General features: G+C 41.2%; 1 protein-coding gene and 1 pseudogene across 5 annotated transcripts; both read right to left on the reverse strand.

Moving 5' to 3' along the window:
• Window positions 1–28209: 28209 nt before the first annotated feature.
• Window positions 28210–60472, reverse strand: SNRNP48 (small nuclear ribonucleoprotein U11/U12 subunit 48). 5 transcript variants are annotated; one of them, XM_045057154.1, is made up of 11 exons: window positions 60258–60472; window positions 56590–56703; window positions 56279–56339; window positions 55157–55231; window positions 49893–50081; window positions 49327–49448; window positions 45789–45877; window positions 44775–44939; window positions 42478–42531; window positions 41126–41166; window positions 40313–40417 (listed from the first exon to the last, which is right to left on the reverse strand). In XM_045057154.1, exons 1-9 carry the CDS (start codon window positions 60411–60413, stop codon window positions 42483–42485), a joined length of 1020 nt encoding a protein of 339 aa, XP_044913089.1. In that variant the 5' UTR covers window positions 60414–60472; the 3' UTR covers window positions 40313–40417; window positions 41126–41166; window positions 42478–42482. The 5 variants fall into 5 exon arrangements, with proteins under 5 accessions (XP_019685829.3, XP_044913089.1, XP_019685830.3 ...); XM_019830270.3 differs by lacking the exons at window positions 40313–40417; window positions 41126–41166 and adding an exon at window positions 28210–28591; XM_019830271.3 differs by having other exon boundaries at window positions 40313–41166.
• On the reverse strand, window positions 40526–40649 carry LOC111560675 (annotated as a pseudogene).
• Window positions 60473–60948: the final 476 nt, after the last annotated feature.

The raw sequence follows: 60948 nt of genomic DNA on the forward strand, positions 1-60948 counted from the left end.
GTCTCAAGTCCTGATCCTGACCTTGAATCACCCTGACTTGGACCATCATTTCCATTTCAACATGGATCTCAGGACTGTTCGCTTCTGGAGACATTCACCAGGCAGAACAGAGCTGCTCAAATACATTTGCTGCTTCCAAATAACGGAGTTTTGTTTTCCATTTTTAAAAAGCAAATTTCCTCTTACTGCCAGCTCCAATCAGTACTTAACCGCACAATGACTTCAACTATCCCAAATGTTCCAAGAGGATGGAAAACATTCCCCCTGCACACATGTACGTGGCTCTGAGGCAAATGGAAAACGCCGAGTAAGGGACGCTTTCGGGAGCTGATGGCCGGCCTTGCAGATCCCTTTCATGAAAGCCTTGTGGTGGTGGGGAGTGCTATTTCAAATGAATTCCCTGGAGCCTGAAAAATAATAAATGCCACTCTTACCTCTTCCCCCTTTTTGTGTTTCATTCTCTCCGCCAGTCTTTGACCCTGGCACCCAGATGGTGCCACCATCTGGTGGCTTGTTCCCACCAAGATGGCTGTGCATTTTCGCAGCCACAGGAATTGAAGAGGCTGGGAAAAAAGGAGCTCTCCCACCAGCATGGACCACCAGCACAGCACAGCCACTCGAGATGGTCCTTGTGAGAGCGAACATCACTATAAACGACAGTTCCATCTGAATAGGTAGTGTTCCAACAATGGTTGGAACATTTTTGGTTCCTTTTTAGTATTAAATGCCCTTAAAAGATAACAGAAATTCTCTTCTAAGGCACCCAGTCTTTTTAAAGAGCACAAACCCCCCACAGACTTGTAATCTGATAATTCAATGTCTTTAGACATGAAATCAGTGTGATCATCTTTACTGAAATGGAACTCTCATTATTTTCTGCTTCCTTTTTATAATCTCTAGGATAAAATCTGAGCAATTCCTATGTATCCAAGACCCCATTTTACATGGGAAAAAGGTCTTATCAAATGAAAAGTCTCTCAAGGTTTGTACTCCTCCAGATAAACTCTGCTGACTTTTATTTGTCATTTGGGTCACCTTTCATTTGCTGTCTGGTGCAGCAGTTGTGGAAGCTCTGATAAGGAAGGTTAAGTCAGCAGGCAGAGAAGGACCACACCTCCCAAGGCTCTGCCGCTCCTTCCCCTGCTCCTAAACAGCTGGGACCCAAGACTGATCTCAGTATTGTCAGAAACAGCCAAGCACTACCATTTGTAGTTAATTTAATGACTGTTTTATCAGCCAATTAGGTAGAGCACTCCAGGTGGGAGAGCAGACCTGGACGGAGATTTAGTGAAAATATGTTTTTAAAATAGGTGATCCCCGTTTCATTCGATGGTGGACCAGCGGACGAGGAGTTCCAGTCCCAACATTGGTTGGTTACCTCACAGTCAATAGGTACCCCACAAGTTCCCCATGAGTCAAGCATCCCTGTGGCTCTCCAACCTGGCAGGATGACTGAAGATTGGAAGAAGCGATCAGAATTAATTTAGCTGAAGCCCACTGGTTTTGTGTGTGTGTGTGTGTGTGTGTGTGTGTGCTTTAATTTTTTTGAAATTTTACTTATTTTGAAAGAGAGTGAGTGAGAGCGGGGAAGGGGTAAGGAGAGAGAGAGGAAGAGAGGGAATCCCAAGCAGGACTCCATGCTGCCAGTGCAGAGCCTGACGCAGGGCTCTAATTCACGAACCCACCAGATCAGGACTTGAGCTGAAATCAAGAGTTGGATGCTTAACCAACTGAGCCACCCAGGAGCCCCTGAAGCCCATTGTTTTTAACAGATGCTTTTACCAGATCATATGGCTGGTTCCACTCTTCTAATAACCCAGGAAGTCCTGAAAGGAAGATACCATGGGTCCAGTGATGGAGCAGCTCCAAGCCCTGTGAGTTTCAGCTGCTCCTTGGAGATTTCTTCTTTCAACTAACCCTGCCTCCACCACCTGGGCTCCTGCCGCTGCTGGACCACCCAGGCTCATGCTTATGCTTATGCTTAGCAAAAGTGAGGCAGGCTGGTAAGAAATCCTTAAAAGATGATAATATCATAATATATATCAATATATAATAATATACCATATAATTATATAGTATATATGTATATAAAATAAGGTCAAACAAAAGGCAATGTACAATTAGTAGGGAAATAGTTTGGCTTTACATAGAAAAATGAAATAGAGTGGGGTGTCTCAGGGGCTGGGGGGAGGGGAGACGGGGAGATAGTGGCCAAGGGGTACAAACGTCCAGTTATAAGATTAAAGTTCTTGGTGATCTAATGGAGAGCATTATAATACTGTATAATACTGTACATAGTACTGTGTTACAATACACTTCCACTGTACTATAATACCTGAAAGTTGCTAAGAGTAAATCTCAAATATTTTCAGCACAAGAAAGAAACGGTAATTATGTGACAGGATGGAGCTAATGCTATGGTGGCAATCACTTTGCAATATAGAAATGTATCGACCTTCACAATGTTATATGTCAACTACATCCCAGTTAATCTGGAAATCATTTTTTAAAGTTTAGTTTTTAAAAAAATAAAAATAGTCCAGCTTTGAAGGTAGAAAGTTCTGGTTCTACTAGAGTTTGCTTTATTTCAGGTCCTTTCCAAATACCACACAGAATTCCCCAGTATGAAGACCCACAGAGGGAACCCTCTTTCCGATACTATAGCTTTTCCTCCTGTTTCCTAGTTTTTGACATAGTGAGTAACCTCCTTCCCACCCACTTGTGCACAGGGACTGGTATTTCCAGGGCAGAGCCAATAGTTTTAAAACACGTTTTTTTAAGGTTGTAAATCTCTGATTTGGAAGGCAGTATAGATATAATAGTTTAAAATGAGATATGTAGAAAAAAAAACAATTAAATAAGGGCATGTGAGCGCAAACTGTCTGTATGTAACAACTACACTTTCTGGGGAAAAAATTTCCAAAGAGAAGTTTTATTTCAGGTTCTAGCACAGGAACACAAGTACTCCTCACTCTAAACAAGTTCCTTGTAAGATACAAAAGAGAGAGAATCCAAGCATACAATGTGTCCGTATTCACCATAAAGTATCCTCTCTGGGATATGCACATGTTTGCAGGAAACAAGCACAGCTTTCTGCAAAGGTAATTTCTACTTTCACCAGAGAAGTAGGTGAAAGTGGTTCTGCTTCTGCAGTGGTTCCTAGTGCATGCAAACACCACCTTCAGGATGTCCCGGGTCACGTATTTCCTCCATATGAATTATAAGTGTGGTCTCCCCTTTGCAGAAGGCAAGTGACACCATGATGAAGGGCATGCAGGTGAACTGGTAATTGGGTCCCAAATAGTTACAAATCCATGAGAAGCACTTGTAGAAGTGTATCCTAGATATTGTGAAAGAAAATCGCACTGACTGGATAAATCTACTTGGTATTACATTCTTTGAGTCTGTGATATTTGCATATACACCTCTTCTGTAGCTCAGGACTTAAATATTCACAAGCCATCTGACATTTGACAGAGTTTAACACATAACCTTGCTTAAATATTGGACCCACTGCAAGGTCATATGCAATGGGTCCAATATTTAAGACTGAACTCATTTTTCTCTGCACATCACCCATGTTCCTTAACTTCTGCTCCCACATATTGACAGTGTAGATGCCTTTTCAGGCTGAGATGAGGGGTCTACATCACAAGGACTTCTGGGATCCTTCCATTTAACTAGCTGATTCCAATTTCCAATAACTGTCACGTTCCCTCCTGGACAGAATTCAAAACATCTCAGTTTCACTCCATATTCTTGAAATAAGAATGGGGATCCAAAGCAACCCAAGTGTCCCTGGATGATGGATCGATAAACAAAATGTGATGTCCACATACAATGGAATAGTCTCCATCCTTAAAAAGGAAGGAAAATCTTGTCACATACTGCAACATGATGAAACTTGAGGACATTATGCTTAGTGAACTAAGCCAGCCACAAAGGGACAAGTACTATATGATTCCACTTAGATGTGGTGCCCAGAGTGGTCAACTTCATGGAGACAGAAAGCAGAAGTGTGCTTGCCAGGGGCCAGGGTCTGGGGAGGGAGAATGGGGAGTTACTGTTTAATGGGACAGCATTTCAAGTGGTGTCAGAACATGGTATGCATAAGCTTAATACCACAGAACTGTACACGTAAAAATGGTAAAAATGTTTAATTTAATGTTATGCATATCTTACCACAATAGAAACATTTATCAAAAATGCAAAGAATACGGGGGCACCTGGGTGGCTCAGTCGTTTAAGCGTCCGACTTCAGCTCAGGTCATGATCTCGTGGTCTGTGGGTTCGAGCCCCGCGTCGGGCTCTTGCTGACAGCTCAGAGCCTGGAGACTGTTTCGGAGCCTGTGTCTCCCTCTCTCTCTGGTCCTCCCCCGTTCATGCTCCATCTCTCTCTATCTCAAAAATAAATAAACAAACGTTAAAAAAAATTTTTTTTAATACAAAGAATATGGATCCAAATAGTTGCTTTGGGAGGAAACCCCAGGAAGAACCATGAAGGAAGAAAAAATTCAATATGGGGTATATCAATGCGTTTCCACTGCGGGCGACTGGGTTCAATTTCTCTGAGCAGAGCACATCTCACATGGGACCCCTGAGAGTGAGGGGGCTGGGGTCTTTACCCACCACCTGCAGTCCCACGCTTTCTGGGAATATTTAACTCTCTGACCCTTCTAGCCCGCATGTACCAGGCAAAGCACTCACCAGAGGCCAGCAGACGCAAAGACAGGTGCACGGGCCACGGATGGGTACAAGAACTGTCCGCAGGCAACCCCAGGGATAGGCCAGGGAGATGTAGGTCAGCCACCAACGGTGTCTGCTACAGGCACACCGCGTTCCAATAGCTCAAAATTCATGTTCCAGGACAAGCAGCTCTGTCGTTTCCTCACACAAGGGCAGCATAATGCTTTGGGGTCGATTCTTTAAAAATGCCTCTATTTGCCACTTCATTCGCAGTTCACAAACGACATCGTTATGTTTGGGAAAGGTTTCATTTTCATCCCCTAATTTCAAACTGCACCCTCTGAAAACATTTCCTTTTATAGATAAACATTTCCAAGCCGAGAATATTCAGTCTGAGGGTATTCCAAGTAATGTTGGAAGGATTGAAGAATACTCCTCTAGCCAAACAAATTTGTTTCACTCTTATTAAGTTTGGGGATGTTTCAATTTGAAGGCTTCAGACAGAAAATGCCAGGAACTCCTTTGGAGAAAGAAGTGTGCATTTTTTTTTTTATTGTGGCTAAATATACATAACTTAAAATTAAGCACTTTAACCATTTTTACGGGCAGTTCAATGGCATGAAGTACATTCACACTGTTACACAATCATCACTGCCACCAGGACTTTCTCATCTGCCCAAACTGACACTCTGCATCCATTCAACGCTGACTCTCCATCCCCCACCCCATCCCCGCCCCCAGCCCGGGCAAGTGCCCTTCTACTTTCTGTCTCTGTGAATTTGACTCCTTGGGGACCTCATGTAAGTGGAGTGCTACAGTGTTCGTCCTTTTGTGTCTGGCTTATTTCGCTGAACAAAATGTTCTCAAGTTTCATGCATGTTGTAACGTGTGTCAGAACCTCCTTCCTTTTTAAAGCTGAATAATATCGCGTTGTACGTAAGGCCACATTTTCTGTATCCATTTATCTGTCAGCGGGAGCTTGGGTTGCTTTCACGTTCTGGCTGTCATGTTTTTTTAAAAAAGAAACGAAATTTCGTTTGGATCAACTGATAAGATAAATACCTCACATAGACTTACTGTTCTGTGCTTTCTTGCTCTCATCAATAAAATAAGAATGAGAATAGGGGTGCCTGGGTGGCTCAGTCAGTTAAGGGTCTCTTCATTTTTGCTCAGGTAGATCTCACCATTGTGGGATTGAGCCCCGCGTGGGGCTCTGCACCGAGTGGGGAATCTGCTTGGGATTCTCTCTACCCCTCCCCCACTCTCTTTCTCAAAATAAATAAACACTAAAAAAAAAAGAATGGGGGGCCCCTGGGTGGCTCAGTCGGTAAGCATCTGACTTCAGCTCAGGTCACACACTCACTTTCACGAGTTCAAGTCCTGCATCAGGCTCTGTGCTGACAGCTCAAAGTCTGGAGCCTGCTCTGAATTCTGGGTCTCCCTCTCTCTTTCTGCCCCTCCCCTGCTTGCATTCTGTCTCTCTCTCTCAAAAATAAGTAAAGATTAAAAAAAATTTTAAAAAAAGAATGAGAATAAGAGTGCCTTCCTCATAGAGATTAGGACTGAAGAGGGCTGGCTGAGTTAACACATGCAAAGCAGTGGAACAGAACCAGGCACATAGTAATCACTTAGTAAATGGTAACTATTATTACCATTATGATGACTGTGATTGAGAATCTACTTTAAATGTATTTGTTCTTTTCCCGGTCTACTAGTCTCATGGGACCTTGAGAGTCCAATGCACACCTTCTCTTTGTCATCACAAATCCGTTCATGAGGCTGGGGCGTATCATGGTTACATATCAATATAATGACTAGCCATTTATAATGGTGTCTTGAAGAACATCAAATGACAAAGAAATGTGTTCATAATATGAATAGGAAGCTTAGTGGTGGATTAAAAGTTATACAAACAGCATAAGGTCATTCAAAAATACATTAAGTCTATACAAAGATGTTTTATAAAAGTATGTCCATTTTTGGGGCGCCTGGGTGGCTCAGTCAGTTAAGCGTCTGACTTCAGGTCAGGTCATGATCTCACAGTTGGTGGGTTCGAGCCCCATGTCAGGCTCTGTACTGACAGCTCAGAGCCTGGAGCCTGCTTTGGTTTCTGTGTCTCCCTCTCTCTCTTCCCCTCTCCCACTAGTTCTCTCTCTCTCTCAAAACTAAACATTAAAAAGTTTTTTTTTTTTTTATAAAAATAAAAATAAATAAATAAATAAAAGTATGCCCATTTTTTCTTTCAAACACCAGAAGAACAGTGGTCCTTGCTTTCTCACCTGGGCTAATGCAATCCTCTCCTGATTTTCTCTGACCCCTCTCTGCCCTCCATTCATTCTCCATTCGGAGACCAGAATATTTCAAATATCTAAATCCAATCCCAACTCAGGGCCATAGCCTGTAAGGTCACGGTCTGCCTTTCAAGGTCTGGCCCCTCAGGACTGCTCAGCCTTCACCACTGGCTCCTTTTCCCCTCACTCAGCAATCTCCTGCCGCATCAGCCTGGTCCCTGCCTTGGGGGGGTCTCTGCCTGGAATGCGTCATCCGCACCTCATCTGCCCATAGCTAGCAGCCCCTTGTCAGTCAGGTCATGGCTCAAATGTCCCCTCCTGGGAGAGGCCTTCCTCACTTCCTGACCACAGCCGTCACCCAGTCTGTCACTATCATGGCACACCGATTGTCTGCACAGGATTGTGCATCCCTGAAAGTTTTCTTCTTTGTCCAGTCTGTGGACTGTGAGTTCATGACAGCAGGGACCTTCTCTGGTTCACTGGTGTGTCCCCGGAATGGTGTGTGGAACAAGGCACAGACACAGTGGGTGCTCGCTGTGTGTGCTGGAGGAGGGAGAGGGGGAGCGACAAAGACCACACCACACACAGCAGTAGAATCTCTGAGACGCAGAGTTAGGCTACACGTGATTTCGGGGGGCCTTGCTTGTATTTTCTCACCTTTCCTACAATATGTGGAAAAGGTGTTTGTGTAACATAAAACTCTTTTTGTATCAGGCAATCAGAAGGAGGTAGTTTGCACGAATAAGGGCTTCTGTGGCGTAATGAAACCAGCGCAAGAATAAAATTTGGAGGAAATCATGCAAAGAGGGCTCACCCACATGTTTGGTTCCCTTGCTTGGTATCTGTGTCTCCTCTCACATCCTCAGCCTCCTTGAGGCACAAACGGGGACTTCTCCCTCATTCCAGGGCTCGGAACATCAGCAGGTGCCATGTCAACAGTTACTCGTTCTTGCAGAAATCTGAACCGAGCATCATCAAGGAGCAAGACACAGAGCCAGGCACTGACTCTGTCCGGGGGGACGACATCCCTGCCGTCATTCGACAAAGAGGCATCGAGCGTGAGGATGAAGACTCATTCGGGGCATTTTGATTTCTGGCGAGTATAATACAAAGCAACACCGCCAGGAAATGGCTCTGGCCAAAAAGGTTGGGAGTCATTTGAGAAGACCCTTATGGGATGAGTTAAATTTCAATACTGGAGATGTTCCCTGATAGACAATTTCATCTAGCCAGATTCAGAGGGAGGTCGGAGAATCATTTTCCTCTGGTCATACTCAGCACATTCTGAATACAGAGAATGGTGGGTATGAAGGTGTTTTAGGGAAAGGACTAGAGGCAGAAGGAGAGAAGTGACACATTCAGTCGTCAGAGGAAGAACAGAAGTGTCTGCTCCCTCATCATGATGGCCCTGGCGCCTTATCAGGAATCCAATCTGAACTCCCATCTGTAAGACTTTAATAAATCTGCCACAGCAGTGTATATGAGTGTGCATATGTGTGTATACATTCACACACACACACACACACATTGACATGGTGCCCTTGTACTAAGTAGGAAGATGAACTCGGAAAGTAAGGGTGAAACATTTAATATTTAATACACACATTAATCTTGAGTAATTAATACACACATTAAGCGTATTGAGTCATAATACACACATTAATCTTGAGTAATGTGTGTATTAAATATTAAACGACACCAAGCAATTACAGAGGTGGAACCTATTCTGATTTTCAGGATAGTAACTCAGTAACTGTTAAGACGTAAAGGCAGAGGACAAACCACAGCCCTGAGCCAGGAGGCAACTTGCAGTGTAAGTGAGGCTGCCTCAAGAACTGCATAATAACTCCAGGAAAGCAGGAAGAAGATGGCTTGTACGCAGAAAAAGTTAAAGTTATCAAAGTTACCACCACCTCTTGCATTTTTAAATTTGCGTGAAGAGTCAGAGTCTCTTTGGCTCGTGTTGTAGGATTGGCAATTCCAGAATTCACGGTGAGAAGATGTGGGGGTGCGTGAGTGTGGAGGTAACGGGAGTGGGAGTGTGGAGATAATAGAGGTGAGTGTGGGCGAAGTGGATGTGGAGATAACAGGGGTGAGTGTGGAGATAATAAGGGCGGTGTAAGACACAGACCAGACTTCCTCTCTTGTGCCTCACTTCTATGGCCAGCACCATGACTCCATCCCCCAAGAGACAAAGAATCTTTGGGATTATTGCCTCAGGAGAGAAAATCAATGCCTTTTTCATTAATCTCCCTCGCTCTTCTTTATCAAAGCAGTCCTTCTGGAGGAACCTAAGTGCCTTGCTACCAGGACAAGATTGACCTGGCTAACAACTATGTGCAAATAGATAAATACGTGTACAGAAAATCAACCCTGATAAGCTGTGTTAGGCATGACAGTGTCTGCTTTTAGTTCTGGATTTTCGTGCAGCCATCTGAGATCAGCACATGACAGTATTTTCCTAGCACGGGTCAGATACTCACTCAGGAACAAGATAAAGCTGGGATGAGGACCCAAGCACTCAGAGGCCCGCTGGGAGCGAGCGTTCACAGGACAGAGGGTGGAAAGCCCCTGCCCCACCCACGGGCAGTATCATCTCTGAGAATAGAGAGGCCTTGGAAGAGCATCCATGTCTGAATGGAATTCAAACCACTGGCTGAAGGTGTTGTGAGGGGAAAGACACGCCTGTACCCTTTGCCCACGGCAAGAAAGGAAAGGGGTCCTGGCCACAGACTGACCTGTAGCTTTAGATTTAAGAATGTGGATTTCACACACCTCAGAGGAGCGAATGTTACTGCAACATGGAATTGAGAGAGTTTTTAAATGACTACAAATCAAGACACAAGGGAAGTTCTAAAAGTGAAATTGTCATAGCCCCTGCTGCTGGGGTGTGGCTCTTGTGAAGGCTCCATGGGAAATTCTTCTGTCCCCTTCTGCCCCTTTCACTCCTCCTGGGGACACACCGGGGCTGATGGGTGAGCTTAGGAGGAGCTGGGGATTCCCTGCCTGCACAAGGCAGGTGTCTGCTCCACAGGAACAGGGCCTGACGGAGGGGTGTGCATTTGCCCAGCTGTGCAGACAGCTGGGGGTGGGATGCCATCGGGGTCCCCCATACTTCAGCTGTGTTTTCTTAGAGTATCAGCATTAATAAAGCCAACATTACTGTTCCATCTGGCCCCTCTGTCCATCCTGTTCTGAATTTGGGTGGGGAGCAGCGGGGTCCTAAACCAAACCAATTATGAAACAATGGATGGCCAGTGTTTCTATGGAAACAGAAAGCAAGTTAGTGGATGCCAGGGGTCGGGGGCAGGGAGAAAGGAATGCGGAGTACTACGTGGACTGAACAGTGTTCCCCCAAAATTCGTAGATGGAAGCTAACTCCCGGTGTGACTATATTTGAAGATTAGGACTGGGATGTGGGTAACTAAGATTAAATGGGGCCATGGGAGTGGGGCCCTGATACAATAGGATTAGGGCCCTCCTATGAAGAGATACCAGGGAGCTTGCTCTCTTTCTCTCTGAGCGTGCACAAACAGGTCACATGAGCACACAGGCAGTGCCTACAAGCCCAGAGAAGAAACCTCAGAATGAAATCTACTTTGCCAGCACCTTGATCTTGGGACTTCTCAGGCTCCAGAACTGTGAGAAATAAATTTCTATTTTTTTTAATTTTTTTAATGTTTTTTATTTATTTTGAGACAGAGAGAGACAGAGCATGAGCAGGGGAGGGGCAGAGAGAGGGAGACACAGAATCCCAAGCAGGCTCTAGGCTCTAAGCTGTCAGCACAGAGTCCAACTGGGGGCTCGAACCCACAGACCGTGAGATCATGACCTGAGCCAAAGTCAGACATTCAACCAACTGAGCCACCCAGGCGCCCCCATAAATTTCTATTTTTAAGCCACTCCATCTGTGGTATTTTTTTAGGACAGCCCAAGCTGTGAGTGACCACCAATGGGTACAGGGGTTTCTTTTCAGGGTAATAAAAATGTTCAAAAACTGATTGTGGTGACGGACGCACAGCTCTGTGAATATACCAAAAGCCATCAAACTCTAAATGGGAGAATTATATATGGTATGTAAATTGTAGCAATAAAGCTGTTTTTTTAAGCAGTGATAACATTAAAAAATTTTTTAATGTTTATATTTGAGAGAGAGAGAGCATGAGCAGGGGAGGGACAGAAAGAGGTGGAGACAGAATCCGAAGCAGGCTCCAGGCTGTGAGCTATCAGCACAGAGCCCGACACGAGGCTCAAACCCATAAGCTGTGAGATCATGACTTGAGCCGAAGTCGGATGTTTAACGAACTGAGCCGCCCCAGAGCAGTGATAACATTTTATATACAGATTTCTTCTAGAACTTACAAATAGTGAAACAGAGTTAAAGTCCACACATGGCAGATTCCACCTGTAAAATGTCAAGTGATGGGACTAGGCACACCAGAGAGTAGGCTTGGGGATGCAAGTGACAATGACTTAAAAACAATGACACTGCATCTCGATTGCCGAGAAGTCCAGATGCGGGGCCCTTCCAGGATTGGTTCATTCTGAGTCTCAACACTGTCACCAAGAACCAAAGCTCTCACCACACTGCAGCCTTCAGTATGTGGGTTCATCTTATGTCCCAAGCATCATGCTTCACACAGCCATGTGCTGACGTACAAAAGTGAATGCTTTTTCTAACATGTCACTTTTTAAGAGCAAGAAAAGCCTTCCCCAGGAGGCCCCCAGGAAACGGCCTCTTATGTGACACTGGCCAGAACAGAGTCACATGACCACTCCTAAATTAATGGGGGAAGGTGTTAGGTCACATGACTAGCTTAGACCAAGGAGCCAGGGAGTCCCTTCCCTGAGCACATGGGCTCTGTAAGCAGGAAAGCAAGGGTGAGGAATGGACTTAGGGATGCAACCAGTGATGTCTGCTAGTGAGCTGAATGATCCCTAAGGGTCTTTGCAGCTCAAATATCTGGTCACTATGTGAAACACCAACATGTAACCCCGGCTAAATAGTGCCCCTTGTTTCTAACATGCACACGTCATAACATTTGCCTCTTTGTTCTTTTACATCAGCTCAGATCTTCCACCAAGAATCTCACGATTCATTCAAGAGCCCAACCCAGGACAGGTATTCAGAGCCATGCTAAAAAAGTACGTACCCAAAGCCACTACATTAGTTAGGATAACCTAGGGTGTGCTATGGTAACAAATTAATCCTGAACTATTAGTAGCTTCACATAACAAGGATTTATTTCTTCCTCATTTGCACATCCCACATGCTGTAGTCACTCAGCAATCCGGGCTGCCAGACGATCTGCGTCTCATGATGCCACCAGAGTAACATTGCTTCAGAGTCTGACGTGACATGGAGCATTCACACCTGCTCATTAAGTGCCTTCTGGTTCAAAGAGACACTTGTTCCTTCTGCTCATAACCCATTGGCCAAAACTACTCATATGGTCCTAACATCACCATTAAACATCTGGGAAATCTTCTCACGTGCCCAGGAAGTAGAGAAAAATCGAGTTTGATGAACACATCTAGTCTCTATCAGACATTTCCTTCTCAAATCATCAGAACCTGGACTCTTTCTCCAAACACTTCTATCTTCTAGATCTACACTGACATCTACCATCTGAATTATCAATTAATAATTTTGCATTTATACCTGAGGACTTATGCATTATTTTTTTAAGCCAAAAAAAAATTTTTTAAAGCACTCCCTCAGTTTTATTTGTTTATTCCTTTCTAAGTCATGAACATACTATGTAAGAAGATGACCAAAATAAATGAACATAAACTAAAGGCTGGGTATCCATGAACAGAGTCTAGGACTGTAATCAAATAATTTTATATTAAATATATAAATTATCATATGCAGTTACAAATACAGTCATTATTTGGCTCTACTGAAATAAAGCACAAAGGTGGAAAGTCCATATAAAATATTATAATTCATGTTAATTCTAGGCAAACTGACACCAGCTCTCCAACACCAAGTGGGTGTCTTGCAACACAATTTTGATACTAACTACGTGCAGTTAATATCACACTAACACAGGCTTAAAGGCTCCATCCTCCACAAGACTGCCCTCACTTCAGATGCCAGCCACAAGGTGGGTTCCCAGACCACATGCATTTCTGATTACAGTTTAGCATATAGGGTGAAACTCAAAAACAGCCAAATGAAGGGACGCATAGAGCAAGGTCTGGGGACAGGAAGACAGAGAAGACAGGACAGGGCACAGAACTTCCATGCCTTCTCCTCATGGAATGTAGCCACGCCACTTTCCCAGGACACCAACATGTTCACCAACTGGGAAGCTCTACTGAATCTCAATGTCCAGAGTTTTTATAGGGGGCTTCATTATTATACGTGATTGATTAAATCATTGGCCACATGACTGAGCTCAATCTTCAGTTGCCTTCCCGTCCAGTGGAGGACAGGCTGGCCCTAAGTTCCAACTCTTAAGTGGTGGGTTTTTCTGGTGACCAGATCCTGTCCTGAAGCTACCTTGGGACCCACCAGGAACTGTCTCCTTAGCATAACAAAGACACTCCTGTCACTCTGGAAGTTCCCAGGGGTTTGAAGCTCTATGCCATGAAGTGGGGACAAAAACCAGATGTATTCTTTATTATACCTTGCAAACAAATCATGTTTTCAGTATTTCTTTTCATGCTCTGTTAATCCTACAGTATTTCTGATCAGTGATGATAATGGCCGTTTTCCTAATAGGATAATAGACCTAAACTAATATCATCAGGAAGGATCTTAGAGATTCCCCTTTTAACAGATAAGGAAAGTAAGACTCATAGAAGTCATACTGCTTGCCTAAAGCCAAGCTAGTTGGTAAAAGAATTGGAATTAAATCCTAATCTTCTGTTTGGCCTTCATACTTTATAGAAAACTACAGTATCTCTCTCTCTTTCTCTCTCTCTTTTTTTAATGTTTATTTTTGAGAGAGAGGGTGTGAGCAGGGGAGGGGCAGAGAGAGAGAGGGAGACACACAATCCAAAGCAGGCTCCAGGCTCTGAGCTGTCAGCACAGAGCCAGACACGGGGCTTGAACCCACAAACTGTGAGATCATGACCTGAGCCAAAAGTCGGACGCTTAACTGACTGAGCCACTCAGGTGCCCCCAAAACTACAGTGTCTCTTAATGTCATGTGGCTAATACATATTTTTGGAGAGGCCCAACGCCTCCAATCCAGAGTTCCCTATGAACCTACCCCACAGCCAAAGGTAAATTGCTCTTGGTCACAGCTGGTACCAGCCCTAACTGGCTTCTACTTCCTGATGCTCCAGCAGCCAAGTCTGTCCCCTACTTCTATCCTGGTCCTTTCACAGAAGCAGAGAGATGACAGACAGAAGAAACCAGTTCCCCCTACATACCTGAGAATGACCAGAGCAGGCTTAGAGCCAGCCTAAGCAAGGGTAGTATGATTACTATGCTATCAGAACCCACTCCAATACCATCATCTGCATTCTGAAACCTAAGACCTTTAAGGTAAGCAAATCCTTTCATTTTATGATGAGGGATATGTTCCAAAATTTCAAAACCCAGCAGAGAGAATACATTTATGCAAACTCTCTCTAGAGTGTGATTGACTGCTATCTGATTATGAGTTTTGCTTTGCATTTCATTTTAAAGCCAGAGAGCATTAACAACCACAAAGACACTGATTATATTAAGTGCATCCTGAAATTATACCCTAAGCTGAGCACAGCAACACTGAATGTGCTTGTATTTCATTTCTAATCCCTTGCCACTGCTTATGATGGAGATGTTGATGGGGATGAAGTACGCTATGGGAGTAGAAGCAGGAAATGTATATCAACTACAAATTGACTAGTAAAATCTTGAACTGTCTAATATATGAAAAAGCATTGCCCAATTGCCCCGTAATCAAGAATCATTGCCCAATTGCTTAATAATCAAGAATAATCAAGAATCCTCATGAATTGTTGCCTTCTTCCCTGGAAGACCAATGAATAGAGAAAGATATGAGCTTCTAACATGAAAGTAAAACTCAAAATTATTAAAGAAAACTTTTTAAATGTTTATTTATTTTTGAGAGACAGAGCACAAGTGGGAGAGGGGCAGAGAGAGAGGGAGACACAAAATCCAAAGCAGCTCCGGGCTCTGAGCTGTCAGCACAAGAGCCTGATGTAGGGCTCAAACTCACAGACTGTGAGATCATGACCTGAGCCAAATTCAGAGGCTTAACCAACTGAGTCACCCAGGCACACCAAAACTCAAAATTATTTAAAAATTCACTCATCTAGGGGCGCCTGGGTGGCGCAGTCGGTTAAGCGTCCGACTTCAGCCAGGTCACGATCTCGCAGTCCGTGAGCTCGAGCCCCGTGTCGGGCTCTGGGCTGATGGCTCAGAGCCTGGAGCCTGTTTCCGATTCTGTGTCTCCCTCTCTCTCTGCCCCTCCCCCGTTCATGCTCTGTCTCTCTCTGTCCCAAAAATAAATAAACGTTGAAAAAAAAAAATTAAAAAAAAATTCACTCATCTAAACATATGTTTGTTAAAAGCATAAACATACCATGTTTATTCATCTGGGTCCTTTATGAAGAGAAATCTTCTCTACTTGTTATACATCCCTTCCCCTCTAAGGAATAATTGAAACAAGCCGTTTTTTTCTAGATAATTCTTTCTCCCTCTTCCCCCAACCTCTAATCAAACAATTGCCTCAAAGATCATAATTTTTTTTAAGATTTTATTTATTTTTTCAAATTATTTTTAAACGTTTACTCATTTTTGAGAGACAGAGACAGAGCACAAGCAGGGAAGAGCAGAGAGAATGGGAGACACAGAATCTGAAACAGGCTCCACACTCTGAGCTGTCAGCACAGAGCCCAACGCAGGGCTCAAACTCACAAACTGTGAGATCATGACCTGAGCCAAAGTCGGACGCTTAACCAACTGAGCCACCCAGGCGCCCCTAAAGATTTTATTTTTTTAAGTAATCTCCACAGGCTATGTGGGGCTCAAACTCACAACCCTGAGATCAAGGGTTGCACGTTCCACTACCTGAGCCAGACAGGTGCCCCTCAAAGATCACAATTTTTAAGACCCCTGAAGAAGGATGAACTGTATTAAAACATGATCCCTTTAAGCCAATGGATCGATGAATCAGGCAGTGGTTCTCCAAGGCTGGCCAGTGAACAACTATCAGACCTTTTCATCAGAATTGCCTGGGAAGCTGTGTGACAATGAGCTTCTGAGAGCTTATTATATGAATGCGTAAATGTGCTATGCTCCTGCTGTAGGCACTTAGTTTGATCTCTAATATATCAAAGTTGTTATTAAAAAACAGTTGTCCTTCAAGTTATGCATAGTTCATTTCATCAAAAGTAACTTGTTTTTTAAAACTTCTGCATTTTTTTCTCAAAACAGTAAAGTCGTGTATCACTTGGTCATTATTAAATGGAAAGACCATAAAAAGAAACATTTATTAATTATCTGTAACATGGCTAAACTCTGCACCAAGAGGAAAATTCATAACTTTTGATGATGTTAGTCTTTAATTCCCAAACGAATGCCTTGATTCATTGCCAAATAAATATTAAAGAATGTTAGTAAATCAAAAGAGTGATTATTTTAAAATGCTAATACTGGGAGTGGAAATAAAAGAGCAAAGACAAGTGTAATTTATCTCCCTTTTTATGTGCTATAACATTCTCTAATTTGGACAAATAGCTCTTTATATTCAATAAAACCACTAGGCTATGAGTCATAAGAACAGAGCAGCTACATAATTTGCAGGGCCATGGGAAAAATAAAAATGCAGAGCCCTTGTGCAAAAAGCAGGCAAACCAAAAAGATTTTTCCTGTCTTTCATGATCTCTTTCTTGACCCGTCATAATGGGTTTTATTTGTTTTCAGTCATGAGGATGGTCACTGGTCAGCGGTTGACTCCCATAGGAACACTGGGGTGAAGGCGCCCAAGCTCTCATGGGGCCAGGGTTGGGAATGAGGGGCTGTCTCAGTGAGGCGGGAGGTGAGAGTGAACCAGGGCTCTAAGCCCCAGTGCCCCATAGGACTACTCTAACAAGACACAAATTCAATGATAAAAGCTATTAAGAATTTCAGAACGACAATGGCAGAGCATTGAACCCCATGCACAGATACTCTTCCTGAGCACGGGGCTCAATGTAACATCTACGAGGTTAGCCCCACAAAAGCGTTGGGGTTATAGGGATATGCTACATGGACATCCAGAAAGGACACCCAGAAAATTGTCAGAATAAAAGCTGGAAGACGCTGTTACTTATTTTAAAACACACACACACACACACACACACACACACACACACACAATTAGTCATTCTTTTAGAAACAAAACCCAACCTTTTTGATCAAGGGTGGGCAAACCTTCTCCAAAAAGGGGCAGATGATAAGTATTTTAGGCTTTGGAGGGCACACTATCTTGGTTGCAAGTACTCATCTCTGCTTTTACAGCTCCCATATGGCCATAGACAATATATAAACAGGTACAATGGTGTTCCAAGAAATAGTCATGATATGGACACTGAAATTTGAATTTTATAGGATTTTCATGTCATGAAATATTATTTTTCTTTTGACTTTTTCCCCAACCATTTAAAAATGTAAAAACCATTATTAGCTCACAAACAGCAGGTGTCTAATTGGATTTGGACTGTGGGGAGTGGCTTGCCAACCCCTGCTTTGCAACAAAGTAGATTCAGTATGGATGATTAAAGAAGCCTATACTAACTCCCTCAAATCTATAAGGGTGCCATTTCGATAGTGTGATCAAGAGAAGTAATATTTATGAGTATTCAGAAGAGAGTGAGACTTTAAGTTAGGAAACTTGGATTGTAGGCCTGGTCCTGTTCCACACCAGCTGGATGCTAGGGACTGAATAATGTCTTCCAAAATCTAAATGTTGATGCCCTGACCCTCAATGTGACTACATTTGGAGTTAGGGCCTGTGAGGGGGTAATTACGGTTCAATGAGGTCATAAGAGTGGGGCCCTGATCTGATAGGATTCGTACACTTGTAGGAAGAGACACCAGAGTTCACTCCCTCTGACTTGTGAGGCCACAGTGAGAAGGCGCCTGTCAACAAGCCAGGAAGAGGGCTCCCACCAGGAACCGCATAGGCAAACCTTGATCTTGGACTCCCTGGCCTCCGGAACTGTGCAAACATAAATTTCTGTCGTTGAAGTCTGTGTGTCGGCATTAGGAGAGACTAATATGTGGGGCAACCTCAGTTTTCTCACCTATAAAATGAGGGGGGGAGAAATGATCAGATAAACTCCAAAGGCTTTTCTAGCCCTAAACATTCTAAGATATGAAAAAGTCTTTTAAAAAGTCTTTTAAGGGACGCCTTGGTGGCTCGGTCGGTTGGGCGTCTGACCTCGGCTCAGGTCATGATCTCGCAGTCTGTGAGTTCGAGCCCTGTGTCAGGCTTGGTGCTGACACCTCAGAGCCTGGAGCCTGGTTCAGATTCTGTGTCTCCCTCTCTGTCTGTCTCTCCCCTGCTCACACTCTCTCTCTCTCTCAAAAATAAATAAAGATTAAAAAAAATTTAAGTCTTTTAAAACTTTTTTTTTTTAAGTACTCATTTCATCCATCCTTTCCAAGAAAAATACCTGAGGGTTAAGCCCAGGGCAAGGTTCTATGTTTCCACCTGCAAAAAGCAAACCCAAGACCTCTTCTTGTTCATCAGAAAGTTTTCCCTCCTTAAATTGTATTCATTTGGTACACATTGTATGTGAAGGGGGTAGGGAGGTGTGTGAACCACAGCTTTAGTAGGCAGTGGTTTTGAAAGATGGAGTTTATCTAAGAATTTGCATTCAGAGTCAGTGAACTTTAATTAAACAACACCAACAAAAGCACACAAGCAGTGTGGCTGACACCATAAAATTCTGCTTCTCTTTTTCCTTTCTGTCAGCAAACCTCTAACATAGAGTCAAGAAAAATCATCATAATCTACAGACGCCCTCCTACCAATCTTTAATTAGCCACTTTTGTTCTCTGTGCTTTCTCAATCCAGTTAGCTGATAAGTTTAACTGACATCAGAAGTATCTGAGAAATTTGCTTAAAATATAGATTCCAAGGTTCTATCCCAAACTTTATGTAAATTGTGATCTTCAGAGATGGAGCCCCCAAATCTGTATTTTTTATTAGCCCCCATTATGATCTTGATATAGCCAGCCCAGTTCAGGTTCTCCGGCCAACGTTTGGAAAGTGGCACCAAATCACCCAGGTCCAGTGTTCAGTGACCAGGACCCTAAGGCCACACTGGCTTTCTTGTACACTGAAATCCTGGGTCACAAAAACATAATGACCAAAGGTTGTTCACCCAGTATTTACTAATAACCCACAGTAGGATCAGAACTATGATAGCCAGGCACTTCCAGCTCCTTGTAGGGAATTCTGGTTCTACCCAGAGATCTCAGACATGATGAGACATAGGCAGAATTGTGGCTCTTCACCTTGATTTTCTCATCAATGAAGTAGAGATTATAAATAGATGTGTACCCCATTCCTGCATGCATCCCCCGAGGGGTGAGGCTGCCACCCCACCACCTTGCAGGTAATGGCCCTGCTCTGAAGAGGTTGTTGCCAGGGGTCGAGGAGAAAGGCTGTGTGGTGGGCAGGTCACAGAGGCAGCGGCAGATGAGCACAGCCAGTCAGTGGATTGAGGTCCCAGAGGAAAATGAGTTAACTCTCACAGGCCCTGTGGGGAAATGAAAGCCAGATGCAGAATTGTCTCAATAGCCCTGAGCAACAGATGGATGTCCCTGAATCACACAGCCCCCAGCTGTGCAGTGGACATGCTCAGTACCTCCCCGGGAACCCGCAGAGGCAGCCAGGCAGGGGAGACAGACGTATTCACGCATGCACCAACATTTGACTTTGTTCAGACCAACAAGAGAGAAGTGACTTTTGGGTGCGATAAATGGCGGCAGGGGCATCACATGACCAGCCCCATCGCCCACTACCTGACATCATGCTGCTGGCCCAACGAAGGAGCAGACGATAGGCCACAGGGCAGGGGCTCCACAACGACCTTAGCACTAACCAGCCTGCTTTCTTTGAGGTTTCTCAAGATCTCCATCCACAATCATATGAGACAGGAACTACACCTGAAGTCTGTCACTGGCTGTACCTTACCTGCAATAGTGTCCCCGCTTCAGACACCAGGGAAGACCTCACGGTCTATGGGGAAAGGTCAGGCCAGGTCAAGGTCAGGTCTCACCTGAGACCACAGGGGAGGTGCATCAGGGCCAGCCCAGCCCAGCTGAGGACACAGTAGGCACGCCTGTTGGGGCACAGAGTAAGCCGAGCTCAGCTGTAAGTCTGCAGGTGCAGGAGGATGGGAACGTGGCCAACAGCTGACACTGTGAAGCCCCTGAGCCCTCTTGGGCCCACCAGGAAAATGTATCACATTTGAAAGGGCTCAGGGCCTAGAGTCACCCCTGGGGGACATGCCACACTGGAGAGTCCTAGGGCTTCTCCAGAGCATGACACGAAGCTGCATTTCCCAACATTGCAATCCCCTCCACAACACCCTGGTCATCCGTGCACTTCTGGAACACTTCCTGCCCCGACGTAGACGGTCTCAGCAGTTGTGAGACATTTTAACCAGGAGAAAGTCCTTGGTTTGTCTGAGCTGCAGTCTGTCTCCCCATGACTGCCCTACACTGCATACCAGCACAACGTGTGGGGGGGGGGGGAGGGCACCTGTAACGTGTGCATGAGCACGCCCCCTGACCAGCAGTCTCACTTGTAGGAATTGGTTCTACAGACACGAGCACAATGTGCAAAACAGAACAGTGAACGATTTTCATGGGGAACTTTCACGCTCTCCTGCTGAACAAGCAGAACCTTCCGTCTTGCTCTCCTGCTGTCCAAGATTGCCCCTCGGGCGTGCCGCAGAAGGGAGCCCTCCCCGAACTCCCCAGGACAACGGACTCACAGCCTCGAAGGGTCTTCCTTTATATGCTCTCCATCTGAGATGCTCTGGCCTCACTGTCTTCTCGACCTCATTTCTTTCTCCTCCTCTCAGGATAAGCCGAGGGCTCCATGGAGAGGAGACGAAGGTAAAGTTGAATTCCACATGCTCCCTGAGCTGTCTGAGGCCACCTCTTCTGGCTAGGCTGGAAGGGGACAGTCAGGAGAAGGGAGGAAATCCACGTGTCCCCACACAGACTCTGTTCATGGGACGCCCAGCACGACCACCCCTCCCGCAGTCACCAAGTGCACAGCTGTGGCGGAGGGTCCGCTGTGAGGAGCAGCAGGAGCGGCCACAGGCCCCACAGCTAGGCCGTGAGCACAGAGGCCCCCGCATCTGCAGGCCCAGGACCGAGCAGCCGCCCAGGCCCGGGAAGGGGGGAGGCAGAACGGCCTCGGGAGCAGCGGCACAGGCCCCTGGGGGTCCTAAAGGGCTGCAGGGGCGGCACGACCCTCCACAGGGGCTGCACGATGGGACTGCAAGGGGGGCAGAGACGCCAGCAGGTGGTTGGCCAGATGGGAGCCTCATGTCACCTTCACAGAGGGTGGCGACAGGAGCAGCTGAGGGGGAAGCCAGGTCTCAGCGTGGAGTCAAGGCCAAGGAGGGAAGATGGGGGAGAAGGGGATCCCAGGAGGGGGAGCTCCCCTCAACCACATGACCATCCTCCGGCTGCCCCACCAGCCACCACAAAGGGAGAGGCTGGAGCAGCCCAGGGGCAGCCCCCAGGGCTCTTCTGCTCACAGCGCCCCCCCTCCCAGTCTGGCCCTTCCCTAGCTGGAGGGTGGGGGGTTGGGGGGGCCCTGACATCACCCATCCGGGCCCTGCTGGTGACAGGCCAGCGGCACAGGCTCCTTCTCCAGGAAGGTCAAAGCCAGCCCTGGGCAAAGGGGTCATGGGACAACCGTGGGCTTGAGGGCTGGGCGAGTGTCTAAGGCTGCGGGGGAGCACACAGGCCACAGAGGTGACTGCAGAGGGTGGCCGGGGCTGACATCCGGGGACAGACATCCAACGACCTTGGACCCTGCAGCAGGAGCCAGAGCAGCACGCAGTAGCAGCCAGGCTTTGGACAACGCCCCCAGAGGCACATGGTTTCGCTTACTGCCTGTGGGTCCACGAAGGAACCGAGGCCAAAGGGCCTCCGAATGTAACATCCCCTAGTGTCCCACAGCCCAGCAGTGACCACGCAGTGGATTCTGTGATGTCGCCATGCTGCAGCCTGAGGCCCCGGTCTCCAGGTCCCCGGAGAGCAGGTGCCAGAGCACCGCCCTGCTAGGCTGTCCCTGGTTTGCCTCCCTGGGCTGCCGGCAGGAAGTACCGTCCACACCTCCTCTCCTCCTCCTCTTCTCCTCCTTCCCCAGGGCACCTGACCACAGACATTCAGGCCACAAGCAAGGCCTCCTGTCCCCTCAGGATGGTCAGAGAGGGGGTGCAGATGCATCTGAATTGCCAGCAAACAGAACTGGGAAGAATCACGCAGACCCAGTGGTTCCAGAGGTCTGTGCCCCGGAGAAGTGCTCACCTGTGTTCCAGGAGATGAGCAGGGAATACTCGCAGGAAAGTGTTTGCAGCAGCAAGCACCAGGAGTGCCAAACGTCCCCAAACAGGAGGAAGTGTGGACGCACACACAGCGGGACACAGACCAGAGTGACCGCGAGCACACTCTGCACAGGAGCAAGGCTGCACCCCACATACCATTGAGCGAAGAAGTAAGTGGTGGAGGAAGACACGCAGAACAGCGTGTCGACTCAAAATTCCAAGTGACAAGGTCACAAGACGACGTCCACTGTGCAGTGCTATGAGGAAGAGAGGCCATGCCCATCAAGTGCTTGGCACAAATAGGTGCCCTACAGTGATGCTAATATTATTACTGTCATATTAGTGCAATTGTTCCTGTTTTCAAAGGGTTTATGATCTAGGAAAGAACCTGAAAATATACACTAAATGATTAATGAGATGATAGAGGTGCTGTTTTCATGTTTCAGTGAAGAGAGTGGGAAGCCTTCTGGGTGGGACTCAGGGAATGAGCCCGATTCTGTTAAAAGGAAAGACAAGAAATGTAATTGCAGTCAGGAGGAAATGAGTATCATACATTTGTGGAGAAGCTTATAGCAGAAAACTAAGAAATTTCATTTCAAAGATACTTTTCGAATAACAACACAAAATGAAGTACTCTGCGGGGGGCGCCTGGGTGGCTCATTCGGTTAAGGGTCTGACTTCAGCTCAGGTCATGATCTCGTGGTCCATGAGTTTGAGCCCTGCGTCTGGCTCTGTGCTGACAGCTCGGAGCCTGGAGCCTGCTTGGGATTCTGGGTCTCCCTCTCTCTCTGACCCTCCCCCATTCATGCTCTATCTCTGTCTCAAAAATAAATAAACATTAAAAAAAATTTTTTTTAATGAAGTACTTTGGAAGATGAGTTTGCTGTCATTTTTCTCTCGCAAATATATTATACCAGAAACAGAATAAGCAAATACCAGGTGACCACGTAGTCCGTGCAAGGCGGGATGGGGTGACGCAGTAAGGAGGGAATGTACCTGGGCTTGCAACCGGCATTCCCACTGACAAGTCATTCCAGCCATGTGGGTTCTGTTTCTTCAGCTGTGAAACTGGGACCAGCCAGTACCTGTCTTGTGGGGTAGTTACAAAGGTGAAATACAACCGTGCCTCAGCTGCTGTTCGGCATCCCACAGAAGAAACTCTGCTCCTAGGGAACCTAACCCAACACATCTATGCAAAGTGCCTCATTAGTAGAAAGCACTCAAGAAAGAGAAGCTACCATATTTCAAGTCTAAGAGGCATCAATCATAAGATGCATGCTAAAGACAACATTTGTGTTTGCCACAAAATGTGTATGTTGAAACCTCATCCCCAGTTTGTGGTAACTGCATTGGGGTCTTTGGGAGGTGATCAGGTCACAAGGGTGGAGCCCTCGTGAATGGGGTTAGTGCCCTTATAAAAGAGACCCCAGAGAGTCCTTGCCCCTCCTACCATGTGAGGACACAGCGAGCCAGGTCTCACCAGACACTGAATGTGCTGGCACTGTGATCTTGTTCCTCCCAGCCTCCGGAACTGTGAGAACTAAATGTTATTTCAGTCAGCCAGTCTATGGCATTCTGTTACAACAACCTGAATGGCCTAAGACAGTGCATGCCATTAATTAAGGGGTTAGGTGCTTACAAAACTACTGAAAAAGGCTGGAGGAACAGGCCCCAGGCTGGCTTTTCAGGAATAAATCCCAGAACAACACCTGAGAACTGGCCCGCCAAGAGAATTGCCACCTCGGCCACAACCAGGAGCTGGGGAATCAGGAAGCTGCTGAGTGACAAAGATCCAGGATCACACGGCTTAGCAGAGATTCAATGATAAGGAAGCCACTGCTACTGTGGCTTTCTCCAGAGAGAAATGCCCTTGGCTCAAAAAACACCAGGAAATCTCCCCAAGAACCAAACCTGCAGAACACAGGCCCTGCTTCCTGCCTGGGATGCCAGCTTATGCTGCATTCACTCCTACCTGCAGATGGCCCACAGGCCCATCTGACTGGAAGCCCGCAATCTCATCGTTAACCCTTGCTGCAAACCAGAGGCATGGCTTTTAGCCTCTACAGTGCAGGAAGACAAATGAGAAGGAGGGTAGAATGAGCCCCAATCCCCCACACCCAACCCAGGGAGCTTAGGTAAAGAACCCATCACTGGCCTGTAACCAGCTAGAGCAAACAATGAAAACTGATACCTGTTTTCCCTCTTGGCATAGGGAAGAATCAAATAAAAGGGAACAGCTAACCTGTTTCTTTTCTTCTAGGTGACTTTTGTCCCCAAACAGGAATGTCTCCCACTGTTATCTACCCAGCAATAACACAGATGGCTTTTTGAAGTAGCTGGTTTGCAAAGCAGCTGAGGAAGTGAAATTCCTACATAAAGTAAAAGAATGCTCCTTTCAACTAAAAGAGTTGTCTTTTATGGCTCTCACATCAGATTCATTGAAATTTTTTCCTCCCTGCAAATACACTGCTCCTTCTTAATGATTAAGCAAGCCAACAGAGCCCTAGAAATTTCAGAAATTCTCTGAAATGCTTTACTTCTTGCTTCCCATGGACAATTTCAAGACTGGTGACATTGGTTTCTCCAAGCGGGTGAGGAGACAAAAGTTTCATCTAACCATCATCTGCCCTGCTCACCTCAAAGGTGAAGGGGACAACATCTCACCCTCCCGTTAAGAAGCCTCCACTGGTGGGGGTGCCTGGCTGGCTCAGTGGGTGGAGCATGACCTCAGGGTTGTAAATTCAAGTCCCACATTGGGTATAGAGATTACTTAAAAAAATCTTTCTTGGGTACCTGGGTGGTTCAGTCAGTTGAGCATCCAACTCTTGATTTCAGCTCAGGTCATGATCCCAGGGTGGTGGGATCAAGCCCTGTGTTGGGGTCTGCGCTGAGTGTGGGGCCTGCTTAGTGATTCAGTCTCTCTGCTCCTCTCCCCTGCTCGCTCTTTCTCAAAAAAAATAGATAAATATATAGAAAAAAAATAGAATATTTGGGGGAAAAAAAAGAAGCCTCCACTGGGATACACATGGGGAGCACAGGGACAAGGTGACACATCTGTGCCCTGGTCATCAAGTCACCCCTTCAAATGATTCTGGGCAAACTACCATCTTCCCTGGCCTTAATGATTTCACTTCTAAAGTTTGGACTAAGCTACTTTCTCTAGCACCTTCCATGAATATGAGGGCAGGAGATAAAACATCGCCATAGACTGGGGCACCTGGGTGGCTCAGTAGGTTAAGCGTCCGACTTCGGCTCAGGTCATGATCTCGCAGTTTGTGAGCTTGAGCCCCACGTCCGGCTCTGAGCTGTCAGCTCAGAGCCTGGAGCCTGCTTCGGATTCTGCGTCTCCCTCTCTCTCTGCCCCTCCCCCACTTGTGCTCTGTCTCTATCAGAAATAAATAAATGTAAAAAAAAAATTAAAAAACATAGGCATAGACTGCATGGAGTGTAGAGCAATAAGCTAGTCTGGCTGCCCACCCACCCCCGCCCCCATTCATCACCATAGTGAGTCCCTGTTACCTCCTGTGCACTTCTGTGTAAAACCTAGCCTTACTGTTTTTTTCATTCCAATAGAGAAATTCTTACTATGGCCAGACATGCACATTTCCCTCCTCCTTTTCTACCAATGAATGTACTACGAGATGCCAAGAGTGCAGCCCTCAAGCTTCATGGTCAAGAGCTGAGTCTTAATGTCAGAACCGGATATGAATCTTCTGCAACTTACATTAGCTGCTCAATCTCTCCAAGCCTCAGTGTCCTCATCTGCATACTAGATATTGACGATGACAGTAATTCCCATAGGGTGAAGAGTGAATGAGATGATATATGTGCTGCCGGCTGTGGTGTGCCACCCAGATCTCCCCTATGAATGGAGGCAGTTTTCCCCAGCCACCAGATGATAGCCACTATCTGACATACTCCCCCAAATTGCCTTTGGTCCAAGAGAGACCGCGTCCAAAGTTACAGACCATCCAGGGTGTTGGGTAGAAGGTGGAGCTTGCACCCAGTGAATGGTGGATGTGGGAGTATAAAGGTCTGCTTGCTGCTTGCCCCAGCTAGAGACAGCTCTGAAGGATCACCCCAGTCTCAGAATCCCTACTCCCTCTAGGATCAGGTAAGGCCTTTGTCCTGACTGCATTGGAGTTAAATTTCCCCTTCTGGCCAGTCAGGCTTCCTTCCCCATCCCACAGGTGCAGATCCTGACAGCATGCTCAGCATCAAATCTCAGTCTCAGACACTGTTCCCAAGGAACCTAAGACATGTATGCAAAGCGTCTCATGAATAGGAAGAATTCAGTAAAGGGAAGCTCCATATGTCATCAAGTCTAAGAGTCATCAATCACAAGAGGCCCATTATTTTATGTACCATTAAGAAAGAAAAGTATCCCAAATGGCAAGTCTAATAATAGGTAACACCCACGTAGATAGAACTCAAACACCAACCAAAGAGTGTTCCTCCCACAGAATAGGACAGCAAGGCTCAGCCACAGTACTGGATGAAGGAAGGGGGAAAAAAATCACCCTGACAGTCTGCACTGAGCTCTCTTCAAGCAAAGAATTGAATCTGAAGGACCTCAGGGTGAGAGCACCTCTAGGGCACTGGCAGAAACAGACACATATCCTCTCTAGAAAAAATGTCTTTTCGTGACAACAGTGATCTCAAACCTGTTCAGGTTTCAGAGATGTTAAACAAATTTTTTTTTAACGTTTGTTTATTTTTGAGAGAGATACAGAGACAGAGTGCAAGCAGGGGAGGGGCAGAGAGAGAGGGGGACACAGAATCCGAAGCAGGCTCCAGGCTCTGAGCTGTCAGCACAGAGCTCAACGTGGGGCACGAACTCAGAAGCCACGAGATCATGACCTGAGCTGAAGTCAGACACTTAACTGACTGAGCCACCAGACGCTCCAGGTTTCAGAGATGTTAAAATAAGCAAGAGAGGTATTTATATTAGAATCAATGAAGTACAGCACTATTCTGTTCAGAAAGACGTGAGCATGCCCAGCTGTCACTATGCCATGGTGGTCACTCCGAACATTGCCCATGTAGCTTACCACAATCAAAACTGGCCACAGGAAATGAACATGTTTCCTCTGAACCCTGGAGCCAGTAGACCCAAAGCAGAAATCACAGAAATAAAAGCATAACCCACTATGGGCAGAAATAACATATTCCAATGAGACTGATAATGATAGGAAAGAACTCAGAATAGGAAATGGGAAGCCATGGCCCCAGTCTATTTCTCCTAATTAGCTATTGGAACCAAGATAATTCACTTAACTTTCCTAAGGCTCAATTTCCTCACACCTTCTCAACAAAGCGAGGGGAACAAAAAAATTAAAAAAGAAAAAAAAGAAACTATCCTTCCTACTCAAGTATTATAGTAGATGAACGAGTACTTTGAAGAGTTAGTAATTATTATTAAACGTATATGTATTGAACACTTCCTACATGTTTTAGATCCTGGAGATACAACTTTTTACAAATAAAATCCCTGCTTACATAGAGCTTGCATTCTAGCAGACTCTAGCATCATTACTGTAAATCGTTCTTTCTTCTGTAGCAGGATTTGCCACACTCACAGATCACCAGAGAAGGCTCAGTTCCACACGGGCAAGGCTTTGAACAGGGTACAAGAAGCACAATATGGTCATTGCCTACTTCCACACATACTATTTAAAAACGTGTAAATCAACTGCACTCTGAGTTCTGATAATGAGACATTAGACATTTATTTGCTTGCAGGTCATGCTGGGAAGATGGGAATTTGGGCAAGGCAGACACATCTGGAGATAAGAGAATACCTCTGATTTGTCACATCCAGCCCACATCCATTGTCAAGGGCATTGAATCCTTCCACACTCCTGAGCCCCTCTCTCTGGTCCAGTCCCCTTGGATCAGGCACAATCTACCTTGACTCCGGACCAAAGCAAAGCAAGCGATCACTTTCAGATGACTGCAACAGTAAGTACGGCGGTTAGGAGCAGATGTTCCAAAGGTAAACACTTCTGAGTTGGGGTCACTTCTCTGATTTGTGGTGGCTGTGCAGTCTTGGACATGTCCCTGGAGCTCTAGGTCTGGGTCCTTATCTGTTAAGTGGGAATGATAGCAGTTCCTATCTCGTATGGTGTTGTGGGGATTAAGTGAAGTAATGCATGTTAGGTGCACGGTACTCAGACGGAACAAGTGCCCAATGACAGCCGTCATCATTGCTGTTGTTGCTACGGCTGTTATTACCAGCCTCCACTTCCGGTCTAGATGTGTGTCTCAGTGATGTTCCTGACAGTTTCTGGAATATTCCCATAGCTAGAGAATTTTCGGGGAACTGAAGAGGAGGCCAGAAGTCCTGACACTTTTCATTGCAGCTTCCTGGTAAAAGAACAATGGTTAACACTTCCATGACCCTCTAAGAGATGCCAAATCCGGAGGCCTGCCTGTCCCGCCTGAGCTCTGAGAGGCAGTTAGCTGCTGTCTGCTCACCTGTGCCCCACTCCCTCCATCAATTCCCTCAGGCACCCGGATGATACCCAGTGCTGCTCAACCCCTCTCTTCACACAGACAGTACAGGGGCTGGGCCACAGGCCCTACACTGACGAGTGAGACAGGTAAGGAAGGGTGAGATGGCGGGAGAGCCTCCTGGGAGCAGCTATCCCCTTCATCAGAGACCAGCTCACCAGCTTTTCCTAACTCAGAAAGCCCAATGCTCTGAAATCAAGACTTGCTCTTTCATTTTGACTTTTAATGTGCTTCAATTAAAAGAAGTGGGTCTGGAGCCAGAAAAACATGGCACACTGTTCCTTTTATGTTTATATATTACTCAGAAAACTGACCTCCAAGAAGTTTTTGAAAATTTCCAAACTCAATTCTTACCCTGTCAAACAAAGCCACGTTTACAAATAATTGTTTTTAAAAATAGTTTTTATTTTTTAGAACACTTTTGGTTCACAACAAAATTGAGCAAAGGTATAGAGCTCCCATACATCCTGACCCCCGCATGCACAGCCTCCCTGTCAACATCCTCCCTAGTCATTGTCTTTGATGATCACCTCTAATAAAACAATCTAAAGCTGCAGACCTTTTTTCATGAATCTCCTGGAATAACTTGCCTGGTATATACTAGTCACACACTAACCTGGCAAAAAATAATGGGAAATGTATCTATTCTTGATAAAACCATGATTCAACAAAGCTATCAATTTTGCCTCCTTGGCTCCAAATTCTACTTTTTCTCTGAAGAAATCAAACTCTTCACACCTGTAATATTTTTTAGGTGATGAGGCTATTTTCTCAAGTGGGTTGTCCACATATATCTCCTATAACAGGGAGAAAATTCTTTCTTTTCCTTCCACCTCTTTAAGTCTCAGCATCCATCTCAAATTAGATCCCTTTCTCTTTGTGACCTCAGAGTTAGTTTCTTTCTGCTTCAGGGTTATTACTAGAACCACTAAGTTTGGTACTTCATCTCCAATAGACTGCTACTCGAAACCCATGACCCACAGGCATATGCCCACAAATACTCTTCATGTAGAATAACACCATTTTCCACATGTAGTCTGTGTCTTCACCTATACTGTTAACTTCCCAGTACTTCTCAACTGTTGGTTTCTATTCTCCCAGTGATTGTCCTAAAGTGTGTTTCCTTCAAATTCCCAGCACCAGGCTGGATACACTGTACATATTCCAGTCAAAGTACAGTTGCTTCAAGGTGCCTTACCCAGGGAAGAGTCCAGAGTCCTTCCAGATTGATAAAAGTAAGACAGGCTGACTTGTTAAGAAGAAAGTCTCTTAAATTCCTTCCTCAAAGGAAGCTGGACTTGCTTCCCTCATGGCATAACCGAGCATTACTGATAACCATCCCAGGGCATGGGGTTACAAGCTACCAGTCCTAGGCATGATAGAACATGTTTAACTGAACTATACCTGACTCCTAATCATTCGTTGTCTTGTGTGCACTTCGGCAGCACATATACTAATCATTCATTGTCTTAAGTTTCTTCCAGACTATCTTGACTCCCTACATAGACTGGGAGCTCCTGGAGGGGGGGATGCTATCATATTCTTTCTTTCCTTTTTTTCTTCTCTTCCCATTGCTGAGGCATAGCTTCAATAAAATAAAATTCACCAATTTTAAGTGTGTGATTTGGAAAGTTTTAACAAATGTATTCAGTCTTATAACCAACACCACAATAGTGACACAGAATATTTCCATCATCCTAAAAGCTTCTTTGTGCTACTTTATAGTCTCCTCCTCCTGCCAACCCCTAGCAACCACTAATTTATCACTGTTTTACCTTTTCTAGAACTGTATATAAGGGGAATCATATAGTATATATACTCTTACGTGTGGCTTCTTTCACTTAACATGCTTCTGAGATTCATCCATTGCTGTATCAGTTCACTCCTTTTTATGGCTGAGTAGTATTCTATTGAATGGACAGATAATTTGCCTATCCATTTGCCAGCGGATGGACATTTCAGTTGTTTCCACTTTGGAGCTACTGTGAATAGAGATGCTATGAATATCTGTGAACAAGTCTGAGTGTGGATATGTTTCATCCTTGGTAACACAGAAACACTCTAGGAGTAGTCTAGGAAAAAGACTGCCGGACTGTATGGTAAATGTACATTTAACTTTTAAAAAGAAGAAAAAAAACACTCTAAGTTTTCTAAAATGACTGTACAATTATACAGTCCTGCCAGCATTAAACGAGAATTATAGTTGTTCCACATTCTCAGCAACACTTGATATTATCAGTCTTTTAATTTCAGCCATTCTTGGGTGTGTAGTGTTATTTTATTGTGGTTTTAGTTTGCATTTCCCTTAGTAATGACGTTCAGCATCTTTTCATGTGCTTATTTTTCATGTATCTTCCTTTGTCAAGGGTCTACTCAAATCTTTTGTCCATTTTTGGGAGGTTGTTTCAAGAGTTCTTTACATAATTCTAGCTATGTCCTTTGTCTGCTACATGTTTTGTGAATGCTTAGTCCCATTCTATAGTTTGCCTTTTCAAGTGCAAACGTTTAATTTGATGAAATCCAACTTAATGGCTTTCTCTGTCTTCTTTTATGTGTCCTATTTAAGAAATCTTTGCCTAACCCAAGGTCACAAATAACTTCTGCTATGTTTCCTTTTAGAAGTTTTATATTTCAGCTCTTATATGTAAGCTTATGATAAACTTCAGGTTGATGTGGTATGAGATAAAAATTGAGGTTCATTACATTTCATATGGATATCGTGTTGTTCCAGCATATTTTGGTGAAAGTATTATCCTTTCCTCACTGAATCTCAGTAGGTTATAAAAAAATCAACTGGTCACATCTCTGTGCATCTAATTCTGGATTTGTTCTTCTGTTCTACTCATGTCTATCCTTATGCCAATACCACTCTGTCTTAGTTACTGTAACTTCATAATAAATCTTGAAACTGGGTAGTATAAGTCTTCCAACTTTATCCTTTTTCCTTCTAAAATGTTCTGATTCTTTTAGGTCCACTGCATTTCCATACACACACACACACACACACACACACACACACACACACACACACACACACATTTGGGGTTTTTTTTTAAGAGAGAGTGAACAGGGGGAGAGTCAGAGAGAGAGGAAGAGAGAATCCCAAGGAGGCTCCATGCTATCAGCACAGAGCCCAATGCAGAGCTCGATCTCACAAACTGTGAGATCATGACCTGGGCTGAAATCAAGAGCTGAATGCTTAATCGACTGAGTCACGCATGAACCCCTTCCATATAATTTTTAAATCAGTCTTTCAATGAAAGAATGGAAAGAAAGAATGGAGGGAAAGGAAGAAAGAAAGGAAGAATGAGAAAAGGAAAGGAACAAAGAAACAAAGCAGGCCAGCCAGTCTGCTAGCATGCTACAACATAGATGAACATTCAGGGCATTATGCTAAGTGCAATAAGCCAAACACAAAAGGACAAATATTCCATGATTCTACATAAATGAGATTCCTAGAGTAGCAAAGTCAGAGACATAAAGTGAAATGGTGGTTGCCAGAGGCTGGGGGAGGGGAATTAGGGAGCTATTTAATGGTACAAGAATTTTGGTGTGGGAAAATGAAAAAGTTCTGGAGATGTTTGGCGATAATGGTGGCACAGCAATGTAAATGTACTTAATGCCACTGAACTGTATATTTAAAAGTGGTTTGGGGTGACTGGGTGGCTCAGTTGGTTATGTGTCTGACTCATGATTTCAGCTCAGGTCATGATCTCACAGGTTCCTGAGATGGAACCCCACTTTGGGCTTGGCGCTCACAGGGCGGAGCCTACCTGAGGTTCTCTCTGTCTCTGCCCCTCTCCTGTTGCATGTGCATGTGCTCTCTCTCAAATAAACATATAAAATAAAAATGGCTAGAATGGTAAATGTTATGTATACTTTATAATAAAAAATACATTATGCTTTTTCCAAAAAGGGCCTGCTGGGAATTCATTGCACTTGCATTGAATCTATTGTTCAATCTAATGAGAATTGGTATGTTACATTTAGAGTGTTCTGATTTATGAGCATGGCATCTCTCTTCATTTATTTAAATTTTCTTTAATTTCTCTAAGCAAGATTTATAGTTTTCAGTGTACAGGTCTTACACACATTTTACCTCTCTACATATATTTTATGTTTTTTTATGCTATTTCTAATTTTCATTACTAGCATACAAAAATTATAAGATTTTTGTATATTGACTATATAGCCTTGCTAAATAAGCTCTAGATTTTTTTAAATAAATTCCTTACAGGACTCTACATAGAGGATTATGTCACCTGTGAATAAATACAACATTACTTCATCTTTTCTAATCTATACACTTTCTTTCTTTTTACTGCATTATTGCACCAATTAGGACCTTGGTACAACATTGAGCAGAAAGGGCAGAGCAGATGCCTTTGTCTCGCTCCCAATCTTAAGAGACTATTCATGCTTTAACCATTAATTATGATGTTAAATCCAGGGTTTTTGCAGATGTCCCTTATCAGGTTGAGGAGGTTCTCCTCTATTTCTAGTTTGCTGACAATGTTTTGTTTTTTAAAACCATGAATAGGTACTGAATTTTATCATCTGCTTTTCCTGCATCTAGAGAGGATAATAGGATTTTCCTTTTTTAGTCTGTCAATATAGTGAATTACCTTTATGTTCAATGATGTTCAATATACCATCCTTAAATTCCTGGAATAAAACTCACTTGATCATACATTGTTGTTGCTTTTATTTATTGATTTATTTTTTAATGTGTTGCTGGATTCATTTGTTTGCAAAACTTTGCCAACTTTTTGTTAAGGTGTCTAAGCTCATGAGATCTGTTAGTCGACAGTTTACCTGTAAGATCTTTGTCTGATTTTGCTATCAGGGGGACAGCTGGGAGTTTCCTTCTTCAATTATCTGGGTTTGTGAAGAACTGATATTATTCCTCCTCAGATATTTGGTAGGATTTACCAGTGAAGCCACCTGGGACTGAAGTTTTCTTTGTTGGAAAGTTGGGACTAAAGTTTTCTTTGTTGGAAAGTTTTTAACTGAATTCAATGTAGTTACTGAATAGATATAAGATGATTTCAAATGATGTTTCTTCTCAAGTGGGCCTAAGTGATTTGTATATTTTAAGGAATTTATCCATTTCATCTAAGGTATTGAATTTATTAGCATATTATTCATAATACTTTTTTTTTATCATTTTTTAAGTGTTTATTTATTTTCAGAGAGAGTTCAAGTGGGGGAGAAGTAGAGAGAGAGGGAAGGAGAAAATCCCAAGCAGGCTCTGTGCTGTCAGAGCAAGCATAACACAGGGCTTAATCTCATAAACCAAACTGTGAGATCATGACCTGAGCGGAGATCAAGAGTCAGACACTTAACCAACTGAGCCACCCAGGTACCCCTTCCTTTTTATCATTTTAAAGTCTATAGAATCTATAGCAACATTTCCATGTTCACTCTTGGTATCAGTAATTTGTGTTTTTTTGTTTTTGTTTTTTTTTTTCCTCTTGGCTAGAATCTGGTTAGATCCATCTGTCTAGAGGCTTGTCAATTTTTTTCAACATTTTCTTGAAATCTGCTTTTGGTTTCATTTACTTTCCTTACTGCTTTTCAGTTTTCTAGTTCATTGACATCTGTTCTTTATTGTCTCCTTCCTTCTGTTTAATTTGATCTTTTTCTACTGTTTCCGGGTGGAAGTTTAGATCATTAATGTGAGATTTCATCCTTTCTTAGTTAAGCATTTAATGCCATAAATGTCCTTCCCACAAACTTCGATGTTGTTTTTATTCTGATTCAGTTTAAAATACATTCTGATTTGCCTTATAATTTTTGACCCATTAGTTACTTAGAAGTAGGCTGTTTCGTTTCTAGATGTTTGAGGATTCTTCAGATATCTGTTATGGATTTCTAGTTTAATTTTGTTGTGGTCATATGTGAGCACATAGTTTGTATGATTTCAATCCTTTCAAATGTACTGAGAGTTGTTTTATGGCCCAGAATGTGATCTTGGTCACTATCACAAGTGTGTCTGAAAAGAATATTCTGCTGGTTGTCCAGATGGAGTGTTCTACAAATGTCAGGTCAGGTTGGTTGACAGTGTTGTGCAACTCTTCTCTTCTGCTCTTCACTCATGTGCTGTCTGCCCGTGCTATGAATTACTGACGGAGGAGAGTCGAAATCTCCACTGTAATTGTGAATTTGCCTGGTTCTCCCTCAGTCCTGCCAATCTTTGTTGCACGTATTTTGAAACTCTCTTATGAGGTGCACATATATTTAGGATTGTGACATACTCTTGATGAGCTGAATTCTTTGACATTTTGAAATGTTCCTTTTCATCTCTGGTAGCATTCATTGTTCTGAGTCTACTTTGATTGTAATATACTTTCTTTTGATTAGTGTTAGCAGGACACATTTTCCCTATCTTTTTATTTTTAACCTACTTGTATCCTTATATTTAATATGGGTTTCTTATAGACAACATATAGCTAGGTCTTGCCTTTTTATCTAATTTGACAATCTCTGTCTTTTGAGTATTTAGAATATTTACACTTAATGTTTAATAAGGTCAGTATGAGTGGGTTTAAATCTACCCTCTTGCTATTTGTTTTCTATTTGTCTTATTTGTTCTTTTCTTCTTCCTTGTATCTTCTTTTAGATTGTTTTTAATGATTCTGTTTCCTCCCTACTATGGCTTATTAGCTATTCCTCTGTGTTTTATTTATTTAGCAGCTTCTCTGGGGTTTATTATATATATTTACTTACCACAGTCTGTATTCAAATACTATTATACGTGTACAGTGTGAAACCCTTACAACAATATACTTCCAATTCCCCCTTCCACACTTGTGCTACTGTTGTCTGCAGACAGCTGTGGCTGATTTAAGTATGTGTAACCATGTCCACGATCGGTATTCCCACAATATCACAACCTACATACAGAGCATACTATATAGGGAAAAGTGAGAAATGGAATAATACATTCCATGCTAACAATGGTATCTCTATTTGGGGGAGAGGCTGACTGCATAGTCACCAATTAATCAGAACAGCCACCAACCAGCTTTAGCTCTGGAGCAGGGTACGCTGAAGCCGACAGCTGTGCTAGACATCAGCCCTTATTTGTTGGATCATGGCGGTACCTAGGAGAGAGTCAGGAAACTCTATGGCAAGAGGGGGAAATGGGAGACAGCAGTTATTTACTAGGCAGTTTAGAAGCATTTCAGTATTTTTACACTGGTCAGCCATTCAGGTGCGTACCAGCTGTATATATAACCTGGAGGTAGGTAATGTGAAGCACCTCCCTATATACACTTCTTTACAGAGTCTTCAATGATGTATTGGCTTATGTGCCAATATTATAGTCAGACAGAATTCTGAAGGCCTAAGAGAGGTTGGTCTCTAAGCCAAGCAAGACATATGAGGCAGAGCAGAAAGAAAATATTCACAAGTATGCTACAGATAATAATGGCAGGTACTTAGTACTTAACATCTATCAGACACCAGGTGAAGCAAATCATCTTCATTATCTTGAAACCTCTGAGCTACCCTTGAGAGCATACTGTTACTCTCAATCTACAAATGAGGAATAGGAGGCATGGAAAGATTAATTCACCCATGGTCACAGTGAAGAAAGAGGCAGACCTATACTGTATCCATCTGACTCATCACAGTGGTCCCTTTGATAGGGTATTCCTTCCATTATGTGAAGAATTTGTTATTTAAAAGTGTTTCATTTATATTAGTGTCAGCAACAGCAAATAAAGCCCATCTCTCTGTATTCCCTAAATCTCCCCTTAATTAGCTTTCTCATTCTAAAAGAGGAATCATGACTTCGAGCTGGAAGAACAACTTGGGTTACCAAAGCGCCATGATTATGGGAAACGAGCCTCATAAACACAGTACTCAAGCAACCCAACCCCAAATCCCTTAATTGGTGCCACAAGGTATGATCCTCAGAAGACAGGACTCTCTGGAGCCTGCAGCCTTCCTTAATTTAATAGTGTCCAGATGTTATGTGCAGCAACTTTTTAACGTGGAAGTGCCTCCTGCCTTTTATTACTAAACCAAAGAACTAAAAATAAGCTTAGAAGTTTACATTCTATTTTATGGCAGCATCCTTTCTCTTAGGTGGCCATACTGGTTTTTTGAATGGGAAACTGACTCAACTTACTCAGTAAAGATGAATCTAGCATGCAGCCCCTTACATCCCACAAATCTTACTTTTTTCTTTCCTGAAAGACAGAAATACAAATCCTGGTCCCAATCTAAATATCCAAAAGCTGTGAGGACTTTCCATTACACCAAATTCCCAAATTTGTGACCAGAGTAGGAAGTACAATCATTAATGTAACAAATAAGTGAGGTTTAGTTTAGTAATTAACACACCTGCTGGCTCAATTATAACAACTCAAAAGCAAGCTACATAAAAAGAAATTAGCCTTATAAACATACTCAAACAACTACAAGTAGATTTTGTTTTTTTATACTCAACGCAACAAAGCTTTACATCAGACCTCTTGGACCTTTATGAACTCACTAAACATTAAAAGAAAGCATCCTCAAAGACATGGGTAAAAACCCTATACACACTTTTATAGTATTAATATTTCTGTGTGATAGAATATATAGGTGATTAGAAAATATTTTTCAAAGCCAATTTAAAACATCTTATGTAAAATTTACCATTTGACAACTAATTTTCACTAAAAGGCCTGAGATTATCCAATCAGCCTTACTCAAAAGTGGCCAATACCTGGAGATCATTGATCTAATTAAATTCTGAGTGATGAGTTAAGTTTCCTATTGAATGTAATCAGTGTTCTGGGCTCTGCACAGCAGCCACCTTGACAACAAATACATTAAAGCAACCAAGACTAAATATTTGAGAAGCTTCCTTAATTTCTTTCTGCTCACAGATCCCTTCCTTCTCTCTTGAGTTTCAGCATTAGCACTATTATCCTATGATAGATTGAAAAACCATACCCACATCCTCCTCCTCAAGATAAGCAGGAAATGGGAAGCAGCAGACAGGGGATTAAGCAGGTCTGAGTTTTTCCTCAGTTGTTTCTAATTTCCTTATGTTGGCTAAGATTTCTCTAAGAATCTATCATTTAACTATCAAGCAGTCTTAATTTGGGGTGGTGCTGTGAGATTTTGATTTTTATGAGTTCATGTGAAATGTAAAGCTGATTGATGCAACGAACTTTGGTGCACAATTAAAGGGTATCAAGATACAAAGCAAGTTCATTTATGGATCAGCTTGAATTTAACAAAATGGCAGGCGGCAAAATGTTCATTTTTTTGGATTTTATAAAGGAGTTCAGAGAACTTGGTGGATATACAGAGACTGCTATGAAATGGCAGACATTAACATGATGGGAATCCATTAAAAAGTATCCACAGTTAATAAAAGTTTGTATAGGGGTGCCTGGCTGGCTCGGTTGATGGAACACGCAACTCGTGATCTTGGGGTTGGGAGTTCGGGCCCCATGTTGAGTGTAGAGATTACTTAAAAAATAAAAATCAAATAAATAAATAAATAATAAATAAATAAATACATACATACATACATACATACATACATACATACATACATAAATAAATGTCTGTATAGTGGTTAAGAGCAGGGGCTCTAGTTCCAGTCTTTGCTGTGTTGTGTGTATGATGTTGGGAAAATAATTAAGCATCTCTATGCCTAAATTTTCTCATCCACAAACATTTATTACCTACATTATTCAAGGAATCATACGAAGCACTTTGGGGATTCAAAGATAAGCATTATGTACTTTACTTTCAAAAAATTTTAAAACCTAGTCGGAGATGGAAGCAGTGCATGAGTAATTATGAGAGAGAAATACTTAAAGAGCACGGACCCTGGGGCAAGACTGCCTAGACTAGAACTCCAGCTCCACCACTGTCTTTGAGAATGAGAGAAAGTTACTGAGTTCCTTCAGCTTCAGTTTCCTCATTTCTAAAATGGTGATAATATCAGTATTTAGTGGTGTGTCAGAGTGTTTTCTGAGAACTAAATATGTTTAATATAAAGAGCTCATCAAAACCACAATGAAATACCACTTCACACCCATTGGAATGGCTATTACCAAAAAACAAAAAACCACCAGAAAATACCAACTGTTGCCAAAGATGTGGAGAAACTGGATCTCTGGAGCATTGCTGGTCAGAATGTAAAATGCACAGACCCTGTGGAAAACAGTGTAGTGGTTTCTCAAAAAATTAAACACAGTTACCTTATGACCCAGCAATTCTAATTCTAGGTACACATTTACAAGAAGTGAAAGCAGGGAGTCAAACAGATCTTTGTACAGCCATGTTCACAGCAGCATTATTCACAGTAGCCAAAAGTTGGAAATAACCCAAACATCCACCAACAGATGAATGACGAACAAATATGGAATATACACGCAATGGAATATTAGCCTTGAAAGAAATGAAATGCTGATACATGCTACAACATGGATGAACCCTGAAAACACTAAGTAAAATAAGCCAGACACCAAAAAAACAAATATTCTATTATTCCACTTACATGACTTCCCTAGAATAGTCAAATTCCTAAAGACAAAAAGTGGTGTGGTGGTTACCAAGGGCTGGGAGAAGGGGTAAATGGAGAGTTGCTGTTTAATGAGTAGAGATTTTCAGTCTGGGATGATGAAAACATTCTGGAAACGTATGGCAGTGACAGTTGTACAACATGAATGTTAATGCCACTGAACTATACACTTGAAAATGGCTAAAATGGTAGAGGAGACTGGGTGGCTTAGTTGGTTAAGCATCAGACCTTTGATTTTGCCACAAGTCATGGTCTCACAGTTCGTGGGGTCCATTCACACAGGCTGTCAGAGACTGCTTGGGATTCTCCCTCTGCCTCTCCTCCACTCACACACACACACACACACACACACACACACACACACTCTCTTTCCACTCATACACACACACACACACACACACACACACACACACACACACACACTCTCTCTCTCTCTCTCTCTCAAAATAAATAAACATAAAAAAATGGCTAAAATGGTCAATTTTATGTTACGTACACCGTGTGTGTGTGTGTTTGTGTATGTGCAAAACAGAGTCTGCTACATAGTGAGTGCTCAATAAATGTTAGCTATCCTTAGTGCTTTTAGAAGACTTCAGGACAGAATATTGTTATAGCCAGTAGATCATAAATGTAGGCAAGGAGGTACCATTAGAAATAGGATTAAATAAACAGGTAAAATGGGTAACAGTTATAGTAATTATTAATATCAGTACTTTATGAATCAAAAATTAGATATTAAATGACAGGGGCTTGCAAATGCTTCTGTCAAAATTTAAGATAATAAATTGACAACCACTGGGGGGGGTTATATTGATAAAAATGTAAAACCTGCTCTCAAGGAGCCATAATCCAGTGAAGGAGTCTGAAACACAAAGAGGCAAGCATGGAAAATTAAAACATGCAAGGATCAAACAAAGCCTCTTATCATCTACATCTATATTTTAATGGATAGTTCGCAGTAGTTGATATTAAAAATCTGTAAAGAACCCTGGTTACATTTTACGTGTCATTCTTGCCCAGAAACCATACTAATCTTCTCTGTATTATTCTCTGTATTATTTCAATTTTAGCATATGTGCTGCAAAAACGGGCACTCTGGTTACATTTTTCCATACTATCCTACTTTTCCCCAATCCCCCTTTCCACTTATTTCTCTCTTCTACCAGAAACCCAAGTATGCCTTTCAATCTTACTCTTCAGTTTCTTCCACTCAGCAAAATCAATGAAATCATATTGAAAAACAAAATGATAAATTAAGTTACAATATATAAAATTGCGTGATTCAAATGGTTTTGACCCACAAAAGCAGCAATTTTACATGGTTCAACATTATAATGCCAAAATCCTTAAGATTTTTAAATCTGAATTTTATATATTTAGAAATGAAGTACAACAGCAGTAGTGAGACTTCAAATTGGCAAGTGAACAGTTGATTTCCAACTTATAAATCTGAGAGTTGTTTCTCATACCTGAAGCCTAACAGCCAATCTGATCTAAATCCAGTCAACCTTTGTGTCATTATCAGTCACTTATTGAAATAATTAAAGTTTCATTTCTCTTTGGAACCCACCTTGGAGTCTTTATCCTGGGTATCCAAGAATCACGATGTTGCTATTAGACATGAGATGATTAACATTTAATGCTTAAGTCTCACCTGGGTGATCCATCATAACAACAGAATATACTAAGAAAAAGAAAGGGACGACTGATGCATACAACATGGATTGATCTAAAAACACGTGGAGTAGAAGAAGGTACGTATTGTAGGATTCTGTTTATATGAATTCTAAAAAAGATACATCTAATCAACAGCAACAAGAACCAGTCTGTGGTTGCCCAGAGGGGGGGCAGAGAAACTGCCTGGTAAAAGGGGCATATGGTAACTTTTGGGGATGATGGAAATGTTCTCTATCTTGATTAAGGTGATTTTGTTGGCAGGGGTAAAAGTTTGTCAAAAGTCAATGAAACTTACACTTAAAACGGATGTATTTTATTTTATAGAAGCAGTAAACCTCAATAAAAATGATTTACATGAAAGAAAATACAGTGTATTTTTAATTAAAATCTAATTTTAATTAACAAGTGAAACATAAGCATCTGATTTTTAAAAATTAATGTATTATGGATAAAGCTAAAATCTTCTTCGACCACCTTCTCAATCCTGGTTTTCACTCCTAACCTCTCCCATCTATAACTCCTCCCCCAAATAATCACTATTATGAATTTGGTATGGGTTCTTCTAAACCCTTAAAGATGTATTTACATACATATATGGTCACAGAAAATGTATAGTATTATATTGTACATAAATATAACTTGTATCTATCTTTCTTCAGCTTGTTATTTTCACTCAGCATTATATTTCTGAGATCTATCCATATTAATCTAGATAAAGTTTATTTCTTTTAGGTCCAATATAGTAATCCCACGACTATTCCATATTTTATTTAACCAGGCTATTTCCCTTCTGACAGATATGTAAGTCGTCTTTCCCTATTACAATTTACCAGTATAGTGGTAAATAGTAGTTCCTGGGGTGGCCACAGGGATTATAGGTGGTGTTCCAAGGGGACATTAACCTAACTGAAAGGTTTTTTTTTAATGCAAATGTATTTGTGTATTATTTATATAGCTTAAGTACTGACTTTGACTTTAATTAAAGAATTTTCTGATACATAAACTATAACAAAGAATGAAACAAAATCAGTAATAGGAAGCAATCATCTATTAAAATATAAGTGAAACAAAATTATAGGGCATGATAGTGTACTCATGGTTAGAAACATAAGTACTTACTGAAAATCAATAATCTGAGCACTAAACAAGTCATAGAAACACATTCTTTTACTCAAAGCAATTGTAATTAAAATATTGGCATATTGGTTATCATGGCATAAGCATAATTAATACATGCACAAATACCTCATTTATATTTTTTGCTTTCTTCTTTTATGACTATGGTGTCTTTCCCCATCCCTGAAATGACAGGAGTGGAAAAAAACAATATTACAAATGATGGACATTTTAATATCAATGTTAAAACGATAACTCACTAGTAATATACTTCAGAACAAGTTATAACATGCATTCAGAACTAAACAGTCATTGTTTTTATTAAGTAAGCTGTACACTCAACATAACTTGAACTCATGATCCTGAGATCTAGACTCACATGCTTTACCAACTGAGCCAGCAAGATGCCCCTAAACAGTTGTTTAAGAGTAAATGTAGAAAATTAAACGTTAAAACCAAGGGACAAAATTGACATGGGGACAAGCAAAATGAGATTTTTTTAAGTTGTATTTTGGAGTTCCACTTTAAAGGTGATTTTGAATATACACTCATGAGAAGGGGAGAATTCATTTCAAATAAAATATTGAAGTCAGAAATGGTCTGATATCTTTATGCTGGCTCCTATGTCAGCTCCCTACAATTCATTCCACCTCAAGTGTGGATATCAAAGATAAGTCCTACACTACTGAGAAGGATGTATTTCCTACTGATACTCAGTTTATATTTAAACTCTAAATATATCCTCTCTAAAGGAAAATTATTTCATGTTTATATTTGAGGCTAATGTATTTAAGTCAATAAAAACTGACCAGAGATGCCAAGAATTACTCAAATGGAAGAAGCATGAACAAACCATAAGGAAGTAAAAGAATAACTCTGATAACTAAGAGTTAATTTGTGTATAATTATTATAAAATACCATTCATTATGTGAATCAAAAGGGATTACTAAGCAAATACTTATTTATAAGAAAAGGATAAAATCACAACTAGCTTGAAACCTACGAAATGAATGACAGTGAGATGAGCAAAATTATTGAACCAATAAGCATTACTAATTCCTGATCACTATTGGCCCTGAAGAGAGAAAAGATATCATTTGAGAGGCCATTATTAGACAAACACTGGGCATATGTTACTAAGTAAGACACTGACCCGCCTTCAAGGAGCTCAGTCTAGTAGGGAGAGTAATAACATAAGTTCAATAAAAAGAACATGCTAAGCAGAGTGCTGACACGATGGGAGAGATCAACTCTGCCTCAGTGAGAATAGGCTTCATGGAAATGACTAAGCTGGGTCTTAAAGGACAAGGAAGGGCTCACCAAGCAGGCTTTAAAAATAAAAATTAGGCAGCAGAACCTGACAGAGAAAGGCACAAATGTGGCACAGTATAGATGAGGAACTCTAAGTAATCCAGGCTGGCTACAGCATAATTGTGGCATTTCATGGGGTTTTGGCAAAATACAAGGATGGGTAGACGGAGCCCTTATCCTGGAGGGTTTAAGACCCATTCTAAACAATGTGAATTTTGACACTGTAAAGTTTTAAGAGTGAAGGTTCACTCTGGCAGTAGAGTAGGGATGTCTCCATATGAGACAAGCTTACAAGCAGATAGAACAATTAGGAAAAACTATCATTTTCCAGATGGACAGCAGTAAGGACAGAGACAAGGAGGTGCATGTAAAGTATCTTCAGGTAAAACTGACAGCAATTAGGAACTAAATGGTAGGAATAAAATAGAAGCCACTAAAATAAATCCTTGACTTCTGCTTAGGTGAATAGATGATGGTCATCCCATTAATCAGAATATGGAATACTGGGAAAAGAGGGGCAGAATGAGAAAAAGTATGTTCAATTAGAGACCTGATGAAAGTGAGATCCAGGCAGATGCCCAGAGGCAGCTGGACTACAGGAATAGACTACAAATGACTTACATTTATTATTTTAGTATTAGTTCATATTTTTCTAGCCATCAAATTCTATGAGAGTTATTAACAAGGGCAAAATTGACATTAAAGTTTGGATCTTCTCTCTGACCCTATATACCCTTTAACTCAAGAATTAGCAGAGAAAGAAATAATAAGAAAAAGGAGGGAGGATGGAGCAGAAAAAAGAGATCTAGGCAAACACCTCGTTGACAGTTAACCTCCTACCTAGACATTATTTCCATATGTCATGACTAGGAAACTGACTAGGAGTAAAAGAGGGAAACCCACATCCAATCAGGCATATAGAGAACTATGCCACCAGAGCTGTGGTTATTTGAACTAACATAAGACAAATGATATGAATTCTCATCAATTACTTACTCTCTATACTGTAATTTACTCTTATAATCCATTTTCTCAACATACTCTACAACAGACAGATCTATTTACTTTTCAAAAGTAAACAGTTCAACATCAGATGATGCAGTGTTAGACTCACCTCTCTTTCCTTCTTCTTGAGTCCCAGTTTTTATCCTTATCTTTATTTCTTTTTCTTTTATGTGGACTCCTACTCCGATCCCTTCTATGTCGTGAACACTCAGCATCCAAATAGCTTCCACCAGACTGCCGTGAATCTACTGAAGCCGATCGCCTTTCTTCATTCCTGAAAAACAGAAAGAATAGTTCAGTTTTATTCTTTAATTTTTTTTAATGTTTATTTTTGAGAGAGACAGAGACAGAGCATGAGTATGGGGGGTACAAAAGAGAGAGAGATAGAATCTGAAGCAGGCTCCAGGCTCTGAGCTGTCAACACAGAGCCTGACACGGGGCTCAAACTCATGACCCTTGGGATCATGATCTGAGCCAAAGTTGGATGCTTAACCAACCGAGCCACCCAGGTGCCCCAGAACAGTTAAACACTGGTCTCCACCAAACACACACAGACACACCAGCTTAAAGTTGAATATTCTATATCAGAACAACGATAGAATCGATATAAATAGGTATAAGCTGGGGCACCTGGATGGCTCAGTGGGTTAAGCATCCAACTTTGGCTCAGGTCATGACCTCACGGTTTGTGAGTTTGAGCCCCACATCGGGCTCTATGCTGACAGCTCAGAGCCTGGAGCCTGCTTCAGATTCTCCTTTGATCTCTGCCCCTCCCCTGCTCATTCTCACTCTCTCTTTCTCTCAAATAATAAACAAACATTAAAAAAAAATAGGTATAACCTTATATTCCATATGAGAAGACAGTTAAAGAAATACAGCTCTTAAATATTTTACTGTTTTAATATTTCATCAATATATTTGTTTCTCCAAAACTGTCAAAGGGCAATGTCACAGAGAAACCCTAGTATAATAATCTTGAGGAAGGACAACATGGAACAACTTAAGCATATTAATTAACTACAGTGTGTTATTAATGGTCTTGGAAATGCTAAAATTTAGTCAAATGATTATAAAGTAACAGATTAAAAAGAGAGTATTTTCACCAGTAAACACCATGACATACTTTTCAGCATCATCCTCTGGTCTTTCCTGTTCTTCCTGCCAATGACTACTGAGTTCTTCCATGTGCACATTTATGACATCCCGTATCACCTTAGGAGAGATAAGCACCCAGTCTCAGATAAAGTTTTTTCAAAAAATTAAGCTAGAAAAATCACTGCTAACAATCATCCAAATATTTACTAAGAGTTATGACAGAATGAACTGTGGGATATGAGTTTAGAGAATATTAAAAATTCTGTGGCCAAATTACAACATGAATGGTAAATGAAAATACTATAGGGGCACCTGGGTGGCTCAGTCAGTTAAGCGGCTGGCTTTGGCTCAGGTCATGATCTCACTGTTCGTGAGTTCAAGCCCCATATCGGGCTCTGTACTGATAGCTCAGAGCCTAGAGCCTGATTCAGATTCTGTGTCTCCCTGTCTCTTTGCCTTTCCCCCACTCTCTCTCTCAAAAATAAATGTTAAAAAAGAAAAAGAAAAGTACTATAATCGTTGCTAAACTTGCTAGTTGATTGCTATCTTATGATTAAGAAAAATATCCCTATTTTTAAGAAATACATACTAAGTATTTAGTGACAAAAAAATCATGGGTTATGAAACTTAAGTAGTTTAGAAAAAAAATAACGCATAGACAGAGATCAAGAGAGAGAAAAATATACAAATTAAGAGAGAGTGCAAATGACAAGCAAATGGGACAAAATGTTAACAGGTGATCAGGGTAAAGAATATTTAGGAGTTCTTTGTACTATTTTTGGTTTTGCAACTTATTTGTATGTTTGAGATTATTTACAAATAAAGCTTTTTAAAAATCTTGTAATTAAGATGAGAGACAAAATATGAAACATTATAGTCACTTCACAGATACTTTCCTATAAGATTAATATAAACCCCTTACCTGTAAGAACCATTTGGAAGTTTCTTTCTTTCCTATTTATCCATGCCATCAAGCACAGGGCTAGTGAACTGAGAAGCACAGATGAAACTAAAATAGAAGGTTACATTTCCCTCATGCCTAATTAGAAAATGTTTTAAGAAGGTACAGGGGATAAGGGGCAATCTCAAAGACAAACACTAAAAAGTTCAGTTCTGACTGAGTTTCTCCCTACTTCAAGGAAACTTTCAATGGCTCCCAAAGTAAAATGGAACAGTGTCCAAATTCCTTAATAGAACCTTTGAAGCCTTTCATGATTTTACTACATCACATAGCAGAAACCAGCCTTATCTCCTACTGGAGGTTCAGAAACCCTAAATGCTAGCCATCTTGGACTACTAATGGGTATCTCAAAAACTATACCTCTATTTATTTTTAGGAACACTAACCCTTCCACCTGGAATATCCTCATCCACCACTTCCCCTCCTCCACCATATTCTCCTGAGAAAATCTTAGATGTGTCCAAGTACAATCCAGAGAGTGACATGAGTCACAGACACCTGAATTCCAATTCTAGCTCCAGCACTTCCCGAGTAGCCCTCCATGACTCCCTGACTAGCTCTACATGAACTCTGTGAAGCCCAAGTATTACTGGACACAGTTTCCACAGACCTAACCTTGCATAGATTCGCCATAGGAAAGAGCTGATGAACAGACATTCTTTATCCTTCCTGCTTCTCCCTTTCCTTCAAATGCTATCTTCTCTATGAAGCCCATACCAATCTTATCTTTTAAAAATAATCGCTCTTTTCTCCCATATACTTTGATCTCACTTTTAGTACTGAATGCAAGCTGTATTTTGAAAGCTCTGTTCCACTTGTATAAACTATTCTAAGCTCCTTAAGGGTGATGTCTGTGTGCCATTTATCTTTACCTACCCAACAGCAGTGTGTTATGCACAGTAACTACAGTAGGTAACTTTTTTCTGAAATTTGACAAAGTTCAGGTTTAGTCCAAACAAAAATTATAGAGGACATGAATGAAGCTAGAAATAGATAAAATGTTGGAAAAGTCATGACCAGGAATATGATATATCACTGAAAGATTTGTAAACACTGAAGTTTTTACAGATGAAAGGTATTTAGGATCTGCTTCCAAAATTACCAATGTGGAGGAAGGAGGTAGCAAGTGAGGATATAAAGAAAATGACAAGGCCATAATGTTGATAATTGTTGAAGCTGAGTGACAGGGACAAAGAGTTCATTAGACTATTCCACCCACTTTAGCATATGCTTGAATATTTCCATAATAAAAAGTTAACCACAGGGGCGCCTATCTAGCTTAGTCCCAAAAGTGTGTGGCTGGCTCTTGGTCTCTGGGTCGTAAGTTTGAGGGCCATGTTGGGTACAGAGATTACTTATATAAATAAACTTTAAACAAAACAAAACAAAAAGGTTAACCATAAAATTGTGAAGAACACTAGCAGCAACACTTACACTTGGTTACAAGGTACTGAGACCAGAGAAGAAACAACTGACGAACCACCAAGTATTTGAGGGACTGTACGAATACTTAGGTAATATGATGAGGTCCCAGACCTCTACTGGAAGAGATAAGACTGAAACATATACTTTAATTATACAAAGAACAGCATAAGATTAAATGCTAAGCTATGTGGTAGAGAGCATTAAAACAATAAATCAACAAATGACTGAGTCAACTAGCACCTCATGGAAACAACAGGCCTTAAAATTTATATCAAGATTTAAAATAACAATAAAGAGCATTTCAGGTGAGAAAACATGTTATTTGGACATGTAGATAAGAATAAATGTGTGTAATCAGATACAGTTTAAGAGACATGCTTGACTAAAGCAAAAGAAAATGCTTGGTAAAATAAGGTCAGATTATGGAAGGTCTTAGAAATCATAGAGAGAAGTAAGAAATAATGTGGGAAGAATTTAGAGATTCAATAAGGAGATTATTTGTAGAGGCTGGGCAAGGTAATTCATGTACCAAAAAATTCATCAACTCTGACCATCCACTAAAGGACATCTGAAAATAACTTTGGATATACATCAAGAGATTAATACATAAATAATTTATACCAGACATTTCTTAAGCCCAAACATTTAGAAGAGTACATAAAAGCATGCTAAAATTTCTGTAAGGAAAAGACAACGGCTGTTTGTTGACCAACTTCTATGTCTACATGCATTATCTCAATCAATTCTTATAACATCCCCACAAAATCTACATAAAATGTATAAAATGAAAAAAGTTGCAACTTAAAAAGCTCAAAGAATTTGTGCAAGTCAAATAGCGAATGATAAAGAGTACAATCAACACTCAAACCCAGGTCTAAGGCCAAAATCTATGCACTTATCATGATACAATGCTTTCTCAAAAGTAGGTATTTTTTAAGATTGTACAACCTCTTTACATAAGATTTTTGTACCTTGAAAAGGCCTTATTTGCCTGGTACAGTGGATCTGAAAGTAATGGAGCAAATACAAATCAGGTATTTGTATTTCAAGGTGGCCACCTTGAAGCTATTTTCTTTCAAAAAACCTCTATGAACTGTGGAAATCCATAGAACAGACTTAGAAAACTATCGAAGGGACATTCTGTTCTCAACAAAGCTCTAAGAGATTATGTAAAGCTTACCTCAGTATATGATTTCTTGGTTATGTGAACATTCTTAGCTCTATAGGACTGGCGTCTTCTTTTATAATCTCTCACTTCTGCTAGGATTTCAAGGTAAGACTTTGGACTTTTTCGACTATTATCTAATAAAAGAATAAAACAAAATTATTATATCCTTGGAAGCTTTTAGATTCTTACTAATTAGCAGGAAGAAAGACTGCAATCATCCAATATTTCAACATGTTTCCATGCATACAAAAACATCCTAAAAACTCCATATTATACAAATAGACTAAGTTTTATATCATTCCTTTTCTCCATTAGTTGAACCTAAGATTGTTAAGGTATAAAGATTAAAAGACCAGCACAGCTGTAAGTGACATTCTTATAGAAGGAAAATATGCTTAATACAAAGGACAGAGAGCAAAATTTCATGCCCTGAGTAAATATCTTAACATATATGTGAATATCGGATAATGCAAAATCATCCTCTTTCAACTCAAAGTGGCCTAACAACTAAATCTTTGTAACACTCAAAGAGCAAAATGACAATTAAGAAATATAAAACTATTATATTTATCTCAAACCTTGATTGACTTTGGCAGCCAAGTCTACAAAGAGATCACTGTCATTTTCAATAATTTGAGAATCCGAGCGCTTTTTCTTCGTCTCCTCCATTACAAAATCATAGAGGGCAAGACGATCAGCTTGTGTTAGATCACAAACAAACCGTTTGTGATTCAGAGGAACTTCAACAGGTAATGAAGAATAAATCCCTAGTAAAAATAAAACCACAAGAATAAACAATACATGAAGCATTGTGGACTTAAAATTTACTCTTTATCTTTAAACATGCGCTGTAATAATGCAACATTAATACAATTGTTTTCACAGTAATCCCTAAAATATAAAAAATATCCGTCTGTGTGATAAATAATAAACAGTGACTTTATCCTCAAAGCCATACCCACAGAAAGCATGTACTGTGGATGTTTGCTATTCTCTCCAACAATGTTAAGACACATCCCATGAAGGCAAGCAATAATAACCATGAGATAATTTGCTCATAAGGAAACCTTCTGGGTAACAATTTTTAAAAGGCTACCCATATGATAAAAATAGTAACTTTCTTTCTGTTTATATGCTTTTTCCCATAAGAGCTTGGGAAAAAATGCTTTTAATAGGTAATACACGTTGTAGTCCCTCTGAAAATATATTATAGAAATATGAAAAATGTGTAAAAAATGTCTTTTTTTATATGAGACATCAAGTTAGATGCTCCATATTCAAAATATACCCCACTTTTGCAATGACTTAGAGCCAGGGACCAAAACACAATTAATTAGGTAGCAGAAATCCCAAACTTCCTCAGACCAGAGAAAGACAGGTAAAACTGAGACTAAATTTGTTTTAATTTTCAGAAGAGGAAGCATACTGACACAATCAAATTAATTTAAAAGAGTTAAGAGCACTGCCCCCCCCAACAGTCACAGAACTTTCTAAAATCTGCTCATTAATGAAAGAAAGTAAATACAATACCTTGATATGATGTATTAAACATTGAAGAAAATTTTTGTTTTGAGATTCAAATTTTCTCAAAGAAATAAAAATTTATGGTAACTGTAAATAAAGCAATTGTTTTAACACAATTCTTTCTAGCCTTCATTATTTACTGATGCAAACAATAAATAGGAGCTACTACCCTAAAGTAATAACTTTGGTTCACAGAACAAGTAAGATCAGTAGCTCTTCCCAGATACTTTTATTTGATAAAGTCTAGCCTTAACTTCCCAGGTAAAGAGGCAAAAGAAAAATTCAAGTAAGAGCAAACTACCAACTAAGCACAACACAAAAAAAGAGATGACTTTACATTTGTCTACATTAGGAGGAGGGCTACACTGAATATGAGTCCATGAATAGATGTGGATAACAATACAGGGTCATTTGTATTAGTCGAAGGGTTTTGAATTAGTAGAGAAGGGTTTCCTTTCAAGTCAATCAATTTTACTATAATTGTGGTAGACACTATGAAAAGCTTTTTTATGAAGGCAGATGTGAAAACATTTAATTTTGTACCATAAAAATGAATTAGCTTTGATAAGCCTAATTCCTTTGAATATAGGCTTTTATAAAAATCTGGGAGAAAAATACAAAGATTAGTAAACACTGATATATTACAAACAAGATCCACATAAACCTTTGCCTATTATTTTTAGACAAAGAAATATAATTTCCTCCTTAAATTATTCTGAGTTGTCTTCATTCATCTTAAATTTCTGTATGGTGATGATGGATACTTAAATTCCTTGAAATTCAACGAAAATTCCAAAGATTCTAATACTGTGACAGTGGTTAAGATCAAGTTTAGAAATTTGAGTGATACTTTTAAAAGGATATCATTTGCAAAAAGGATACTGCATATCTTTAAATAAGGAGTACATTCAGGTTCCTAATTCCTCTTTATACTCACCCCAATTACTGAAAAAGAAAAAGTACAGGAAAAGTTAAACAACAAACTGCATTCAAATAATTCAGAACATAGATATTTCTGACAAAAAAAAAAGGATAAACACAAATAAGCTTACATTTCCATAAAATGTAACTTTTCAAACACAATCTTCTACAGGATTTAGAAATACACCTAGACGTGCTGTAATCATATTAAATTCCATGATCCTCTACTTTTTTTTGTAGTAGCCTTTTAAAAGCTGTAGCAATATATATATAACATAAAATTTACCATCTAACCATTTTTAAGTGTACAGCTTAGAGGCATTAAGTATACTACATTGTTTTGCAACCATAACTTCTGTCCGTCTCCAGAAGTTTTTCTTCACCCAAACTGAAACTCTAATCTACCTTTTTAGTAACTCTAATTCTTTCTTTTTAGTCACTTTTGCCATCACAGAGCATCTTAAATGTATGACATATATAATATTAAACATTAATAGAAGGTACTGGCTCAAAGATACAAATTCAGAATTTTAGGAAGAATACATACAGAGTCAATTTCCAACATCAGAGATAAAGAAATTAAGGCCCATAGAGGTAAAATGACTTGCCCAAGTCACACAAGTGGTAAGAACAGATTAGGCCTAGAACCAATCTACTAGGGTCTCTCAAGGGTTTAGTATAATACACTGATCTTCAAATCATGGCCATGATTCAAATATAGTCATGAAATTGAAATACAGCAAATAATACTGAAAGAAAAAGATACGCCACTAAATGTAAAATGATTGTTTATGATTAAAATTAGCATCTTGGTTATAAAATTAACATCTCATGGTTGATAATAGGTAAGTACATCTCATGGTTGCATCAAGCTTTCACAAGTTCATGAATTGAGAATTCTGTACACTGAGTGGAGACCTGGTATGACTGACAAAATGGAAACATATACATAACTTATCAAAAACTTACAACTTAGTACAAGACACACAAAATATTAATTAAATGGGAAAATGTAAATTTGCTTATGTTAGTCATTCTTCCTTCAAAGTAAATAAATCAGTAACATATTAAAAAAGATTCTTGTTCTAGGCTGTAAGATTTAAAAATGTCTAAGACATAAGTGGGTCACAAAAATAATGTCTATTGAGAAACTGCAGAGCTCTACACGAGATGAAAAAAAGTTTTAAAAAGAGGGTTACAGATCATTTAAGAAAAAATTCTTAACAGTTTAATTTAATAGAGTGTGAAAACAAAATAAAAGTTCCTCTTAACTTTTCTACTGAAAGAACTATTCAAAGTAATTCTTTGCTTCTGTAAAGAACTAAATTCAATGTCTAATCCACCTTATTACTTAGTTAATATAAATTAAAAAACTTGAGAACATTAAATTACCCACATATATAAAATTCTCACCCATTTCATTATCTTAATATGGCTTTCTATATATTAATGTGCTTAGAAATTAAATTGCTTAGACAATAGAAATTACCATATATTAGAGCTAGTGCTAGTTTAGCATTCATTATCTCCATTGCTTTAAACAACATTGTAAGATAGTTTTATACTACAGAAAAGGAAACAAAACCTCAGGAAAACTGTCATTTGTACCAGGCCAAGCAACTAGTTTCTTTCCTTAAAATAGGCTTACAAACTAGAACAAACAATGAACACTACTAATAGCAGTGAGTAGGTACAGATTTGAAGTCTGTGATTACCTTGTACTTATTTATAATAGACATAATAAATAATGAATATATGAGCAACAGCTAGAATCTTAGTCCATAAATTCCACTAAATGAAATTTTCTAACAGAAAACAGAATAACTCAGTTCAGAGTGTGTACCAAAATTCAGAACTTGGCCCTCAATCCAGCTTTGCTATTACCAAGACTTGCTATTATCTAACGAAGGAGTGTTAACCCATTTCTGTGTGTCTCTAATTTCTTCACCTGATATGGAGGGAAAAAATATTTGTCCAGATTATCTCAAGTTAGTTATGAAAGAGAAAGAAAATACATAAAACAGCTTTAAAAAAGAATCCCTTTAAAAAAAAAAATAAAATATTGAGAGCCTTCAGAACAAACACACCAGAACCTTATCATTACTCTCAGATAGGGTTTTTTTCCTTATCTGTAAATCAGATGCCAGATTAGATGATTTTCCAGTTCTCTTTCAACTCTAAAATAAATTCAGCAAATCTATCTGACTAGTTAAAGTCAAAAAGGCCTTTAACTATTAACCCCTCCAAAAAGACAATAGCAAAATCCTCTACATTTTTATTGGTTTGTTAACTAAACTGGGGGTAAGAGACAGAATCAATAATAAGGGCCAAAAAAAGGCTTGATTGATCAGAGCTCAGTAATCTCTTCAAGTAAGAGTCAAATGTCTCCCTCAAAGAAAAAAAACTCTAGAATTTGGCAAAAAGTACATAAAAATGGGAACTTTAAAAACAGGAAATACAAGAAATGTGCTTCTGGCTGTTGCATGGAACCAATGTAATATACACCACCGGTAAGAGAGTTCCTCCTCCTGAAGCCACAGTGCAGCTTAAGAAAAAATCAAGTCCAGATATTGGCTTAGAACAAAGGGTAAAGACTGAACTTCAGCAAGGGAGAAACAAATCCTAACTACGGGCTAATGAATATAATTGAGCTAGAAAGAAAAATGAGGGGAGGGAAAAAAAAGGTAAGATGCCCAGAGAAATCTATCTTTAGAAGGTTCAAAGACAACTCAGAAACCCTTATAAGAAGGAGCCAGTAATGCTTTGGCTACATGTTATATCTAGGTTCAGAAATCTATTAACTCTATCTACTCATTTACTTCTATGTTTTGGATGGATTTCGTTTTCTTTTCATTTCCTAAAAGCTCATACTGAAAAATTCTAACCTAGTCTCTGCTAAAGTAAGTCCCTGGAAGAAGGGACTGGGCATGAAGGGGTCCACAAACTTTCTGAACCTGTATGGAAAACCTTGTGTTTGGGCTTTATTCTCAAATTCTCTTTCAGCCTAAGCCTTTCCTTTTACATTGTGTTTCAATATCCTTACATTTAACAATGGGCTAATTCTCAAGAAAGGAAAGAAATCTCAGGGTTAGACAATCTCAGTGGGATTTAGCTACCAAATAACTAGAATAAAAATGATCTACAAGATAATCTCACCTATTAGGTGATTCCAAGGCATGAAACCCAAGCTAAGACAGCAGCCCAGTGAGATTCTGCTATATTTGAGCAGAAAATATCTAACAAATGAAGCTGACACCAAACACATTGGCCTAATGTTAAATGTAAAACTTAATTTTTCCCATGTAACTGTTTGCACAAGATTTTTCTTAAAAATTAGTAACATGTACTTAAAAAATAGTTTGAATTATTAATTAGCTCAAATTATGATGCTACTTACTTTGATTATAACAATCACCCTCTTTTCCAACTGCAGTTCTAGCTTGTTTAATTATCTGGAATTGTGAGTCCTTATCTGTCAAAAAAGCACCCATAAACACAGAATGAATCATCAGTGTCCACAACTAAATTAACTAATTGGTTTCTAATCCAAGCTCTTTGGGCACATTGACAAATCTTCCAGAATCTTAAGAACAAAACACCCACATCACTCCCCACGTAATCTGAACGCAGAATTCTTTCAGATCTAGCTAGAACCCAGTAAGTAACAAGACTTCAAGCGGTTCAGAAAACATTACCATCAGGCATACTACAGTAGTTGTTGCAAATTTTAGCAACCAATAATAGCTACCATTTCTTGACTCTAGCTAAGCGTCAAGCACTCTTCTAAGCATTTTACATATATATCATTTAATCCTCACAAAGGTGCTATTATCATCATCCCCCATTTTATGAAGAAATTTAGGCAACAAAAATGTTAAATTACCTTTCTGAAAGTCACAAATCTATTAGTGACAAAACCAGGAGTTGAATCAGGGCATTCTGATTCTACAGCCTGAAATTTTAACCTCTGTCTATGCTGTTAACACCTGGAACACACTTCCATACTCAGTCTGCAAACTGTGTTGTGGCCAGATTTTTGTTATAACCAAGAAAGAAAGTATCTGTCTTACTGTACAAAGCTTTCCATGACCTATTAATAAAAGCCTCATCTCTAAATTTCAAACTACTTTCACTGTACATTAATCAATCCTACATTCTCTCAAGGTACAAAATGTCCTTCTTAATCACAAGCATACTAAAAAGTCGATTCTTTTGATAATTCAAAAATGAAATATCAATGCCTATAGTAAGATATTTTTAAATTATAATTAAATTTGGGGCGCCTGGGTGGCTCAGTCGGTTAAGCGTCCGACTTCAACTCAGGTCACGATCTCGCTGTCCGCGAGTTCGAGCTCCGCGTCAGGCTCTGGGCTGATGGCTCAGAGCCTGGAGCCTGCTTCCGATTCTGTGTCTCCCTCTCTCTCTGCCCCTCCCCCGTTCATGCTGTGTCTCTCTCTGTCTCAAAAATAAATAAACGTTAAAAAAAATTTTTTTTAATTATAATTAAATTAATACTTACTCAAAGTAATTGAAGGTATCTTCACATTCTCATAGAAAAAATCAGAATTATACATTTTATCCTAAATGGTAAAAACAAAAAAAAGTTAGTATTCTTGAGTAACAGATAATTGACTATTTTAAGATTTGACATGAACAAAAGATTATATCATTTAAATATTTCTTAATAAAGTTTGCAAAATTAGGCAAGTACCATTCCACCCCACAAATGACTATTATTTTGACAGAAAACCTCACACTATATCTTCCGAATACTGTAAATTTGTTAATGTAGGAATTACATGACATATATACATAATAAATATAGGGTACCTCTTCTTCTTTGGTATAGCCCAGTTTCCTCAATCTACAAGATACCATGTGCTTTGCTAAAGATGATTTAGGCATGTGATGATTGGAATCATAGGGGCATATCACAACGTCATCCTATAAAAAAGAAATAGAAGCAAAAAAAAGGGGGTACATAATATTTAAATAAATGATTATACCATTAAAAGTTTACTACTCGATTAAGTGGTACTATCCATTCATCTCTTCTGGAGGCCTCTTTCCCAACCCCCTGTGTGATGTATGTGCCCATTAAAAACAAAAACAAAAACCTCCCTCCTTCAATCTCTCTCTCCTTTATAGCCCCGTCTCCACTCCTTCAAAGCCCAACCCTTTGAAAGATTTGTTTACAGACAAACTACCAGTCAGGAGGTGACTAACAATCATCTTACTACTATAGCCAAAGCACATGTCAGACTCTTTAAAATATGTGAACTCTTAGAAGGTGACAATCCAACTGTTCATTTCTGTCATCCTCATACAGTCTTCATGTCCTACCTCTCTGGTTCCTTCTACTTGGTCTCCTCTAAAGACGTCTTCCTTGGGGCACCTGGGTGGCTCCAGTCGGTTAAACATCCGACTTCGGCTCAGGTCAGGATCTCATAGTTCTTGGGTTTGAGCCCCTCATTGGGCTCTGTGCTGACAGCTCAGAGCCTGGAGCCTGCTTCAGATTCTATGTCTCCCTCCCTCCCTCCCTCTCTTTCTCAAAAATAAATAAACATTAAAATATTAAAAAAAAAAAAAAGATGCCTTCCTTGTTCTACCTGTACCCCTATAAATGCTGACGTTTTATATAAGTCAAACCAGTGACTTTGTGCCATTTGATATACACTTACTAGAAGATCTCATGGCTTCAATTTCCACTATATAGTAAGGACTCCCAAAATCTAAATCTTTAGACCTGGATTCTCTCCTGAGTACCTTATACTAAAAACACTAACAATCCACTATAACAAAAATAAATTCATTATATTCATGGTCTCCTGACCCCCAAACCTATTCCTCTTGGGTTTCCCAGTTTCAGTGAAAGGTCCCACTTTCTCAAGTAGAAAACTGTCTCTTCTCCCTCATCACTCACATCTAATCAATCACCTAGTCCTTTTCACTAAATAACTCTGAAATCCTACCACATAATCCATCCTCTCTGCCACTTCCCCACTTCAGGACATCATCATCTCTCTTCTGGATTACAACAGCCATTGCCTAACTGCTCTGCTTCCAGATCTGTTGTCCCTTCCACTCTCCACAATGCAGATACTTTGAATTCCAGGTCTGCTACTTACGGATTACATGGACTTGGTTCAGGTACTTAACCTTTCTTTGCCTAAGTTTCCTCATCTAAAAAATGGGTAAAACGGGACTTCTGTCACAGATCTATTGCGAAGATTAAATAAGTTATACACGAGTTTATACACATAAAACAATTCGAACAGAGCCTGGAACATAGCAAGTGTCAATAAATGTAAGCAATTATTATTTTATTAAATGGCAAATATGATGATATAGTATGGCTTAAAATACTTCCATAGCTCATAAAAAAAAAAAAAAAATCCAGATTCTTTACTATGGCTGACACAAGGACCTTTAAGATCTGGACCCTTCCCACCATCATCCCCCTCTTTCTCTATAGCCTATGCTTACCTATCCTTAACCACCTTAGGTTTCCTGATCTGGTCACATCCTTTTCCCCTGCTGTTGATGCTTCCCCTGTGCTTCACCCAGCTAATTTAGCATACTTTTATCAGCTGAGAATTCACCTTATCCAGGAAACCTCCACAGTCCTACGACAGCCTCCAATAACCTGTACTACAGCTAGTCATAGACTGAGTCACATTATAATGTAGGCTGATTTCTCTGCACTCCCCGTCACCACACCCAGTCAGTTAAGCTCTGCGACAGGACCTGTGACTACTGTTCACTGTACTTCAGCATTAAAACACTCCTGCAGAAAAGTGAGGCTTCATTAACTATCTGGACTGCACCTATTCCAGGAATGATGACTATCACGTACCAGGATTTTTTTTTTTTTCAACATTCATTTATTTTTTGGGGAGAGAGAGAGACAGAGCATGAACAGGGGAGGGGCAGAGAGAGAGGGAGACACAGAATCGGAAACAGGCTCCAGGCTCCGAGCCATCAGCCCAGAGCCTGACGCGGGGCTCGAACTCCTGGACCGCGAGATCGTGACCTGGCTGAAGTCGGACGCTTAACCGACCGCCACCCAGGCGCCCCTGTACCAGGATTTTTAAACCAGTCACTGTCTTGAATAGCAGACCTTGGCTCGGTAAAATTTAGATGTACACGCACAGCTAATTGTCATAATTTTGGAATTTTACAAAGAAGTTTTAGAGAGGCAGCATGGCAATTAAACACACAGACTCTCGGGAGCCAGAATGCCTGGGTTCAAAATCCCAATCGCCCTTTACTAGCAGTGTGTCCTAGGCAACAAATTACCACCTCTCTGGCTTTGTTTTCTCATCTATAACATGTGGCTAATAGTACCTACCTCATAGGGTAATTAGAAGCATTAAACGAGGTAACTAACCTATATAATAAATAGCATAAGCAAAGTGCTATTTAAGTGTTATTAGAAATTTCAGTGGTAAGGAAAGGCATGGTAGGATCCACTCAATGGAATTCACAGCTTCAAACACGCCTCTAAACAAACAACAAAGATCTTTTTAGGGGCACCTGGGTGGCTCAGACAGTTAAGCATCCAACTGGTTTCCGCTCAGGTCATGATCTCACAGTTTGGTGAGTTCTAACCCCACTTAGGGCTCTGCACTGGCAGAGGGGAGCTTGCTTGGGATCCTCTTTCTCCCTCTCTGCCCCTCCCCCACTCGCGCTGTCTCTGTCTCTCTCAATCATATAAACTTTAAAAAAAAATATTTTAAAAATTTCCACCAGGACTTTAAGAAACGTGAATTGTTTGTGTGTAAACTAAATATACTCTAACTGCCTTTGGGGAGTCAGTCATGTAATTTAAACCTGGGAGAAATTATTAGAGCTCGGTAAACCCAGAAAGAGTATTAGAGATCATGAATTGTCCGAGTGAAGCGCTTCCGTTCCTCCCATCCCATGAAAAATAACCAAAAATCAGGACTGTTCACTCTCATACACGTGCCTACATTTTTAAAAGCAATTTTAACGTTCAAAAGAGTTGCTAGTCACCATCTCTTAGTGACATCCTCTAATAATCCTAGAATCGGTGCTGTCCCAGGCGGAAGCGTACAACTTTAAGGCAGAGACAGCTGAACTCCCAAGCTCTCTCCCGACGCCGAATCTGGTGCAACTGCGGCATCCATGTGACAGATGACAAAGCAAACGGCCAACACGTCTGCTAGCAGCACTCCGACTCCCCTATTTTCTAGGTTAACCCCAGACCTGCCACCCCTCCCCACCCACCGCATTTTCACCTCCTCAAACCCAAGCTCCGCGCTAGGAGCGCAGCACAGGTGGCGGGTGCGCGTCGTTCCGGCGGCTCCCGCGCGCCCCACCCGAGGCCCGCCGGCGACGAGGCGCACCAGGCCGGGTCCCGGGCGCCCACCACAGCGCTGCAGACGGGCGGGGGCTCCCACGCGGAGTCCTCCCCCGCCAGAAAAGACCGCAGGCGGAGAGCCCCCAAAAGGACCCTGCGCGCAAGCCGCCCTCACCTCCGCCGCCCCCTCCTCCCCGGGGTCCAGCCGATCCAGGCTCCAGCCCAGGGACGCCGTCACCTCCTCCAGCGTCCGGCAGCAGCTCTCCACGAACTCGCTAAGCTCCTGCTGCAGCCGCCGCCGCTCCTCCACAGGAGGCGGCTCGCCCTCCATGGCCGCACCCGGCCCGCCAGAAAGAAGCGGCAGAACAGCCGGCCCCGCGCGCGGGCCTCTGGGAGGTGTGGGCGGGGCCATGCCTCCACGTGACTAGAACCGCCTATAGGAAAAGGCCCCGGAAGGAGTAGAGCTGTCATTTAGAGAGGTGTTCCCCGGTCTCTTCCCGGTGTTGCAACTTGGTAATTGCTCCCGGATGCGTTTGCGACGGGGCTTCTCTGAACTGCATTCCAGCCTGACCCCACAATTGTAAAAAAAAAAAAGTTTATGTCGCCCTTTGCTCAGTTTTCTCTAAGATGCTCCGTCCTTCCGACGAAGCCAGGCCATGTTGGGATGAGGCCTTCACTTAATCCGGCGACTAGTACAGGCCCCTGGCAGCTCCCACTGGACACTTGCCCGAAGCTTGGTCTCTGTCTCGGAACTCGCCTGCGTCTACTCAGCCCTCATCCTGCACGACGATGAGATGGCAGTCACGGAGGATAGGATCGATGCCCTCATGAAATGTTGAACCTTTCTGGCCAGTGTCACCATCAGG

The sequence above is a fragment of the Felis catus genome, chromosome B2 (assembly GCF_018350175.1).
Source record: "Felis catus isolate Fca126 chromosome B2, F.catus_Fca126_mat1.0, whole genome shotgun sequence".
NCBI lineage: Eukaryota > Metazoa > Chordata > Mammalia > Carnivora > Felidae > Felis > Felis catus.

Excerpts from the sequence above, each read along its gene's own strand:
- SNRNP48 (XM_019830270.3), bottom strand. The coding sequence starts at position 60,413 with ATGGAGGGCGAGCCGCCTCCTGTGGAGGAGCGGCGGCGGCTGCAGCAG. Across the intron at positions 55,232-56,278 it reads GATACCTTCAATTACTTTGA|ATAAGGACTCACAATTCCAG; the intron begins GTAAGTATTAAT and ends CTTTTTTGACAG. Across the intron at positions 45,878-49,326 it reads CCAAGAAATCATATACTGAG|GTGATACGGGATGTCATAAA; the intron begins GTAAGCTTTACA and ends ATCTCTCCTAAG.